The 51,352-nt window shown below is 38.8% G+C and overlaps 1 protein-coding gene across 1 annotated transcript; it reads left to right on the forward strand.

Annotated features, from left to right (window-relative positions):
- Nucleotides 1-11,588: 11,588 nt before the first annotated feature.
- On the forward strand, nucleotides 11,589-51,126 carry kcnmb4.L (potassium channel subfamily M regulatory beta subunit 4 L homeolog). Its single transcript, XM_018252467.2, has 3 exons — nucleotides 11,589-12,486; nucleotides 23,437-23,564; nucleotides 50,587-51,126. Exons 1-3 carry the CDS (start codon nucleotides 12,151-12,153, stop codon nucleotides 50,753-50,755), a joined length of 633 nt encoding a protein of 210 aa, XP_018107956.1. The 5' UTR covers nucleotides 11,589-12,150; the 3' UTR covers nucleotides 50,756-51,126.
- Nucleotides 51,127-51,352: the final 226 nt, after the last annotated feature.

Here is a 51,352-nt window from a genome sequence, read left to right on the forward strand (position 1 = left end):
AAGTGATCATATCTATCTAAATATATATCTATATTAAATACTTTAATACACTGGATGTATACCATGGCCTAGTTTCATTTGCAAGTTAATAAGCCTGTGACATAATACTGCGTCTAAAATATGTCTCCGTGCTTTTGTTACAAAAAAATACTAGAACATGGCTTCAAACCTGGTGCAAAGTCTGTAGTCCTGCAAACACACCATTGCCCAGCTTGTATCATTTTATAAATAGATGTAATACATCTGTGCATTGCTCGTACTGCTGTTCGTGGTTAAAGTAATGCTGTACCCTGTATCTCAAAAACATGGTTTAACCCTTGTATCCGTGGGATGTGCATACCCTCATTAGGCAAGAAATGATTTATGACTAGAGCTGCTTCACAAGAATTCAGTCACTTACACTATTCACAGGGGTTTGTCCTGATTCTCAATAGTTTTACTGATGAAGCACTGGTAATATGACTTTTCCATCATCATGTTGATGTATTCAGCATTGCAGCCCCCACTGTTCACATGTAGAGAAATTGTCAGTATGTGCCTAAATAATAGAGCATGTGTACTGACTTTCCAAGTGCCCTTTAAGTTCAGTGGCTGCACTTCAAACAGTTAACAATGTGGCTCGGATCAAGCACTTGACTGAAAGTTGTTCATGATTCAAATAATTAGCATGATTCTGTGCTGGTAAGCCCTGTACATACTGCCTATCTAAGGCAGGTTTTATATAAAGGACATCCTTGCACCTAATATTGCTGTATTGTTTTTCTAATCCAGGGCAGAATGCAGAAACAGAGCAAATGGGCCAGAGCTTCCTGAATAGAGCTATAAGAGCTGTGATTATTCCTAGCTATTCATCGATGGGCCCTATAGCACTGATGTTATCACTGTTTGTTGACTTCAATAATTGTTGGTAGTAACTGTAGTTTAGACCTTTTTTACCTGTCTTGCAGCCCAAATTTCACTGCATTGACACTACACCTGTAAACTGTTTTGTTCTTGGTTTGGAGGACCACACCATGGAGCTACAATCCTACATACTACAAGCTAAGTAAAAGTACAATATACAGTAAGTTACATGCAAAATGTCCCCCTTTCTAGTCCTATCTATAGTTTTTGCAGGATAAATTATCAGGACAAAGGGGTCATGTACATTTGCACCCAGCCTCATGGTGAGCACCTGTGGATGCAGGTTTTTCTGTGCATCTCCCATGAATAGAGTGCTACCTGTGTTCAGAAGCACTGTATTCATGATGAGTGGGCTGGGAGTGGCACATAGTTAGGGAGAAGAAGGAGGATACCTATGTGCTGGTTGGCTGGCTGGAGGGGCCCCCTAATAGGCAGGTGATAAAAACAGTGCTGGCTCTGCACCTTGCACTGGAATGTTAATATGGCACAAGGTGCAGAGAGCACTTTTTACACTTGTGTGTTTTATGGACATGGTCCAGCACTGCGTAACTGAGTGCAATGCAGTGAGTGTGTTAACCTACTTATTTGAAATTTGATGGTGCCCATTATGTTTTATTTATTACAATAAAAGTTACATTTTAATGGATTTTGCTATGTCAGGGTTTGAATATTGGCCATCTGAACTGGGTTGGTGGGAGTGAAAGGGTTAGCACTCAGACGTATGACCCATACCCTGCAAAGGAACTGCATTTGCCGCATGGATATTATTGTTAAAAATATTATTAAAACAAGATTCCCATAGTTAAATATTTACATTGTTTGCAACAGGCATATCTGTTGTTAGCAGCTGCCTAGCAACCAGCTGAACAGCAATCTCAGGGCAGTGGGAAGTTGCAAAGCATCATGGGAGCCACCAGAAGGAATAGGAAGCTGGAGGTAGTTGCACTGCATGTCTGTGAGTGCTGGGCTCACGTAAAGGTTCAGTTTAATGTATCCAGAGAGACCATGGAGTATTTCCATTTAAAGTGACAGTACTAAAGGAGCATTCGAAGATTACAGAGACTGTGTGTTTGGCACTGAGTTAAAGGACATTACTTAGTGAGCCAGCTTGACAAATATAGTTAGTGAGGCCCTTATTGCCATTTTGTTTCTTTTTGTTCCTTGTATTCGCTTCCCCTTTCTTTTTAGATAATTATATCAAGTTTATCAGAGACTGTGTCTGTGTTATTATTGTTCTTAGTGGGACAACCTGTAGGTGCATTCCCGGATCCCACTAGGTGGAGGCACTGTACTAACAAGTACCAAGTACCCAGTCTCTCACAATACCACTATGGAGTGGCACAGGTTTATCTTGTGCCATCAGTTAAGTGCCATAAGTTGAGTGCAAACTTCCACAAAATGGAAAGAGGGACAAAATGTAATTCTTGACCATGCATATTTATAGTCACACCCCCTAAATACCATCTTCATTTTACAGAATTTGGCAGGTTATAGAAAGTTTGAACACATTTCTGGGAGTTTTAGAGCCATGTTATATGTTTTATAATAGTTTTGCTAATGAAAGTGAAATTTCCATTTAAACTGCAAGTCTCAGTTCTCCCAAGAGACCCGTAGCTTCGTTTATTAGTTACAATTGTATCTAAGTGCAGATGCTGAGTTTTCTGGGATCTCTGCCAAAAGCCTCATTTAATTATCTTTCAGAAACGTATCTTTTTCTCGTGTCAGTGCAGGAGATCAAAAGGGAATGCAGGACATTTCAATAAGAATCAAGGACTGTCAAAATCGGGACTGTCCTGCAGAAAACAAAACTGTTGGGAGGTATGGGAGTGTAATACTGTCAGAAGTGCTAGAAGGGGTGTCGATAGGGCTGCACTATATTTTTTTATTGCTGATCATTTGCCCAAACACAGAGGGCACTGCCCTCCTATAAATTCCCCTCGTTAGTTATTTGGCTGCTTTATGTGTTTTTGCTGATTCCAAAAGCACTTAATAAAGCACCAATAGAAAAAGAGAGAGCATACAGTCCATTAAAACAATCAGTTAAAAGCCTATTAAAGAAGTTAGATGCCTTTGAATTTTGTCAGTAAACTGGATTTTGGCTGCAGAAGCACAACTGTAAACAAGATCACAGAAGATTGTCTATCCCTATTCCACACTGTGGAACATCTCACAACATGGTTTAACATTTGGGGTGTATTTATCACTGCAGCCACTTCTCTTTCCCTGAGAGCTTCCCAACATTACTCCAATCCTCCATTTCTACTCGTATCACTAGTATCACTCACTGGTATCATTCACTGGTAGTCTGACAGCAATCCAGTTCCAGGATCTTCAGATCAATCAGCATGACACTTGTTAAAGCTTTTAAAGGGACCCGTCACCCAAAAAAATGATTCAAAATCCTATTTTTTCACATTAGTCCAGCAAAATAAATTTTAATTACACTATATAATTATTTGAATCTTGCTTCCTTCAGTCTGGAAATTCAAAATTATTGCAAGTAGGCAGCAGCCATTTTGTGGACACTGTTATTAAGACAAGCCTTGCATCATCTCAGAATCTTGTTTGTGCACGAGAATGGGGGACCCAATGTCCATCCCCGTGCCCTAGCTACACAATTAAATGTTAAAGAGAAAGGGGGAATGTGGGGAGAGCAGTGACATCTAGGAAGTGCTGAATGGAAAGTGAAAGTAATTGTCTGCCCCTCCTCTATGCTGAGGCATAGAGGAGGGGCAGACAATATTTGATTGACAGCTGAGAATTTTAAATGAGTGTATAACAGCTATGAATGCTTTAATAAAAAATAGAAATTGGATTTCATGTTTAATTTGAAAAGGACTTTTATTATACAGCTTTTTGTGTCTGGGTGACAGGTCCACTTTAAGCTTCCAGTGACATTGCCCTTGAGTAGTGGCTACTAATGCTTTGTACACTGCTTTCAAATTGCATATTATTTTTTTACAAGGAAACCTCCTTAGTAAGACCATCCATGCGATTAATAATTCATTTTCTTTGTATTTTGCACAATATTTATAGCATGCTGCACTTCTTTGTGGGGGATTTAGCCCTACCCTCCCTCTCTGCTGTGCAATTAATCAGAAACAGCAATCAAGATGATCCTGGAGACTGTGGCAGGGGAGGAGGATAATCCCAGGCCAAGCTGCGCTATGTATATAGAACTAGAGGAGACTAGCATGGACTGAATAGATTCTGGACTCCTGCCATTTTTACTGCTCTCACTTTCTGATATGAATTATGAAGTCTCTGTGCTTTGTTTGAACTCCCCAAGCTTTGCTTTCTGCATTTAATGACTAAACTTAGAAAAAAAAAATAACAAAATACACATAGTTTATGCTTAAATGAATGTTCTCTTAATGTACTGATTGATGAAATCTGTACAGCAGCATTCGATGGCCAATTAATTATTGCCAATTAGCTTTCAAGCTAAGGTAATGTTTTTCAAGAGCACTAAGGCAAGTCTCAGTATGTTCATTACATTAAGGGGACATGTGTTTGTTGTGCAGGCTGGGAAAATGTATTTTATGTTTTGTACTTTACTTTCTGATATATTTTTGACTCCTGCTCAAATGTGATTACTTTGATTACTCATTGCAACCACATATAGTTGCTGGATGTATCAAGGAGCTAGCAAAGTCTCACAGTTTATTGTACCATTATCTTTAGTGTGGCTGATGATGTGGCTTACCTGCATTCAATTTCCCTTTTAAAGGGGTGCTTCAACTTTTAGGGGTGCTTCAACTTTTAGGGGCAGATTTATCAAGGGTCGAATTTTGAAGTAAAAAATACTTTGAAATTTGACCATCGAATTAAAATACTTCCAATTTGAATATCGAAGACAAAGTATTTTTCACCGAATTTGGCCATTGAACGATCGAAGTAAAATCGTTCTATCGAACGATTAAATCGTTAGTTTTGAACGGTTTTAGCGTACGATCGAACGATTGTACTTCGATGTGTAAAGACTTAGAAAATGGTTGTAGACGGCCCCCATAGGCTAACATAGCACTTCGGCAGGTTTAATTTGGCGAAGTATTGAAGTCAAAGTTTTTTTTAAAGAGACAGTACTTCGATTATCGAATTGTCGAATATTTGAACTATTTTTACTTCGAATCGAATTCTAAGTAAATTCAGGTCGTAGTATCGTATTCAATGGTCGAAGTATCCAAAAAATTACTTAGACTTTCCCTCGAATTCACTTCGACCCTTGATAAATCTGCCCCTTAGAGTGTTATGAAATGACCAATTCTCAGCATCTTTTCAGTTGTTCTTCATTTTGTCCTTTTTATCAATTTTGAATTATTTGCCTTTGTCTTCTGATTCCAGCTTTCTACACAAACTTATTCTTATTGCTACATTTTATTATTGTTCTTTTTATTCGGGTCCTCTCTTATTTATATTCCAGTCTCTTATTTAAATCAATGCATGGCTGTTATGGTAATTTGGACCCTAGCAATCAGCTTAAAATAAATAACTTGAAAACCGCAAATAATAAAAAATGAAAGCCAATTGCAGCTTGTCTCAGAATATCACTCTCTATATCATTTTAAAAGTTAAACTGGATTATTTTTCTTTTTGCTCCTTAGTTACTTATACATTTATATATATTGTATTCTTTTGCAATATTACCTTGTATCTGTGATATTTGCTTTTGCCTGTAGGCAGACCATACAGTGAACACATGCAAACTCTGCTGAAATCATTGGAAATGGCATTGCTGCAAAAGCTTCAGATATCAGTTATACCAGTCTTCTCATCTTGATTGCTCCCCACTAGAAGGTATACTATATATGGAGCAGATTGCCTACATAGATTTCATTAGGTCTGAATCCATTCTGAAGGCAATTATGTTGGGAGAAAATAGCTAAGAGACCTAGTTACTGTGATTATAGTCAACCAGGCTAGCACTATAAGACAACTCCACTGATAAACTATTGTGCAACATCAGCCTCTGATAAAAACCCCTTTTGACCTGTAATCTATAAAACCCATAGTCATGCATAGGACAATAATAAGGATCTTTCATGTGCTGGAAAAAAAGCCCTGGTTACGTGATCATCAGACTCTTGTTTTCCCCATTGTATCCATGGATTTGCCCTGGTTCCGCTAGGTCTTTGAGGACCTAGTGTAGCATTCGGCTTTATGTACCACTGGTTGAATCTTGCCTCAAAGTTTCTGAAATCAAACTAATTAGCTTTTTTGGGAGCATTGCAGTTAAAAGACTGCTTTATGTTTGACAATGAAACATTTTCTTACACTTGTCGAAACTTATTGATTGTCACTAATTAAAGAATACATTTGGCTTACCTGATTGTTTACTTGCCAATGAACATTTAAACAGACTTTCTAACAAAATTAAAAGCACCCTCAGCAACTTCAAATTAACCGTGTGTGTGCCTGGCAATATTGATTGATTGTATTAGGCTTCTTTTTCAAGCTGAATACAACTTATGGTGGCTCGAATATACTATATATATTATACTAGGGTTAAGTAACTAGGGTCACTATACAAGGGTTAAGCATTGCAGCATTAATGTTACACTATGGGGGCCATGTACAAGGCCTCTTTGACAGTCACTTAAATCAATAAGTGATTTGAGAATAACTGTATGTGGTTTAAACAGATAAACCCAAGCCAAAATATACACCTGGTTAATATTTTAAATCACTGAATTTTGCTAATTATAACATTCCCAGAGGACAGACCGTCATTTATGCAGGGCCGGATTTACATAGTGGGCGCCCCTAGGCCCACTGCCGTTTGTTGCCCCTGTCCCCTCCCCTTTTTTTCGTGCAAATTTTCATCATCTGGACCAATGTGGGTGTTGTTGGGCAGCATGCCACCCCCCTAAAATCCTGCCGCCCTAGGCCCGGGCCTAGGTGGCCTTTCCACAAATCCGGGCCTGCATTTATGGGAACATCAGGACAACATTTTGATGGTTGTGTTTCAACACAACACTTGTCTCATTCTGTAAATCCTTGTTTGTTAATTTATACAGTAATTTATACTACATACAGTATCTATCTAGCTATATAATTCAGTTCTCTGTGATATTTGTATTTCATAGTACTTAACTCAATTACCCCCTATGCTGAAAATTCATAGGTTCAAGGCATAGACCTGCCAGGGCTGTACTGCCATCTTCTGTAAGTTTCCTGGTCCCTTGTAGTGGTCCAGGACAGTGTGCTGAATATTTTACTGTATTGTGCATGCACTTGGTGCCAACAGTATCTGCTGGGAACTGAAACAAGACAGAGATGAGGCATGAGGAACACTGATATAGGGTCCAAGGTTAGCGATCTCATAGAACCATAGTGGAATATTTTGAGTTGAGAAAAATTAAAAACTATACAAATATAGTTATTAAAATTATAAACATATTAGGGCTCATCTATATCTGCAAGCACAGTTGGGCTCCTGCAGTTCTCCCTGCAGTAAGTGCATGCTGAACCCTTTTTATTAAAGGGGTGGTTCCCCTTTAACTTAACTTAAGAATTTAGATATAGAAGTGTTTCAGGCTGTTTTATTGAATATTTCTGCAAAAACCCTAATAATCCTTCCCTTCTCTTCCACTTCCTGCTCCCTGAATTCCCAGACTGTGTAGGGGAGCTGGCGGCTATCAGCTCACTGCACTATAGGATAGGAACCAATCAGCAGCTAGCAGGACCTGATAGGGAACTGAAGCCTGTCTGTGCTTGTGTGACTGCAGGGCTGTGATTGGCTGTCCCCCTCGTACTGTATTTCTAGCAGGGACCGTTAGGACACGCCCCCCCTCATTTGAAAAACAGACAGGGACCAGAGAACATCTATAGGGAGCTCCAATAAATGGGCTATTTTTAAACATAATATTAATTTTTAGCACTATGTAAAAGCAACACCATATATTACTCATAATTGCCTACAAAATTAAAGTTTTTTTTTATTTATTATTATTTGTCTCCTTTAACTTTTAGTATTTTATAGAATGGCCAATTCTAAGCAACTTTTCAATTAGGCTTTATTTTTTCTTTTTTTTATTATATGTTTTTATGTATTTGCCTTCTTTTGACTCTTTTCAGCTTTTCACTGACCCCATTTAAAAACACAAGCTCTGCAAGGCTACAAATGTATTGTTTTGCTCCTTTTTTGAGATTGATCTTTCTGAACAGGCCACTCCTATTTATATTCCAGTCTCTCATTCAAATCAATGTATGGCTGCTAGGATTATTTGAGCGCTAGCAACCAGATTACTGAAACTACAATTTGGAGAGCTGCTGAATAAAAAGCTAAATGACTCAAAAACCGCAAATAATAAAAAATGAAAATCTATTGCAAATTGTCTCATAATATCACTCTCTACGTCATATTAAAGTTAGTTTAAAGGTGAACAACCCCTTTAAAGGTACTTGTCATCACCCCCTTTCAGTTGCAGTGCAGCTGGAATTCTGGGGAAAAAAACATAGTGATTGCACAATCTGTAGGCTGGATTAAAGGGACAGAAAAGCCCTTAAACATTTCCCTCTTCTGGATGTGTTAGTATTGACATAAACAGTTTCTATTAATTATATCTGCTTTGCTTTAAATATAATGATTTTTTTTAGAAAAAAATCTAGAAAGACTTTCTTTAGGGTCAAGGCAAATCTAACAATACATAAAGTCTATCTAATGCAAACCTCCATTTTAAGTGCCTCTTAGCTAGATCACTGCGTTTGTACCCACAATTACGTAATATATGCCTCCTAGGGCAATTCACCCGCTGTCCACATATAGGTCATATACCATCACACTCCATTGATCAATTCATAGGTCAATGCCCCCCAGTACTCTATGACAATTCACAATTAAGCACCTAAATACATTGCCATTTCATATTTACATCCACAATTGCACCAATAAAAATTAAAAGCAATTCTCAAGCTAATTCATATAAAAAGACTGGTTTTAGTTAACCTGCACTGTTTTGCTACTGAGGTTCATTAAAGGGATACTTTATGGGAAAAACATTTTTTTTCAAAATGAATCAGTTAATAGTGCTGCTCCAGCAGAATTCTGCACTGAAATCCATTTCTCAAAAGAGCAAACAGATTTTTTTATATTTAATTTTGAAATCTAACATGGGGCTAGACATTTTGTCAATTTCCCAGCTGCCCCAAGTCATGTGACTTGTGCTCTGATAAACTTCAATCACTCTTTACTGCTGTACTGCAAGTTGGAGTGATATCACCCCCTCCCTTTTCCCCCCAGCAGCCAAACAAAAGAACAATGGGAAGGTAACCAGATAGCAGCTCCCTAACACAAGATAACAGCTGCCTGGTAGATCTAAGAACAACACTCAATAGTAAAAACCCATGTCTCACTGAGACACATTCAGTTACACTGAGAAGGAAAAACAGCAGCCTGCCAGAAAGCATTTCTCTCCTAAAGTGCAGGCACAAGTCACATGACCAGGGGCAGCTGGGAAATTGACAAAATGTCTAGCCCCATGTCAGATTTCAAAATTGAATATTAAAAAATCTGTTTGCTCTTTTGAGAAATGGATTTCAGTGCAGAATTCTGCTGGAGTAGCACTATTAACTGATTCATGTCAGTTTGTGTATGCTGACTGGTACAGTACCTGTAGCTGGCTAGAAGAGCTTCATTTATTTTCTACAGGGCACAATTGAATATTAAGCAAAGAAAATCAATTTCTAGACAGCTAAAAATACTCAACTCCCTGTGTGACATAATCATTTTCTGTCCTAGCATTGATGTAGATCCCCTTTAGGTGTAGTCACAGTAGACATGATTTACTCACCTGTGAATTAAGCCACATATGTAATTTTTCAGCAACATTTTACTTATTTCTGCAATATTTTCTTATTCTTGAACATCTATTACAAAACCTACTTTACCTGTTGTCTTCTCTGGACGCAGGAAACTGTGTTTATAAGAAGGAACTTAGTGACAGGGAATGCAGTAGTTACAAAGGGGAATAATGCCAGCTGGGAAAGACAGATACAAAAGGCATGGGGAGATAGGATATCAGAAGTATATGCACTGTTGGGGGCAGATTTATGAAAATGTGAGGGTTTACCAAAAAAATGCACTTTCTATTCATTCCTATGGGATTTTTAGAAGTGTATATACGGTATCAATGGGTCAAAGTTAGAGTTCCACCTCTGAGCCAAGCGGTGGCTCCACAGTTCGCAGATAGCCCTGTGTCAAAAGAGGCAGATGCGCCAAAAGAATCATCCAATTCACTTCAATGTGTGAGGGCAACTGCATTGGTTTTAATGCACTGATCACAATTACATTGGGCACAACTTTCCCTGCTGACCACAACAACATTGGAATTCTGGGAAAAATATTCTGCATTGTGCAATCATGCTCAGAATTTCACTCAGATCCTTTCTGTATAAGGATAGCTTTCTCAGCTCAGCGGTTGGACAGCAGAACCTTATAGAATATATTGCACTGCATGTTTGCTGGCAGCTACAAAGGCAGCATCACAACAATGAATCCAGCAAGAGAGCAAAATGTACAGAAGGAAACTGCACTGCCAGGCACACATGACTCATGATGTACAGCTGCACTTCACATACAAGAGCTAACTTTGTGTTTAATGCACACACGCATAGCCAGTGTATATAGACAGTGGTAGCTTAAAGGGATACTGTCATGGGAAAAAAAATTTTTTTCAAAATGAATCAGTTAATAGTGCTACTCCAGCAGAATTCTGCACAGAAATCCATTTCTCAAAAGAGCAAACAGATTTTTTTATATTCAATTTTGAAATCTGACATGGGGCTAGACATTTTGTCAATTTCCCAGCTGCCCCATGTCATGTGACTTGTGCTCTGATAAACTTCAATCACTCTTTACTGCTGTACTGCAAGTTGGAGTGATATCACCCCCTCCCTTTTCCCCCCAGCAGCCAAACAAAAGAACTATGGGAAGGTAACCAGATAACAGCTCCCTAACACAAGATAAGAGCTGCCTGGTAGATCTAAGAACAACACTCAATAGTAAAAACCCATGTCCCACTGAGACACATTCAGTTACATTGAGAAGGAAAAACAGCAGCCTGCCAGAAAGCATTTCTCTCCTAAAGTGCAGGCACAAGTCACATGACCTGGGGCAGCTGGGAAATTGACAAAATGTCTAGCCCCATGTCAGATTTCAAAATTGAATATAAAAAAATCTGTTTGCTCTTTTGAGAAATGGATTTCAGTGCAGAATTTGGCCGAAGCAGCACTATTAACTGATTCATTTTGAAAATTTTTTTTTTTCCCATGACAGTATCCCTTTAAAATAGGTAAGAAAGATGACAGACATTGGGGATTAGGTTTGGTTTGTGTGTGTGTGTGTGGGGGGGGGGGGTAGGGGGAGTTAATGCATAGTGGCCAGGGTAATAGGTGACTGGGGATTTAATGAAAAGTTGGTATTTTCAACGAAGAGTAATTAGTAAGATGTATGGGGACAGAAAATATAGGGGATATAGAAATATAACAGCTGAAGCAAGTTGGTAATAAAGGGGAGATATGGGCAGAAGGGCTTTACAGATGCCACAGGGAGCACAAAGACAGATCCCAACTGTCAGCTGCTTCTCTCTGGCACACTAAAGGTTAGCTGCTGCTTGCGACATAGCCCCGCCCACCATGTCTCCAACACAGAATAGGCAAGCAAGCAAGCAGGACACAAAGGCAGAGAGGGAGAGCGCCAGTCTCCGCAGCATAGGCAGGTGCACCCGGAGAGCTGAAAAGCTACTTTTATTACTCACTGAGCGTCTGACTGTACCACTTCTAAAATGTGCTCTCTCTCAAGTGAGACTGCTTATACATTAAAGGAGTAAATAATGTGATCATTCCTTCAATTGAAAAGTGTGCCCACAATGATTGTACCCTGGGCACCAGCCTGTGCCTACCCCTAGTTCCAGCCTTGCACAGATATGATCTCTTGCGCAGAAAAGGAATGGAGTGTAAGTTCACGTGTTACAAGTGGCTGCTATAGGCTTTGAGACTGTTGCCCCCCATTGGTGGGAAGAGGAGCGACGATGACATCCCTTTATCTCCAGGGGGTGGGTATGGGGAGGAACTCAAGCACTGGAGAAGCCTGATTGCCACACTGTGCTGGAAGTGATCTAAAAGTAGCCCAAGACTTTTTTCTCTAACATGCGATAAGTGCCAGCAGACTGCTCATTGTTCCTCACCATGAAGACTTGGTGCAACCCACAGTGAAGCCTCTGTGCAGATGCCACCCAGCCACACACCATGGCAAAGATCCGAGTATCTTATGAGTACTCAGAAGCTGAAGACAAAAGCATCCGCTTGGGTTTATTTCTCATCATCTCTGGTGTGATCTCTCTCTTTATCCTGGGCTTCTGCTGGCTGCACCCGGCTCTGCTGGAGATGCGGGGCAAGACTGCTAACTGCACAGTTCTGTCTGTGCAGCAGATCGGGGAGATGTTTGAGTGTACCTTTAACTGTGGGTCCGACTGTAAGGGCACCTCTCTGTACCCCTGCCTGCAGATCTATGTCAATAACTCGGAGTCCAATTCACGGGCTCTGCTGCACCAGGACGAGCGACAGCTCATCAACAATCCCAAGGTAAGGGCACAGGGCCAGCGCCAGGATGAGAGAACACCTCAGCTCCACAATGGTAGGATGTTGGCTCAGTCTTTGCCATTAGTTAGTAGCCTAGGAACAGGGCTGGAACTAGGGGTAGACAGAAAAGGCACGTGTATAGGCTGCAATTATTCACACTTTCCAATGGAAGGAGAGATCACAATGATCACATTATTTAGTCTTTAATTTTACTAGCAGTCCCACTCAACAGAGAGAGAGAGAGCACATTTTAGAAGTGGTACAGTCAGGCACTCAGCAAGTAATAGAAAGTAGCTCATCAGTTCTGCGAGTGCACCATCTTATGCTGCAGAGATTGGTGATCTCCCTAACTGTCGCTTTCTGCTTGCCTGCCTGTGTTGGATGAAGGGTCTGTCTCACACTGCTGTGCCTCAGAGAAATGGACGGAGAAGTTCTTATCTGCTGTGAGTTTGGGTATTCTTTTGTGTTGCCTGTAGCATCTTTAAAGCCCCTCTATCTCTGCCTCATATCTCCCTGTTAACCCCCTATAAGCAACTTGCTTTAGCTGCTATCTTTATATGTCTCCCATTTTCTCTGTCCCCATACTTCTTACTGTTAACTTCTTGTTGTAAATAACAACTTTTCACTAAATCCCCAGTTGCCTACTTATTTATTCCCTATGACTCTGATCACTTTTTATTAAGTTTTCATTAACTCCCCCCCACCAAACAACCCCCCTATGCCTTTCATATTAATTACCTGTCCCAAGCTGCCTTTGACCCATCAAGTTGAAACTCACCTCTTTTTGTATCTGCAATGTGTTTAATGCCATTAATCATGAAACTAGCACTGGTTTTATTATGCTATATATTCTCTGGCAGTAATTATATAGCTGGCATTGCATGTATCCATCTGTGGGCATTAAACCCGAACTTAGCATTATATATACATACTCCTATGTGTTCTGTGGACATAACAAATGAAATTTACACTGCATATGTATACTGCCTATGTGCTCTGTAGGCACAAAGGTGGCTCCACATACTTTTTGCATACAAGATTTGTAAAAATGGACCACAAAGAACACAAACAGAAGATTTTAGGGGCAATCAGGAAGGGCAGTTATCTTAATTTTGATGGAATAATTGTAAGGTGGGTGTGCTCTTGAGTTGAAGTTGAAACATTGCACTTTCCAGCTGTTGAGTTTTAGTTCAGACTTGGCACTGGCCAGCTATTGAGTTGTAGATTATATAATAGTGATAACAGGTCAGACCTCTTTGGACACCCAGATCATTTACTAAGAAACATACAACATTACACAGAAAAAAAGCAATCCTGGAATACCTAGTAAGCTTCACTCTCTATATGTCCACTAATACCCCCACTAGGTATAATGCTACTTTACCTTTGTAGGAGACCTCATTATATGATGTTCCATGTGGAGCTCAGCTGTAAAAACCCAAAGGCAACATACATGTGTGCCCTCCAGGTATACTCCAACACCCCGGTTTCCAATTGCCTTTCCCTTTCAGTGGGTGCTGAAAGGTCAACAGCAATGGGAGGAACATATATGAGCGACCCCTTTCTAGTAAATTGCAGTAAGTGCCCAGGGTTGCATTGCCCAGCTGCTTCCCTCAGAGGATACTGGGGATCTCTGTTCTAGAGAAAGTCATTCAATAGTCATTACAAGAACATGTGAATATCATGAAAATCCTACAGATATGATAAAATAGTACATTTTCTGTCCACCCTACTGGGAATAGGAATATTTTAAATGTGGTAGTTATAAAGGACTAGGTGAGGGAAGGTCCTGCTTTAGGTGAATAAGAGAAGATTTTCCTGAGTAACGTGGTAGTGTTTGTGGCAGACCCCCTTAAATCCAGAGGGATGTACTGCAACAAAAGGGTTACTTGGCATTTCTCATGCAAATCACCAATAATACAACTAAGAGACGTATGACTTGTTCATGTTATTCTCCCAATCAGTTCTGATGAAAGAGTTAATGCAATTTTTATCATTATGCGATCAGCTCTGTTGCCTAGGGGATGAGATTTGCTAGTATCTAAGGGCGTCTTTTTAAAGTGAAACTACATCTCACTGGCACAGAACACTTCTGTACAGGTACTGCATTTTCGGGAACCCTGCGAGTTACAGTTCTGAAAAGAAAAGTGCTGACTTTAATTTCAGTTTAATTCCTTACATATCATAAGGAAGCTGTAATGACTACTTCTGTAAGTAGAATACACTACTGTATGATGTACTGTACATCCCCCAGCATTGTACCTTATAATATGTTGATAAACCCTAGAAATGTTGAATTGTGGGTGACAAGATACCCCATATTACTGCACCAATCAATTCTGTACAGGAGACAGGAATAATATTGGGGGTCAGAGACCAAACTAATCACTTGTTTTCAGTGATCTCCATAGTGCAAAGAATGTCATGCTCTACAAATCTTTAATTACAAGAGCATTGTGGCAAAGATTGCCAGAATAAATATGTAGCAAGTAAAGTTCACTGGCACACAAATTCAGCTGCATTCTAATTAAAGTGAAGAGAGCATAGCATTAACACAGACTCAGCCCTGTGGGCCAAGGCATCTATTGACTAAAATATTTTCTTTGTAAAGACTGAAGCAATGTTATGGTAAACTTATTTAGCATACAGAAGGATGAGCAGGGATGCCCTGCATAGTATAAATCTCATTTCAACCTGATCCAAAACTGTTCTGGGCAAGAGGCTGCCATCAATGTGGTCTTTAGTAGCTTATTTGGTCAACTGAATAAGTTATTCATGTTTGAATGAGTTAAAAGAGTATAGATGTGCAGGTAGGGATGCCCCTCATAACATATAGCTTGTTCTAACTTGCCTGAAATGGTGCCTGGCAGGACAAGTGGTGCCAAAGTGCACAATATAGCAATTTTGTCAGTGGAGATGCAGTTCTATTAGACCTTGGAATTTATAAGTCACCTATCCCTTAGCTAGACTTATAAATTGTCATCTTTTTGGCCACTTCTGATCTTGATCCCTCCGGAAAGTGTTGCATCATGTGCTTTGCCAGAGTACAGAAGCCTTTATACAAATCTGGCAACTCAGAGCCAATCAGTCTGGCAGCCATTTAGAAAGAACAAGTACAGAATTTGTTTTGGACCATTGTCTGTCTTGGTCATGTATCTGATGTTTACACTATTTTACAGCAAGTCATTTATAAACTATTCAGATCAACAGCAGGGTTCGGGGTTTCTCATTGAACAAATCTAGTTTCCCATATGATGTGTATGACAAATTAAGATATAACATTTACATAAAAAGGCAAGTTCCATATTGGTTGAATTTGAAGTTTAATGCTCTGCTAGGTGATTTTTTTCTGCTTCACAATTCTACCTTGTCATTTTACTTATCTGTTTCTCTTTCTCCTATTGTTACTGCACTTCCCTTCAGCTCACTTGTCAGTTATAAGCCATCTGTCTGTTAGTCCTTTTCTATAACAGTCATGCTCTCACACTCTCATATCTTTCACTTCACTCGGTGTCTCATTTACTTGTGTCTGTGGCACATCTATTTCTGCTGCTTTCACCTCTGTCTGTTTCCTTCCTTCTGAGTATTAATTACCTCTTTGCTTTTTTACAGGTGTCCTTCTTTCACATTTGCCCCTATGCAACTTACCAAAATCATTTTACAAGCAACTACAAGTAGATCATAATTTATTCCTTGGCTGGGGGCCATTTCAATAGTTAATTGAGAATAAAAATATTGGGTTTTACATATAGCTGATAACTAAATACATTATATCATATTTTATTTCTTTCTACAAAATAAATACAACTTTTTTACAAAGTCAGAATTGTGCATAACACAAGAATGGGGTGCTATTTTTTTGGTCATTTTTGTTCTGTATAGCAGAACAGAAGATGTCCTTTTATGTATTTGTAAAGAGAAATCATGAATCTTCAGAGAAAATAACACCAACCTTTACAGTCTTTCCTCATATTTTAATTCTTCCATTCCTTTTACCAGCCTAGTTGCACATCTCTTCACTCTCTCCAGCTCATTAATATCCTTATTAAGGACTGGAGCCCAAACTGCACTGCATACCTAAGATGAGGCCTTACCAGGGATCTATAAAAAGACAAACTTATGTTTATGCCCTTATATATGCCCTTATTTATGCAAGAGAGTAGTTTATTTGCTTTAGTAACGACTAAACAACTTCGGGCGACTTCGGAAAACGAATAGATGTGTGTGACTTCTCCCAGGTGATTTTCATTTTAGCTGGCGGAGGGCAGGGGGAAGGCAGGTCGGGGTGATTGTCGCCCCGAATAAGAGGAGATTTGCTTCTGTGGCCAGACCCTTAAAGGACCAGTAACATCAAAAAAAATTTTTATATTTATTTCTGTATATATCGAAAAAATAACACCAATACAAATGAAACTTTAAAATAGCAAAGCCTTTATTAAGAAATAACTTGCCAAAACTCCACTTCCACTCCTCTTCAGAAAAGGCGACAGGGTGACGATCCATCGTGCGGCGCTGGATTTCTCTTCCCTGGCTATTCTACTGACAGCATGTGAAGGAGCTATGTTCATTGGTAAGTCGGGCGGGCTCCCCAGCAGCAGTTGCGCCAGCAGATGAGGTAGCGGCACTGGTTCATCCGACTTACCAAGGAACACGGCTCCTTCACATGCTGTTTTTAACTTGTTTATTAATGACCTTGAGGAGGTCACTGTGCACACCAATTTTGACGCACAGCAATTTTTTTTGCGTGAGTGGATTTTTCACCAGCGAATTGTTGCTGCAGTTTGGCGAGTTAATTTGCTTGTGACAAAACTTGGAAATTTGTTGCAAATTTGTGTCTGCCGAATTTATACGCCCATCACTAGTAATATATGATTGTGCTAAGCAGCATTTTAAATACATTCCCCTTATCCCCTTTTGGATAGGTCCCTCTTTACCTCTTGTATCGTTTTTTCGCCTTGTAAGTTACTCTGTACATTTATAAACCCATTAGCTTTTTCTCACTTGGCTGCACCATTGCTCCAGTCAATGTCTGGATTACTGAAGTCACCCATCATAACAACTTGACCTAGTTTTGAAGCCTCTTCCATTTGTAATAGTAAGAGACAATGTGCAGACTGAACCTCTCATTCCCCTTGGTGTTTATAACTAAGAATGTAAAACTTGGAAAAGGTAGAAAATTTGAGTTCGTCCTTTGTGCTCCAAAAAGACCAAAAGGGCCAACTTAGCCCAGGGCCCACCAGGAAAACACTGGTAGGTGAGTACAACAATGTACTGAATACAATAGTACCATATACAGCAACATACTGAGCCAAACAGACAAATCAGGGTTCATTAATGAGCATAATATGCCATGCTTGTTACCCCGATGCAGAAAAATTGTAGCATTAATTGCAATAGTGTTGTTCAATATGATCATATATAGGCCCTGTAGTCTGATATATGATTGTGGAGTTTTTAGCTCAAAATTTTATACAAGCAAATTTTAGTCAAAATTGCAAACAGACAGTGAATAAACAGATTTTTAGTTTGATGATTCAGCAATATTCAGGTGCTCTGCCATTAATAAAACACAATGAAACACACTTCTTTTCACCAGCTCCCTGCTTACTTTGTAGGTAATTCACAAAGCAGTACATTTTACTCATCTATATTTATTAATTGTATCTCAACTTTCTGGTTTATTCCTACCCCTGTGTGTGCTGGGTATAGGAGTGGCATATTTAACATCCCAGAGCATGCGATGGGTTAACTGGCGCTGAGCTAACGGTACAACCAGCTGACAGCAAGAGCTGCTTCCTGGTCTTTGGGCCTCGAGTCCCTGGCCCCACCCCTCTGAGCTAGCAGATACTAGAGCCATCAGGAAAATCTCAACTGGGTTTTGCAGTTTGCAAACATTATTTTATTGTGTAAAAGAAACGGGTTTATAACAATAAACAACTTTACCTTTCCAGCACCATGGACAGTTCAGCTCCCTTCATGGCGCTACACTAAACTGGTATTATTTCCATTCTGTACATATGTGCTACATACAACATACAAAGGAGAAAAGTTGACCAATGCACATTCCCTGGTCCCCTGTTTCAATAGTAATTTAGTATCTATCAAGTGCATGTATATTAAAAAACAAGGGTTCTTAGTTACAAAATGATGATCATAAAATTGATAACCCACCATACACTACAACAAGGTAAACACCATATAATGGACCTAGCGATTTACTTTTGGTTTGATTTTTGTTCATAGTCTGTCACCTCCCTGAGTAGTAGTATGTCTTGGCATAAGTCTCTCCTGACCAAAGTGCTGGTCTAACTTGGCTTGATCCTCCTCCATGCCATTAGCATTTATAAGGGGAGAGGGGTTGCCATGACCTTGCATTTTTACAGGCTAGCTCTTTCCTCCCACTCGTGGTTTTTAAAAGGGAGTGATTGCCCAGACCAACACTAAAATACCAGCCTAACTGGACTTGATCCTCCCTTATACCACAGCATTTACAGGAGAGAGGTTGCCAGTCTTGTGATGTTAGGGGTCCGCTATGCAATTTCACTAATTTCCTGCAATTTTCATGGAATGCATGCATTTTATGAGACCAAAATGATGCTTTCTATGAATGAATTACTGAACAATCTGTTAATTATGAACTGTATTATCTAAGGCACATTATCTCTCTATTCCCACAATACCATTTATTACCAAATGTAGTGCATTAGCACTCCTGTTCCTGATTAAAGTTAGGTGAATAAAGGGTTTTGTACTGAGGAGGAGAGGCATAAGGACAAACCATTTTGCATTTCTGATCCTATAATACACATAACATATGCACAGAGCTGTATCTGTTTACTCATTTCAGAACTCTGCACTGTAAAAAAGTAGAATCTACTTTCCGTCAGTGCACAAGGGATATGTACCTTGGCACAAAAAGATTACAGCCTGTGGATGTGCTGTTTCATGCAGCAGTTGGGTGTCATTGACAGTTTCTTCAGGATTTGTGCAAAAGGCAGTTATTTTGTTAGATGTTGCTTGTACTGGAATCTGTTATTTAAGTGAGCTCTAATTCATCTGCTAGTAATGGAAGCCCCCCTATAAGATATATTGGAGCTAACTGTCAATGACAATCTGACACCCAACTGCTGCATGAAGACAGAATAAAGAGAAAAAGATGCTGAGAGAGGGATAGTGAAGATAAACTTTATTATTTCAGAAGCGATGCAGAATATTTTGATGTAAAAAGTTTCTTTTTTAAGTATGATGAAGCTTCATTTTTGGGATAGTTCCCCTTTAAACATACAGTACATAGTCTTCTTTCATTATACAACTTTTGTCCCTAATCAGGCCATACAGGCTTCCAGGCCATATGGGATTACACAGAGCCTTGACCACCTCAGTGAGCTGCACCTAGCATCTATTAAATTAGCAAAAAAATATATTACAGCCTTCAGTTTCCTCCAGTAGAGAACACAATCCAGGAGTGGTAGTCACTACATGGAGGACTAAGATGTGGCACTTATAGAATGCAATATATGTATGGTTTCTGGAGAATGTTGTAATTTCTTCTTGGTTCTTTAAAGGGGATTATTATAGCATAAATGAATAATCCCAGGGAGTTGTGACCTTTTAGTTTGTTAAAACATACATATTACTTTTTGAAATGAAATGACTTCCTAACAATTAACATGTAACTAATTGGTTTTCTAATCAAGCAGTGATATATTTATGATCAAATGTCAATCAGAAGGAGTTTGTACAACTTCCCATGTACAGCACCCTATTCTCCTGCATTCATTTTGCTGTTAAGTGCTATTAAGTGAGCAAACGGTGGACAGTTGGTCTGTCTCTCCACCCCACCATGATCATCATACAAGGAACAAAGCAAACTGACAGACCCACCCAACACCTCCTGCTATTTCCAGTCTATGGTAGAGCTCTTGCTATAAAATTATCGTAATCTCTGCTTTCATTAACTTTCCTTTTGTGCCTAGTGGAAATTCTGTATTAGACATTTAATGAAAAAGAATGTGCCTTTTGTACATCTTTCCTTTGATCTAAAAATGTAACATGAATCAGTGTGCATAGTAGGCACAGACTCTGCTAAATTGGAAAGGCTTTTATATGCAGGGTGAGAATGTTCTGGATTCTTTCTCCCTGCTCAGTAGATCTGTCGAAAAAGGGGCACAAATTTCATTGGTCATTTTTGGAAATAAGAACTATTGTGTCTTTGCTTATTGTAATATATGCCATACTCCTGTAAACTTTTTATAAAAATATAGTTTGGATTTGGGCTCCAGTACTTAGGAAGGATATAAATGAGCTGGAGAGAGTGCAGAGACGTGCACATAAACTGGTTATAGGGAAGGAAGACTGTCAAGGTTGGGGTTGTTTTCTCTGGAAAAAAGATGCTTGCGAGAGACACGATTATACTTTACAAGTACATTAGAGAACATTATAGACATATAGCAGGAGATCTTTTTTTCCATAAAATGGATCATCACACCAGAGGCCACCCCTTCAAACTAGAGGAAAATAACTTTCTTTTGAAGCATAATAGGCGGCTCTTCGCAGTGAGGCTGTTGAATGCACTGCCGGATGATGTTGTGATGGCCGACTCTGTTAATTCTTTTAAAGAAGAACTAAACTCCCTTTCTAATAAAAAACCCTACCCCTACTCTCCATAGTCTCCATAGTCTAAGCCTAAACCGGTAATTTCCCACTTTTGCAGAGTCAGCGCAGCGGAGCTCACAAGGGCCATCTTTAGCCGCGTCTGTAATCTTCGGGTCTTCTTCCAGCGATTCAGTAATTTTCGTCACTTTCAGTGCATGCGCAGTTGTAGCGAACCGGGAAAATGCTCTACTTGCACATGCACCAATACAGAGCTTCCTTAATGAGATTACCAAAGCGGCTAAAGATGGCTCCCGTGAGCTCCGCTGCGCTGACTCTGCAACAATGGGTAATTACCGTCTTAGGGGTATTTACTTGTGTTAACTCCTGTGCTGGGGGGGGGGCAAAGGGGGGGCTATGGAGGGTAGGGTTTTTTACTAGAAAGGTTTATTTCTCCTTTAAGAAGGGCTTGGATGTTTTCTTGGACAAGCATAATGTCATAGGTTATTGTGATAATAAAATCTACAATTAGTATAGATATTGGTATATATAGTTATGTGAGTGTATGAAGGGGCAGTATGAGTGTGTGTAGGTATGGGCACTGGGTTTTCATTTGGAGGGGTTGAACTTGATGGACTTTGGTCTTTTTTCAACCCAACTTAACTATGTTACTATGTACTGACAGAATAACCAGAAAAAAAAAGTCAGTGTTAGGTGGTAATGATTAAGCATATGTTTGAACATATATTTCCTTTACACATTTCACACATAAAATTATTTTTATCCATATTTAGAGCTCATTTGTAACGTAGTTCAATCTGTTTGTTAAGAGCTAAAATAATTTCACATACTTTCACAGAGATAGAAAATGCTTTATAATGGTGTTTGCTTTATAATACATTTTAATACATTTTGTTAAAGCCACTAAGATTAAACACAGATGTAACCATTTATTCTGCGGGCCCTATTCTGTCATCTTTTACACCACAGTAGTCGGAACCACCTTGTAGAATCTCTGTTGCTAATTGGTGCACCAGGTAGGATGTACGGCACATGTATCTGATGGACACATCATCTTGCCATTTGAAAGTTATAGGTGGTGTAATGCAAAATGCATTATATTGATTCTAGCAATGTACTGTTTAGATTATACTGTTAATTGTAGAATGATATTGAATCTTGGCAAACCCCCTTTGTAGTCACATTTATAGAAATAAGTATACTGAACAATACGGAGCTATGCCCAGCACAGGTTTGAGTTTTATCCCAGTCCCCCATTTTGTCTCTCTCTCTGTCCTGTCCTCATTATTTGCTATTTTTTTTATGTTTATTGTTTGCTATGCTCCTTCCTCTCAAACCCTTTCATTATACTAGATATAGTCTGCTCCAACAGTGTTACATAAGAGATATTAATAAAGGAGCACTTTGCTTTCTTCATATAGAGCATAAATATTCTCCAATACAATTCATCAGGAAATACAAAAGAGGCCATATACAAGTATGGGATCCATTATTCAGAAACCCATTATCCAGAAAGCTCAGAATTACTGAAAGGCTGTCTCCTATAGACTCTATTTTATCCAAATAATCCAAATTTTTAAAAATTATTTCCTTTTTCTCTGTAATAATAAAACAGTACCTTGTACTTGATCCAAACTAAGATATAATTCATCCTTATTGGAAGGAAAACCAGCCTATTGGGTTTATATAATGTTTGATTGATTTTATACTAGACTGAAGATCCAAATTACAGAAAGATCCATATCTGGAAAACCCCTGAGAATACTGAATAACAGGTCCCATACCCTGTACAGTCATGTAGCCTTAAAAGGAGATTATTATCTATTATAACACACAAATTACACTAAACAAGAAAAGATATACAAGTACTCCTTCCTACACCCTACTTAATTTGCTGTTTGTTTTTGAACCTTAGAGGGAAGGCACTAATTTATGACCTTGTTTGGGGCCCCACTTTCCAGCATGTTATTCTTTAATTCAAGCCTGCTCTCTCCCCTTATACTTATCACTTCCTCCATATTCTTGAATCTCTCTCCTCCCTTTCTTACTCTTGTCGCTGTTACAAACATATTGATTGTTGAAATAATTTACTTCTGTGGAAAGGATTGTCACTAGGCTCTCCACACCAGATTAAATTGGCATGGTATCTGCTATATCTGTCTGAAAAACAAAATACCTCTGCAGCAGAAATATAGGTGTAGATTGTCCCATCTCTTTGTGGTTTATACGATTTCAATACTAGGTTGTGATTAATATGAATTGCTTAAAGGAAGGGAAACTTGATGTGCCTATTGTAGCGCAAAGAACTAATTCAATGTTTTCTGAAATCCATCTCAACAGTGTTCCTATATTCCGCCCTGTGAGAGAGAAAACCAGAAGAACTCTGAAAACGTTCTCATCTGGCAAGAATACTGGAATAACGAAATTGGATTCCAAACCTTTACCTGCTATTTTAATCAGCACAGAAGGTAAAATAAACATTCAATACATTGAATGGCAGGGAAAATCGCATTGAAACTTTAAGAATAAACACATTTTCAGCTGGTCTTACATATTATTCAGTCATTACTCTATATATGTTTCCGCGTTGCAACATGCCTTCTTATAAGAAAGAACTATCCTTATTTTCAAATGGGGAAATTTTGACTCCTTCATTGATTATACTAAAGGGAAAAAAAATGATCAGTCTTCTCCTGAGCATAACTTTAAGTTTTGCACTACTAATATCAGGATTTGAAGAGTTTATTTCTGCACAGTTCTGTCACTCCTCACCAGCTACGAGAGAGCGGTGCAGAGAATCTATGCTCCCACATTTGATCTATTACCTGTAAATATGCTGCATTTTCTCTTTAAGAAATGCGCATAGGTCATTTGCCGCATAACATTAGTGCAGCATTCTGTATTTGATGGTTGAGCATGTAATATGCTAGAAAGGTCAGTGATTTCACAATTACAGCGACACATCACTAAATCAATACTAAGTAAAATTATAACACCTGAGGAAAAAAACAAAAACCTATTGTTATTTCAAAAAACATGGAAACATATAGTAACATAAATGGAGAAAAGTTGCTTGCCTGCAGCATCTCAGTCTCAACGTCTGGCTATAGAAGAGACATGTAATCATTTTATAAACAATGAATTTTGGTTTGGGATTTTCACAAAACATTGAGAAGCATGAAAATAGAATTCCTGTGAATGTGCTGAGCATTCCGACTGTGGGCTTTCTGTTTATAATTGTGTACCTGGAGAAGATGTTGAATTGTACTTGCAATATGTCAGAAGATGCACTGCTTTGATTCAGTAGATCAGGGCTGTCTAACTGGTGGCTCGTGCCCCCCCTTGTGTGGCTCTCCACATGAAAGTCTGCCTGCTGTGTCTATTTACCGTGTGTAACCTTTAAAAGGTATCACTACAGAGATTAACTGGCCCCTACATTGTTTAAACCTCAAATTCATACTAATCCACTGTATTGTTCACACATGTAATCCTCCTGCATTGTTCACACCTGTGACACCTCTATAGTTCACACCCTAAAGCCCTGAACTGTTCACACTGAAACTGCCCACATTGTTCACCTGTTCACACTTTATTCAAAATGCTAATAGGGCACCAGCACTATGTCACTGTATGTAGTACATTTTAGAGTGGCCCTGATGGGTTTCCTGCTCTGTTCTGCCTTCCCTATGCTCCCTGTGTGTGCCATTCTCTGCTTGCCCCATGCTCCTTGGATGTGCCATAATCTGCCTGCCCTATTCTCCTTGGGTGTTCCAAACTCTGCCTGCCCTATTGTCCTTGGGTGTGCCATACTCTGCTTTCCCAATGCTCCCTGTGTGTGCCCTGCTCTGCCTGTGAAACATAAGCCTGCTATTTGTTCTGGGGGTTTGTTGGCATTTGAAAATTATTGTTAGGGGCCCCTTAGGTGTGCTGGGGGGTGCGGTGTTATCCACAGGGAGGAGGTATATGTATTTTTTTTTTTTTTTTTAACTCTTTATTTAACATAAAGTTTACATTCACGAATTTACAAAATCTGCACAATGTTATCACAAACCTCAGAGCAGCACATATTACGCATTGTACAAAAAAAATGAAAGAAGGGGAAGAGCATGGCATCCACAATAGAAAAGAGAAGTCATATGCTTCCCAGGTTTACCTATACCCAATGAAGGGAAAGCCCATCCGATTTATTGCTTACAATATCAGCGTTCCCTAAATGTAAACAGAAAGAAAAAAGGGAACAAAAAGAGCAGGCAGAAGAAGGGGAAGGGTGGGGAGGGAAAAAGAAAAGAAAAGAAAGAAAGGTAAAAAAAAAAGAAAAACAACACTAAAGCATCAAAACTGTCCGAGCTCGGGGGAAATCAAGGAAATATGAGAATCCCAGTCTGGGAGTAAATTAGCATGGTGTCGGGGGGTGTAAAGCGACCCAAGGAGACCAAACTTTCTCGTAACTCGGTAAACGAGAAGTGTGTAAGGTATGGGGTGCCATTTGTCCCAAATACATTCTGTATACAAAACTATCCCTAATACACAGAATGAATGTCTCTCGTGGTATATAAGTATTTGTGTCCATACACAGATAAAAAAATATACAAAAGACTTATTTCTATTAAAGAATGAAAACAAAATCTGGTTAGTGCACAAAAGGATGTCATTATATCACAAACTCCATTCTGTACAGTTTAACAAGCAGTGTTGCTTCACAGAATGGTTATTTTATCTGTTTTGTGAAACAAAACTGTCATTTTGTGGAAAGAATGAATCCTGTGCTATAAAATCTTGCTTTCTGTCACAGATATCTATTTTGTCATTCAAATCTAGCTTGACAAGCACTAGTTAGTTACACTATTATATATTATGTCCAACTTTGTTTTTACATAATTCATTCTGTAAGTAACTTTGCACATAAGTGTGTCCGTTACATGGAGGTTATACATTTGTGAGACAGATTGCTTGTTAAACTGTACAGAATGGCATTTGTGATATAATGACATCCTTTTGTGCACTAACCAGATTTTGTTTTCATTCTTTAATAGAAATAAGTCTTTTGTATATTTTTTTTCTCTGTGTATGGTCACAAATTCTTATATAACATGAGAGACATTCATTGTGTGTATTAGGGATAGTTTTGTATACAGAATGTATTTGGGACAAACGGCACCCCATAGTAAGGCAGCCATATATTCCATTCTTCGTATATGTCCTGGATAGCTATGTTTAGCTCAGTTACTGTGGGGGGCTGTGGCTTCTTCCAGTTGCGAGCTATGACCCGTCTAGAAGCCGTTAAAATCAAAGTGGCTAGCCGTTGGTTATGCTTCTTAAGCCCTGGGAGTGGAGACCCGAGCAGAAAAGGGAGTGGGTGTCGCTGTACAACAGTCCCAAACAGTGAAGCCAACATGTCCTGCACCTCCTGCCAATAATGTGCCAGTAGAGGACACATCCAAAAAACATGGTAGAGAGTCCCCACATCACCACATTGCCTCCAACACTCTGAGGACACTGACGGGTACAATGAGTGGAGCTTGGCCGGCGTCAAATACCATTGCATTAAAATCTTATAATTTGTTTCTTTGTGGGTCACACATATCGAAGCCCTTTTGAGGTTCTCCCAAATCCGAGACCATTGCGGGAGGGCTATCTCTTCCCCTAGCGCCTGTTCCCAGGCCAACATATATCTATGTTTCATGAAAGAGGGCTCAGAGTAGGTATTAAGTACGCCATAGATGTCAGATATAAGCCCCCTCCTGGATCCTCTAGTTGCCATAATCGTTTCCATAGGGCTGAGTGCTGAAGGGGCTTGAGAGCCCACCACTGCCAGGGCAAAATGCTTGATTTGAATGAACTGATAGAACAACGAGTTATTGAGCTCGTACTTGGCTTGAAGCTCCTGAAATGAATACAGTTTACGAGTGAGCGGATGATAAAGATCTTTAAGCTGCAGTAGGCCAGCTTGTCGCCAGGGCTGTGCGAAAGAGTCCTTGAGGCCAGGAGGAAAGTAAGGGTTGCCCCAGAGGGGGCTTAGCCTGTATGGTTCTGGGGATATGTTGAACTGTACTTTAGCATAGCTCCACAGTGACACAGTCAATTTCACCGAGTTCAGTACACAGTCCTTGATTTTCAGCAATTTTTTCGGATCCCATAAAAAAGAGGAGATGGCAAAAGGAGAAACAGTATCATTTTCCAAAGACACCCATTTCCCACAGTGTGTCCTGGCCGACCATGCCACTGCCTGTCTCAGGTGCGCGGCCAGATAGTACCTAGTAATATCTGGAGCCCCCAGGCCCCCCCCACTCCCTCGGGGATGTAAGAACCCTCTTAGAGACTCTGTGGGATTTAGCAGCCCATATGAATTTAACTAGTTTAGCCTGGATCTGTCTCAAAATTGTAAATGGGACTCGGACAGGTAGGGTCTCGAAATGATAAAGCATTCTGGGAAGGGTTACCATTTTTACTGTGGCAATCCTGCCCAGCCAGGATAGCGAGTGGGAGGTCCATTTTTCAAGATCTACGCAGATCTTAGCGAAAAGTGGGGTGTAATTTTCCTTGTATAGGGCAGCATAGCTAGGGGTCAAGCGGATCCCCAGATATTTGATATAATCGGTTTTCCAATTGTAGTTGAAATTTAATTGCAGGACCTTGAGTTGCGGGTGGGGGATATTTATGGGGAGGGCCTCCGACTTGTCCTGGTTGACTTTATGGTTGGAAAGTCTACTGTACGGAGGTATATGTATTTAAGGGTATGTCTTAATATGATTTAACTTTTTTCACATATGAGTGACATCCCTGCAGTGAGCACCAACCATTTGTTTTTTTGGTGTGCTATTAAGGTGGACATGGTTCTGTGGTAACATGGGTGTGGTTTAAAGTGGGTGTGGTCTAAAACAGGGAGTGGCTAACACTGGCTTCCATTATCGACCCGCCATGTCGACCAGAAAAATTCCGGCCCTCGTTAGCACACAAGTTGGACAGCACTGCAGTAGATGATTGGTCAACTTTATGCCCATTGACTTTGTCCACATAGTGTAGGCTTTAGGTGGCTAGATGAATTACAAAATCACTAGGGTGCATGGAAAATTCCTCACTGTGACGTGACTATCATTGGCCAAACTGATATTATAGCCTGCCTGAGAGCCTTCTGAAAATCACTAAAATGGCCAATTATCATACAAAATGTAGGGCTCCCAAGAGTTGTAGTGTCTATCTATCTATCTATCTATCTATCTATCTATCTATCTATCTATCTATCTATCTATCTATCATCTATGTACTGTTCTAATTGTTACATGCAACCTAAAATCTGAGAGAAAGTCTAACTCTAAACTAGTAGCTGCTTCTGTTCAAGGAGCTGTAGATTTGGTATCTGTGCTTTGATTTTCCTTTTGTGCTAGACTGGGTACTTATGATATGTGAGATCTAGTTTTAATTTATTAAATGAGAAGTGTGGACCAAAAACAACCCATTAAAACTCACAATTTCAATGTAAGCCTATTTACCAATTTTCCAAAATATGATTTGGATTTGGCTCTTCTCCTGCATGCACACATAGAAATAAATAAAGACTTTAAAGAATACAGGCCAGATTCAATCAATGAGAAAACAATATTTTATGATTATGGGTGAGATTCAATTTATGGACATAAACTTTCCTCCTTATTCAATTTCAGTTTTCCCATATACGTACTTCAAGAGAGTTGTCATGTGATAAACACTGAGATAAGTTTTTCTCATTGAATCGCATCTGGCTCTGTGTCAAAATCTGGAATTAGGAGATAAGTCTTTCTCATCTAATTGAATCGGGCCCTATGTGAATAAACTCAAATTCAAAGCAAATAATGGAAACAAGAGAGACATTTAGATTACTTGCACCAGAGGGGACGTATCATTCAATAGCTAGATGGAATGAATTGTATAAAGACTGACTGGAATACACAATGGATAAACACATTTCTAAAGAGTATATGGCAAACTCACTATATGCATTTGATTAGCAAAAGATGATATGAAGAGTTACAAACAAGGCATGTGAAGGCAAAAGAGCCCCATATTAACTTTATCCGTGGAATTTTGAAAAGAAAAATAAGTACTAAAATAAAATAACAGCAATTATTAAATACAAACTTCATGGTCACTCTGTTTGTAGTTGCTGGGGTCAGGGACCCCCTGGATAATTAAGCATTTTCAGATGCATGCCGAAAAGAGAATAGGAAAGCTAAAAATTAATGGTATCATATTAAAGTTCTAAAGTGAAATGGATTTTCTGTTTGTAGCTACATTTATACACTATGTATAGACTACTACATTGTTTGCTATTTGTTAAAAAGAAGTAAGTCCTAAAGAAAATTAAGTTTGGGATTGTGCTGCAGTCCCTGAAAAGGTCTGAGTTAATATTGCCTTATCCTGCAACCAAGAGCTGATCAATATCTACTAGTCACCCTTCAGCACCATCCTTCTCTGATGGGCCCACAAATACAGAATATGAACTCCTGGCATTATATAAATAAAGAGTTACATACCATAAATGCACTTTGCTCACTTGTTTTAGGTATTCAAAATGGCCATGTAATCCAATTTGCCTTTGTCTAGGCACTCAGATTGACTGGACAAGTTGAATAGCCATGGGCTAGCAGACTGCCTGTTGGGGGTCCATAACTTGAGGGACACCAAGAGCCAAAGAAAGTCTTAATCCGCCACTAATGAGCACAAACTGATTAACTGGGTTTAATTGATATATTAAAACTACCAGTTACTGAGACGCATAGCAAAATTATTTTAGGGTTCCCTAAACATTTGATATAAGACCACTTAGCTCTCCCAGCACTTACAGGGTTTGTTTTGTCTACAATTACACCCCCTTCTGCTCCCATAAGTTACCTTATTTTATGGTTATCACAAGCTCTGTCTTCTTTACCAAAACAATAACAGACAGAAGTTGAATTTACCATCTAGATGAAGCACCATTCTGTTGTTTAAAACATTCAGTTAGGAAGGAGCCTTCAATATTAGGAGAATGAGTTGGAAAATGCTTTGTTCTTAAATGAAATCATATAAGAGAAGTCAAGAAAAAGTTGTTGGTTTTAGGTTCAGGTAATAGACAAACTGACTGCAACAAAAAGTCACTGCTGATTTGGGACCAGAAGTGTCAGATGAGACTGTTGTATTGTTTCTAGAAATATAGCATTCCCAATGGATAGCAGCTTTAGCTGAAATGTATTAACTTCTGTCACATTACATAAACTTGGGATTGTTACCAGCAGTCCTTTCACTGACATTTCAGGTTAAATGACCCATTAAAATTCCTAGATTGTCAGCTACATTTATCAGCAGTTCCATTGTACTCCAGCAAGTGCAGCCTCTTCATTTACTGATCAGAACCTCGATAAAATATGGTGCTCAGAGTGCCTGCACAATGTACAGTATGTGAGGAGCTGGAGAATGAAAAAGCTGTAGTTGCTAGAGCAGTAGTAGGAATCAGAGTCAGTAGGAATTTGATATGACAAGCTAAATATTTGGATATTAGTTATATACCATTTATCCAAATGTTAAATAAACAGATTCACTAGTATATTCCTCTTCCACGTTATGTGTTATCGTGTCTAGAACAAATAAGGGAAAGTTGTGTTCACCACTAGTTTTTAAAACCATTAGGCGGGGGTGCAATGAGGCTGTGACCACAAAATACATATAGACAATTACAAGAGTCCTCTGCACTCAACCCATTATCAATATATTTAAGACCGAGACATTTTGTGCATACTGCTACTAAAAATGCCTTACCCTTTAAACAAAACAGGGATTGTTTGTCCATATATTGCAATATATTTAAGCTGGCCAACTATGTCAAAGTCATCCTATATCTGGCCTGTCCTATGCTCAATTCTATCCGATTCATTAAGAATTCTATTGCTTAATTATACATTTTACAAAGGGACTAAGTTTTACCTGCAACTTACTTGCTGCTTTCAAAGTAAAACTCCCAAACTTGGCTGCCCTTTTATTAGACACCAGTGGGATCACCTGACTATAGCTGGGAGGGGTGGGAGCTACAACATGGAGCTGGTCACTGCTCCTGTATAACTATAACAAACGAGGGAAAGTTGTGCTCACCACTAGTTTTTAAAACCATTAGGCGGGGGTGCAATGAGGCTGTGACCACAAAATACATATAGTCAACTACAAGAGGTTCTCTGCACTCAACCCATTATCAATATATTTAAGACAGAGACTTGCTGCTTTACTTTGAAAGCAGCAAGTAAGTTGCAGGTAAAACTTAATCCCTTTGTAAAATGTATAATGAAGCAATTGAATTCTTAATGAATCAGATAAAATTGAGCATAGGACTGGCCAGATATGGGATGACTTTGACGTAGTTGGCCAGCTTAAATATATTGCTATATATGGACAAACAATCCCTGTTCTGTTTAAAGGGTAAGGCATTTTTCAGTAGCAGTATGCACAAAATGTCTCTGTCTTAAATATATTGATAATGGGTTGAGTGCAGAGGACTCTTGTAATTGTTTATCGTGTCTAGATACATAAAATGTGTTTCAGGGGGTCTTCCCCTTTTATTAAGTGTCAGGCCGGAGTTCTGTACCACAAGGGAGGGTGCATATAAAGTATATGTGTTTGGATATGGGATGTTAAAGAGATACTGTCATTTTTTAAAATGCCTCAGTTAATAGTGCTGCTCCAGCAGACTTCTGCACTGAAATCTGTTTTTCAAAAGAGCAAATTGATTTTTTTAATATTTAATTTTGAAATCGGTCATGGAGCTAGACATATTGTCAGTTTCCCAGGTGCCCCCCGTCATATGACTTGTGCTCCGATAAACTTCAGTCACTCTGTACTGCAAGTTGGAGTGATATCACCCCCTCCCTTTCCTCCCAGCAGCCCATCAGCAGAACAATTGGATGGTAACCTAATAACAGCTCCCTGGTAGATAAAAGAACAGCATCCAATAGTAAAAATCCATGTCCCACTGTGACCCCATTCAGTTACATTGAGTAGGAGAAATAATAGCCTGTCAGAAAGCAGTTCCATAGTGCAGCACTGGCTCTTTCTGAAAGCACATGACCAGGCAAAATGACCTGAGATGGCTGCCTACACACCAATATTACAACAAAAAAAATACACTTGTTGAGTTAGGAATGAAATTTTATATGGTAGAGCAAATTATTTGCAGTGTAAACAGTGTAATTTAGAAATAAAAACACCACCATAAAAATCATAACAGAATCCCTAATTTTATTTTTGAGTAAGGATGTCACTCATTACACTTAGTTATATCTCGAAATATTGCAATAAAGGGAAACATAGTGTCCCTAAATTGAATTATATCGTCCCTAAAGGACATCCCACTTCATTTGCAATATTCAAATTTCCTTATTAACTTTCAGCTTCCTGAGTATCATTGATATTTTGTGAACATCATTCAGCCTAATGAACACCACATTATTAGCACAGCACTTAGTAAGATTTAGTTTTGTGATTATAAGAAACAATCCACCTCAAAAAAGCACAAATACCTCAGAGCAGTGGTCTAAAACCCTGGGACCTTGCCCCCTTCGGGCCTTGAGCAGTGACTGGGTGAGGCTGGGCTGAGGACCAATTAGGGAGAGACCAGTGGAAAATGCTAGTTTGTGTCCTTGATGATTGTGGGGGCCAGTCATCTGACACAGAACATGGCCTGTATGGTACAAAAATGCGAACTAACATGCCATGATTGTTTAAATTTGGTATTTTGATAATTATGGATGAATCAAAATCCATCATTATATACAGAAAAAACACTAATACGTACTGCAATTATGTCCTGTAAAATGTTTTGCAACTGTGATGTCATAGCATTTTTTATATTTTGATGTATATAGTGGGTTCTACTGTTAACAGCTGTCATCAGTCATATCTGATGTCATAACTAAAATTTAATGTTTAAATGACATGTACCAGTACATCTTTGAAACCCCCCATAGTCATACCCCCCTCCCTTTGACATGATCTCATTCAGTTTGACTTATGTAAAACAGTATTTAAACTGCCCAAAATAATTACAAAATATTTTTTTTTACATAAAATACCCGATTCCACAGATTGCACCTTTTTTTGCATAAGCCCAGCTAAAAAAGCTAATTTAAAAAGGGGTTATATTTTCCCTTTAAGCTCCCACGTTTTTATGCACACGAATCAAATATGAAGAAATTAAAAACAAAAGACCTAAAGGCTGATTTACCCTCACAGAGAAAATTTGTAGCTGGGCAGTAACCCAATAATTGATTAGTTTTTATAATATTCGATTGGTTGCTGTTGTGTTGTTCTTTCACATTTTTGCCCAGTGTTGATAAATGTGACCCTTGTGGTCAGGGGGATGCAAGTCTTAAAAACATATATATAGCTTGACTAACTTGCCACATAGGGACAGAGTTACTAAAGGGCCAAGTGACTAACGTTAGCGAAAATTCGCCAGTGTGATGTAATTTCGTTACTTCGCCGATTTACTAACGGTCGCTGGCATAACTTTGCTAGTGAAGGAGATAGACTCTCCCTTACACGTGGTGAATTTGCGCTCTGGCGAAGGGACGTAACTACGCAAACTCACTAAGATGCGGATTTTACTGAATGTTACCTCTTGCACCAGACTTGCCTTCGCAACCTCAGACCAGGCGAAGTGCAATAGAGATGATAGGAGTTCCTCAAAAAATAGTTTAAATTTTTCTAAGTACCAAAAAACGCTGGCGACTTTTAATTTTTCAGGGTGATAGGCTGCAAAAGATCATAATTTTTTCTGGGGTACCCGGCTTCCCCCCTACATTTTCTAACATATGGCACATAAACTATACACTGGGCTCATGTGTAGGGCAATATAACAATTCTATTTTATTTTATTAAGGTTTCCCAGGCTTGTGTAGTGTAATGTATTTGCTGCAACATATACATCCATTCAACTTTAACTTCCCACCGAATGCAAATTAGGCAACGTTAGTGCAACTTCGCTTTGCTTGACGCTGTAACGCTATCGCTACTTCCCCAGCGTTCAGCACACTGGACACAACTTCAGATTTTAGTGAATTAGCGTTGTCCTGGCAAATCCACGCATGGTGAAGTGTTGCGCTGTGAGTGAAGCCGTCGCTGGCAACGATATTCGGAGGTTAGTGAATTTGCCCCCATAGACTGGACCAAAAAAAAATAAAATGTGAAAGTGAAAATGAAGGTGTGATTTACATACATGTAAAAACTGCCAGCGTATGTTAATGAATATCTAAAGAAGAACAGATTTTTACAGAAAGCTTATGTGAAGCCAGTCAGCTTTGACATGTCCAGCTACCCCTGGGCTTTGATTCTGCTGATGAAGAGACCCCTGTGGTGCATGAACAATTTCTTTTCTGCTAAATCTTCTGTGTGTGCCATGTCTGCCAAGTTTCCAATTAAACAAGTAAATTACACAGCAAGTCCAAACCAAAAAATAAAGATAGGAAGCCAGCATCAGAATAAACTCATTTTATTGCTCAACATTTACTGTTGCATTTAACAGTACTGCTTTAAAATCCCACTGGGGCAATAAATGAGACTGTGTTAATATGTTAACCATTTCCATATCGTCAGACTGCTTTGTATCACTATAAAGACATTTTACATGTGCTACTAAAAGAATTATATTACGTTATGTTATGTTTAATAACAATTGGATATTTAGAATTAGTACAATGGAGGGGGGCAGTAGATGTGATCTATTTGGATTTTGCCAAAGCGTTTGATACTGTGCCCCACAAACGACTGCTTTCTAAACTAAGGTCTATTGGGCTTAATGAAGTCGTTTGCACATGGATAGGAAACTGGCTACAGCATCGGGTACAGAGGGTGGTTGTTAATGGGACATTCTCTACGTGGAGTAAGGTTCTTAGTGGGGTCCCCCAGGGCTCAGTATTGGGTCCACTTTTATTTAACTTGTTCATTAATGACTTAGGGGAGGGTATTGTAAGTAATGTATCAGTGTTTGCAGTCAATACAAAACTATCCAGCCTAATTAATTCCATCCAGGATGTGGCATCCTTGCAAAACGATCTTGACAAACTGGCAATCTGGGCAACTAAGTGGCACATGAGATTCAATGTTGATAAATGTAAAGTCATGCACCTGGGATGTAAAAATATATAAGCCACTTATACCCTTAATGGGACTGCAAATCCATTATGGAAAAGGACCTTGGAGTCCTTGTAGATGATAAACTTGTCTGTAGCAAGCAATGCCAGTCAGCAGCATCAAGTGCAAATAAGGTCTTGAGCTGTATTAAAAGGGGCAGAGAGTCACGGGAGGAGGGGGTCATTCTTCCACTGTATAGAGCACTTGTAAGGCCCCATCTAGAATATGCCGTACAGTTTTGGTCTCCATCACTCAAACAGGACACTATTGTATTAGAGAGGGTACAGAGAAGGGCAACTAAGCTGGTAAAAGGTATGGAAAATCTCAGCTATGAGGAAAGACTGGCCAAATTGGGGATGTTCACGCTGGAGAAGAGGCGCTTAAGGGGTGATATGATGACTATGTATAAATATATAAGGGGATCATATAATAATCTCTCTAATGCTTTATTTACCAGTAGGTCCTTCCAGCTGACACGAGGTCACCCATTCCGATTAGAAGAAAAGAGGTTCCGCCTAAATATTCGGAAGGGGTTTTTTACAGTGAAGATGTGGAATTCTCTTCTTGAATCAGTCGTACGAGCTGATACATTAGATAGCTTTAAGAAGGATTTGGATGACTTTTTAGCAAGTGAGGGAAAACAGGGTTATGGAAGATAGCTCATAGTACAAGTTTATCCAGGGACTAGTCCGATTGCCATTTTGGAGTCAGGAAGGAATTTTTTCCCCCTCTGAGGCAAATTGGAGAGGCTTCAGATGGGTTTTTTTTGCCTTCCTCTGGATCAACTAAAAGGTTGGTCTTTTTTCAACCTTACTTACTATGTTACTATGTTACTTACATTGGCAATTATCCCTGGAACCCAACAGTAGCTAGCTTTAAAGGGGTAGTTCACCAAGATAAACTTTTAATATGATGAAGTGATATTTTTGATATTAGAATCGTTTCAATTAATATTCATATTTTATATATTGTGTTTTTTTTTAATCATTTAGTATCTTGCTCAGTGGCTCTCCTGTTTTGTGTTTCTGGTAATTCTCTGGTTGCAGCCAGAGGATGACTGGAGAATGAATAGAAATAGGTCTGAACACAGATATAAGTAATAGTAAGTTACAAATCAAATTGTAACCTCACAGAGCACTAGTTTTTAGGCTGACAAGTCAGGCCCTCATTTGAAGGAAGGTAAATTCAGAAACTATTGCAAATTTAAAAAATGAAGACCAGTTGAAATTTGCTAAGAATATAACATTCTATAGCATACTAAAAGTCAGTTTAAACTTCCCCTTTAAATGTCTAATTGTGGGGAAAAAATGGCTAATTGATTACGTTATATAGGTATAGGATCCGTTATCCGGAAACTAGCTATCCAGAAGGCTCCAAATTATGCAAAGGTCGTCTCCCATAGACTCCATTTTATCCAAATAATCTAAATTTTTAAAAATGATTTCCTTTTTCTCTGTTATAATAAACAGTACCTTGTACTTGATCTAAACGAAGATATAATTAATCCTTATTGGAAGTAGAACCAGCCTGTTGGGTTTATTTAATGTTTAAATGATTTTCTTGTAGACTTAAGGCATGAAGACCCAAATTATGGAACTGTTATCTGGTAAACTCCGGTTCCTGAGCATTCTGGCTAATGGGTCTCATACCTGCACTCATATTTGCAGAATGCTTTATTGATGCCTTGGCACTAGAAAAAAACTTTGGTGAAGAGAGGAGGGAGAGGATAGGACACAAGATAGCATCCAAAAATACATGAAAGCACAATTGAAAGGAAAGCATAGTGGAGGGATATAATAGTGCACAAAAATATTTAGAGCAGTGACCAGAGCTGGACCAAACACTATAAGGGTACAAAAGCTCCACCCACCCCTCATCTTCAACCCTAATCGCTTGCTCACTTGTCATTTACCTACATCTATTTCTGTCCTTGGCAATGGCTCATGACGAGTTTTGTCATCTGTGTGAAATCTCACTCACTGTATTATAGAATATGGAACACCACGCAGGACTGGATATGCAGTATATCATGCTGCAGTTATATATTGTATCCTGTTTTCCTAACCTAAAAAAAAGCTCTTCTTGGGGTGGGGGTTGTTTCAGGTGACTTGAGGGTTTCTGGTTATCCTGGAATTATTGCTGAACCATCGTGAGAGAGTCCCTCACCTTCTGCGTTAGGTATTGATCTTGATTGAATCTTTTATCTGGTCTATCTAATCTATTTTGTATTAATATCCAGTCTTAATACAAAATGGCAATGAGGTGGTACCGTACAGCAGATTTCACAAATGTGGGGGGTCCGGGCCCCCTCTTCCATTGGATCCCTGCAGGGTCTGCTGTATTGTAGTTGTGTCACTGACTAGGAGACAGACCACCCCCTCTTTATAATAAGCTTGGGGCTAAGCTAGGGGTGCTGTCTTAAATATACCAATCCTTCATAAATCGGCCCCATTTTCAACCAGAAACTAAAAACGGAAAGTATCATGTTTTTTCCCCCAACTTATAATGCGTCACTGTTTCTTTTAGTCATTCTTTCTATTGTTTGCCTTTCACTGGCTTTGCATGCATAAAACAATCTCTCACCTGCACAGCTCTCTTCCCTCTGAAATACAGGCTTGACCTTTTCTTTGCTTATTTGTGTATTTGGACATTTTCTGACACAAATAAAAAGGTGTAAGTTTTGACTCATTCAAAAACTGTCCAGCTGCTGGGCAGAATTCAGTAGGATCCTAATGTGTTTTAACTCCTATTATAATGGAGTATTTGCTATTTTGCTACAGCAAGTTAACTCAGTTGCAAGTATTGTATCTGACATTGAATTGAGGTTTGGAGGGGGCTGTAATAAAGATGTGTGTAGGCACTGCAATCAGGATAAAAAGTTGGTTCCTGAATATAATTAGATAATTAGCCCCCGTATTAAAATACAATTTCATTCTTGCACAGGTTTTGATAGTGCTGTGATGCTTTTTTATTAATATAAATACAACCCATTTCTCCATCATTTTACAGGCTGCCTAAGGAAATATATAATACATGATGATTACTATTTTGTTATGAACCAAGATTGTGAAATTCTAAATCAGTGTTTCCTTTGGTTACTCCAGTATCCTCCCACACATATAGACATGGCGGGTAAAGGCCCGCAAATTCCTTGAAAAAGATTATGCATCAAGTAACATAACGATCGATCGCTGCAAGTAAAGCATAGTATTTGCGGTGCTCCTGCTTAACCACTGGAATTGCCTCCCTTCACATTTTCCTGCGATTAATATGAATCCCCGCAAGTACTACGTTTTACTTGTGATGATTGTTATGTTATTGTTATGTTTTTAGCAAAGATTTTTCTGGGGGAGCGAATATTTAAACATGGGCAACAAATTTCCCATGTGCCATGGCCCTAAATGAATACTGATAAAACTGACCATAATGTGTGTGTTAATGTAATAGGAACCTGATATTGTAAGCTCCACTGGGAGAGGGATTGATGGGAATGGTGTATAAGCTCTGTATAAAGAATCCCATTACAACTAAACATCCCATCTTGCTGTGGTGTACAGGTGACCTTTCACATCTGATAAATGCTGCTGATTTGGTCCTTCCGGACAAAGTCGGATGCTTATTGGCCCATGTATGGTGCCGGCAGATGGGTCTGAACTTCAGTCAGATATTGATAAACCAGTTTTAATTTTCCCATCAGATCAAGGACCACCTCTGCAAGGTTTTTCAAATAGCACACTAGCTTTAGCCCCTACTGAGCATGCTCACTGATGTTTACTAGTTATCTGTTACAACTGATACATTAGAAATACTGCTGTAGCAACTAATGTAGCAAATCTGTGTTTCCTCCCACAGTGCAGAAACATGATAGCAGATTAACTGGCTCCTGATAAAACTGACACTTGGATGTGGTGTGGCAAATCAGTTTGCAAACGACACTGGGGCAGGGACTGATGATGAAGGAATGATAAGCAGTCTCTGTAAAGTTCTGGGGATATGTGTGTGTAATATATGTAAAGACATATGATGCAGGGCACTTTTGCACCCCTTAGTGCTGTTTCAGTTCTAGGTCTTTGTTATAACCCTTAAGGACAACCAATGCTTTAACCTTTTCAGTGCCAGAGCATTTTTCACAAATGTGTCCTCAAATCATGCTATTTTTAAGAATTTTGCCTTCATCTGAAGTCCTTTTGTAAGAAGACCTCCATGAAAATATATTTTTTCAATACATATTAGACTCTTACCTACACACCTTATATTGTATTTTTTCCTTGAGATTTAATCCCTATTTTGATGTTGTTATGCCATCATGTGGGTGTCAATGACATTTGGGGGTCATTTACAGTGTGCAAAGCACAGATTTCTGATGCAAATCGCCATGTTATTTACCTGCAAGGCTGCATTTTCAGCATAATTGCAGTTGCCAGGGGGAAAGGCATTTGACGCAGTTGCCCTTGTGTTAAAAGTCTGCTTGGCATCATTTCCAGTGCTCATCTTTAGAGAGATTTGTGTGTTCAGTTCTTTTGTTGGGGCTGCTGCTGTGGTTAGCCCAGAGCTACCTTCTATTTTCCCACAGCAGCCTGCATCAATAGGTGCAACTGCACTCAATTCAGAACAGAAGGCAGGCAGCAGCATTGAGTGCAACTATATGGTTGTGCAAGGAGCACGTGTTGATGCAAGCAACTTAAACGAATAGAAGTTTTCGTGCAACTGACTGCAGCCAAGTGCAATCGTGCTATGGTATGTAAATAACTCCCGATGTGAAGCATTTCTAGTTTGATTCTTTCTTGAGCTTTGGCTTCTGTTTTAGACTTTTACTTGCCTCATATCACCATATTAGATAATATGTTTGTTGTTTTATAAATACATTAAGTAATATTATATGTTGGCACATGAATGAAAGGAAGAATGCTGTGAGTTATATATGGCCCTAAAGTGTCACTTTTCCAGAGAGCCAGCTTTACACTGTGTTTAAGTTACATCTGTAATTAGGTGCGTGTCCCTCAGAAGTGACCTTCTAATAGTAACGGCTACATTTACCACTCATCAATAACTTATGACAATAGATAATACATCTGCCATTAGCTGTGTCCATATAATAAGCACATCATACCCTGCTAGATACAAACATGCACACTCAACTCATTAGGGCAGGGGTCCTCAAACTTTTTAAGCAGAGGGCCAGTTCACGGTTCCTCAGACTGTTGGGGGGCCGGACTATAGTTTAAAAAAAAAATGAAACAATCAGCGCCCCCCCCCCCCGTTCTGTAGGACCATTTACCACCTAATTACTTACAGTTTTTTTTAATAAAGAAACCTTACAACACATTAATGAATTAAACTTTTCTTTTATATAAATATGTAATGTTAACAAACAAAAATAAAGTACACTAAAAAAATATCATAAAAACCAAAACAGTAGGATAATTTTATCCTGTTAAACAAAGTGCAAATACTAGAATATCCACAACATTTTACTTTTAACACAACTACTAAGAGAAAAGTGCAATCCATCAATTATCCATGCAAGCAGCAGCCAAGATATTCTGCCTGTGCCAACAGCACACAAAATCTGTACCTGTGCCAGCCAGCAGCACCTAAAATATTGCCCCCAATATGTACCTGTGCCAGCCAGCAGCACCAAAAATATTGCCCCCAATCTGTACATGTGCCAGCCAGCAGCACCCAAAATATTGCCCCCAATCTGTACCTGTGCCAGCCAGCAGCTCCCAAAATATTGCCCCCAATCTGTACATGTGCCAGCCAGCAGCACCCAAATATTGCCCCCAATCTGTACATGTGCCAGCCAGCAGCACCCAAAATATTTCCCCCCCCAAATCTGCACCTGTTGTGCCAAAAAAATTCATTGCCCCCAGCCCCCCCAAATCTGTACCTGTTGTGCCAAAAAAATCCATTGCCCCCCCCAAATCTGTACCTGTTGCGCCAAAAAAATTCATTGCCCCCCAGCCCCCCCAAATCTGTACCTGTTGTGCCAAAAAAATTCATTGCCCCCAGCCCCCCAAATCTGTACCTGTTGTGACAAAAAAAAATGCATTTCCACCCCCCAGCCCCCCCCAAGTCTGTACCTGTTGTTGTGTGTCCAATATCAGCAGCAGTTCAGTCGCCACTCACCAGGCACAGGCAGCCACCCACAGTTTTTCAGGAGCCAGGAGGAGGAGACTTGTTGTCAGACGAGTCAGAGGCGCCTCATGCAAGAACGCCGGCCGCACCCATACGACGCGCCAGGGCCCAGGCCACACTACACAGGCGCACAGGTCCCTGCTGACGTCACCGCGCACGCCAGCGCGGCGGCGCGCCTCTCTTTATGCCGGCGCATCATTGGATGGATGCGCAAGTCGCTGGGCCGGTTTGCAATTTCCTTTTGTATATTGCGCCCCCCTATGACTGCGCCCTAGGCGGGCTTTCTATATTTTTTTTTAAAAAAATATGGGGCAATTGCCAGCGTGGGCGGGGGCCGGGTAAATGACATTGGAGGGCCGTATCCGGCCCGCGGGCCGTAGTTTGAGGACCCCTGCATTAGGGCAACACTGTCATGTAATTGGAAACAAAGTGCTATGAAACTCTTTCAGTTCAGCAATCCACATATCAGAGTGCTGCCTAACTACACTGCCAAATGGGGGATTCCAGTTTGGATCAAGTATAAGGTACTGTTTTATTATGAAAAAAATATAACAATTAAAAAAAAAATAATTATTTGAATAAAAAGGAGTCTATGGAAGACAGCCTTCATGTAATTTGGAGCTTTCTGGATAACGGATCCCATACCTGTATTATGTTTGCTTGTTTCCCAAAGCACTTTAGTTTTTTTTTAATTAAATCATTAATATCATCCATCCAATTAGGTATTTTAGTATAAAATACACATGAGCCACAAATAAACTATAATATATACTCCTACATAACTTAGATACCAACAGCTTCAAATGAATTTTATTAATTTCATCACAGGATAACTTGTCAAATGACTCATCTCAGAGTGTGTGTTCTATTAAATTGGATCAGCTGTAAAATATGAGCATATTAGACCTGAAGCTAGAGTTCCATCTCCCATGTGTAATAAAAAACACAGTTTATCTGCAGTAACCCATAGCAACCAATAAGATGTTTGCTTAAAACAGCTGACCATTCAATTCTGATTTGTTACAAAACCGTACCAAACTATACACCTTTTATTGCATAACTATAATTTCATCTATAAAAGCGGCTTTTATATAAATGCTATATTTCTTGGAGCTGAGTACTTAATATGTTTCTGCTTGTTTGTATAACAAGTAACGCTGTCCCTGCTAGTTCTGATTTCAGTTTCCCTTCCCAATTGTTTCCTTTACATGTCACCTACGATCCTAGCAGTGTCACAGAATTTGTATTTTTTTAACTGCCGTATTCCAAGTACCATCTTTCTGTATTAGCACTTGTCAATAGCAATTAGAAGATAGTAAATGCACCAGGTTATCAAAATATTAAATTCTTTTACATTATTCTTTTAAATTAGCTGTGAGGAGCAATGTCGTGGAATATACATTAGAAATAATTCAACTGTAGCAGTGTAATATTATGAATGAGGGTTATCTTTAGGAAGTGGTATTAAAGTGGAGGAGCTTTCTGTACCTCTGAAAGTAGCCTTTACATTTCATACTGTGCCTAAAAAGCCATGATTAATATGTATCAGGTCAGGATGTTCTGTATAGGAATGATATATGAAAAGTAGCCTGTGGTTCTCAATGCCATAAGGATTTGGGAAAGGTTGAGATAAAAGTAATGCAAACAGGATTCTGTATATCCCTTTATAATCTACAGTCTGGTCAATTCCCTATGGGACCAGACTGTAAATTATAACCTTATAAACAGCGCGTTCTGGCGTCAGAACGCGCCGTTTATAACTTAATGCGTCGGCAGTGGTCACTGCCGCACGCTACCTGCAGCTTATCTTCCTGCTTGTCTGCCGCACTTGTCACTTCCCCACGTCCTCTCTCTCCCTCTGCTGTTTCCATCGTCAGCGTCTCGCTCACTCTTCTCTCTGATCTCGCTCAGTCTGCGTGACGTCTCTCTCTCCCTCTTCCGCTCCCCCTCCAACCACTCCCTCTGCCCCTCCCACACACTTGAAAATAAAACCTGTCAAAAATGACATATGCTGCAGCCCGTGAGCTTAACTCTTACAAAACAGCAACATCCCTTAGTTACATACCTTGTGCTTGTAAGGGTGGGGCAATTATGGATATTTACAGGCAGGTAAGCCAGTGGCTAATCACGTGGGTGTGGATTTCGAGCAGCTGGAAAAGATCAATTGGTGGATGCCTGTACTGAGGTAAAGTCTTCTAAGTGCAAAACAAGTAGATTGCACGTGCTGCGTGTCTGCTGTGTGTAGTGATGCATTACAACATGTGCCCCTAAACTGTGTGGCTCATGCGACATGATTTCTGGGGCATATAAACCTTGGATGCAGCTGGGTATAATGTCCCATGTTTTCTTATAACTGTAAGCCTGTTAGTTCATAATTGAATGAGCATTAGATATTGACTAATAGTACAGCAACAGGAACTTGCTTTTAGCAGAAAAGGGCTGCATTAGTTGTTGCTGAACTTCAATTTTCACCACATGGGATTTTCTTTCTATTCCTAAGCGTATAACTATATTGCAATACTAATCAAAATGTACCAGAAACAAGTAAACATCAGAAAAACAGAACAAGCATAAAGAATCCAAAGCCTGGGCCCTGCTCTTAACTGCCTACCCAGTTCCAGTCAGACTGAGCTCCCCATGCACCTCCTTTATGGAAGCTGCCACTACATTCTGGAAAACTCTGTTGTAGAAGGACAGATGAGAAGAAAAATAGTGTAGGGTAACTTTTATTTTGTACAACAGCTGTTTTCCCTCATGAGGTAAACAAATCTTTTCCTCTGAGGGATGCCACTTTAGTTCAGCCACTGAAACTGAAGACTGAGAGACCAGCAAAATAGACTAGTTGGCATTATGTAAAAAGCAAACACATAAATCTTCAGGAAGTAAAAACTGAACTCAGAAACTTTAGATTATAATGAATAATGTACCCCCTACTTTAAATTTATAAAGATATTAATAGTCACCTCGGAGTTATGTGACCTGTATAAAAGCACTCGGCCTGCGGCCTCGTGCTTTTATATGGTCACATAACTCCTCGGTAACATAATATCTTTATAAATTACAGTAGGGGGTACATTATCCACTATATAATACACAAAAGCCATGAATATCTTGTAAATTATATCCTTATAAACGGTGAGTAGTGATGTCATCAGTTATAAACGGTGAGTAGTGATGTAATTTCTGTCACATGACTCACTAAAATTTGTGTATTATAATTAATAAAGTACCCCCAGTTGTAAAATATGAGGATATTATAAATTACCTCGGAGTTCCATGACCTGTATAAAAACACTCGGCCTTCGGCCTCGTGTTTTTATATGGTCATGAAACTCCCCGGTAACTTATAATATCCTTATATTTTACAAGAGGGGGTACTTTATTCACTATATAATACACAAAAGCCATGAATATCCTGTAAATTATATCCTTATAAACGGTGAGTTCTGATGTCATCAGTTATAAACGGTGAGTTCTGATGTCATTTCTGTCACATGACTCACTGAAATTTGTGTATTATAATAAATAAAGTACCCCCAGTTGTAAAATATGAGGATATTAGAAGTTACCTCGGAGTTCCATGACCTGTATAAAAACACTCGGCCTTCGGCCTCGTGTTTTTATATGGTCATGAAACTCCTCGGTAACTTATAATATCCTTATATTTTACAAGAGGGGGTACTTTATTCACTATATATCCACTGCGTTATTCTGCCTGCTGAACAGAAGGAATTATGTGAATGAACAAGTAATGAGTATAATATTTTAAAAAGTTACACATTGTTATAGTTGAGATTTCTTGAAAACTGCACCACTTTTCATCTGGGTTAAACGTCATACTTATTATAACAAAGATTGAAATACATTATGATAAATGTACTGCATTGAGCCTGTGATTGTCATTGTGTTGCTCTTTTTTTGCTTTGTTTTTTCATTGTGCTTTCATAGCCCTCGCTGAACTGTCATAAATGTTTGCAAAGCTGTTTTTTCTGTCAGCCTAGAGATGGGGATAAATACAGGAATATTGTGACCTTTATTGTGTTCTGGATAAAGATGAAACACACAAAACAATAGTCAGATATGCCCCTGTCTGCTTTATATAACATCCATCCAGGAATGTTAGTAAATGTATAAAATAGAGCCGTGAATATCCTGTGAATAATGTACCCCCTCTTGTAAAATATAAGGATATTATAAGTTACCGAGGAGTTTCATGACCATATAAAAACACAAGGCCGAAGGGCCAGGTCGTGGAACTCCGAGGTAACTTCTAATATCCTCATATTTTGCAACAGGAGGTACTTTATTGATTATAATACACAAGTTTCAGTGAGTCATGTGACAGAAATGACATCAGAACTCACCATTTATAACTGGTGACATCAGAACTCACCGTTTATAAGGATATAATTTACCAGATATTCATGGCTTTTGTGTATTATATCCTTATATCCTGTTGTAAAATATTAGAAGTCACCACGGAGTTCCGTGACCTGTATAAAAGCACTTGGCCTTTAAGCTTATGCTTTTATATGGTCATGAAACTCCTCAGTGACTTGTAATATCCTTATATTTTACAAGAGGGCGTACATTATTTACAGGATATTCACGGCTCTATTTTATACATATACTAACATTCCTGGATGGATGTTATATAAAGCAGACAGGGGCATATCTGACTATTGTTTTGTGTGTTTCATCTTTATCCAGAAAACAATAAAGGTCACAATATTCCTGTATTTATCCCCATCTCTATATTTTACAATAGGGGGTACTTTATTCACTATAATATATACCACTGGCTGTGAAAGAGATTTTTTTTCTTTGCCTTTCAAACTTGTCATCATGATCTACCAAAACATGCTAAAAGTATACCCGGAAACCCATTTTACAGAAAGCTCCAAATTATGGGATGGCCATCCTTTTTCAATATAATAAAACTGTAATTCATGAAAAAAGCTAGACTGAACAGTCGCATGCAAAGAGAATATTAAAAGGAAATATCTCATTGATTCTTATGGGTTAATGCACTGATCCAAATTATGCACTCCGTTTCTTCCAAACCCATTCCTTCCATTGTATGAGCACATATGTGTAAGTAAATATTTGATGAGTGTATGCTGTCTGCGCTATGCGGAAATCTCTGAGGATGAACAGTGGCACCCCAGGCTGCTGTAGCAGTTAGTTTTGCTATAGCCAAAAGTGCTCTACATGTATTTAACAAAACCCTTCCTGATGTCCGGTGAGAGTAGTCAAGGAGAAGCAGTTTAAGGAATACTATATCAATACAATATCTACAAGGCGAGGAATTTCTATGTAAATACAAATAAAAACAAACCTCAATTTGAATTAAACTTGCTAACATAGTAGAATCAGCATAGCAACCTGGCCAATTATTTGGTCTTCCTGGAGAACAAATAATACACAAAATCAGCTTTATCTTTTATTTTTCAGTAAACACCAAGCTAAGTTTTTGTGGGCAAAGTGTTCCTGTACTATGTATTGAGACCCCAATGCCTGCCAAATAAAACACTGCAGAGTGAAATTCCGCCACTCTCCATTCATTTCTATTGGATTTTTAAAAGAGTATTTATCAATGGGTGAAAGTGAAAGTTCATCCTTTGATAAATATGCCTTTCAAAATCCCATAGAAATGAATGGAGTGTGGCGGAATTTCACTCTAGTAGACTGTGGCGATCTTTAACTTCATTCTTTGATAAATATACCAATAAAACTCATTTTTTTCCCGTAATTTCAATAAAACAAACTTGACCAAACGCCCATCCACAATTTTACTTTATTTATATAAAATAGCTTTAAAAATTTGGTTCAGAAAAAGTCTTAATAAAATCGTGAAAAAACTCAAATCGTACAATTTTTTTGGGTTTGACTCCTGAATCGCGGTTATCACCGGAAACTCCATTTTACAAAACCCAGCGCAGACCACGATATCTTTAAATTGGAAAAGAGACATATGCTATTGACTTCTACAGGCAGGTTTGAGATGGAGTATTTTCGGATTTGGACTTTTAGAAGCTTCAGGGTATAATAAATCTAAAAGACTTTGAGTTTTCCATTTTAAAAGCCCGACCAGAAAAATTCGAGCTTTAATAAATAAACCCCTTTGTGTGCACAGGGTTTATTTTAGTTTTAGAAGAGGCAATGGCAGTGAAAGAATAGCATTACAATATCATCCGGTTTCTTTGCAAAGAGATTCCATCTTCTAATAATATTAATTTTAGAAGGTCTTTCTTCATGTGATTAAAAGTTGAATTATATGTGACATAAATGGTAATGACATACCTCAGTGCAATTATAAAGCCCAAACCAAATGCAGTGATGGATCATCTGTAGCTATGCTGAACTCCCGTTATATAGCAGTGGAATCATAATGAGAGATTTGTGTTCTTTAATGAAAAAATATGCAAAAATAGATTTTTTTTAATTAAGTGACACGTATCAAGGCAAGATGATAGGTTTTTCCTGCTAAACCTAGGGCAAAATGTAATGGTGATTGTAATAGCAATAAGTCTCAAGCTGAAGTGATAATGGTGTGATGAGGAAAAATATAAAATAAATCTAAGAATGAGTGATGAACAATTCAAGCTGAGTGATAATTAGAATTAAAATGGCTGCTGTTGGGGCATGTTTGAGTGGCCAAAGCTAAAACGAGTTACCTGGGAAAGATAAACGATAAAAGCTGAGCCATGTGATTTCAGGTGACTCAACATGATGCCAATAAACAAATACCTGATATTTTTACAGGGCTTGTAGAACACTTATTTAAATTGGAGCCTGGTTAAGCTTCTTGCTGTAGGAATATTCCCAGTTAATGGATTTGTCTTGTCTGGAAGGCACATGTTGCTTTTTATTTCATTGTTTTGTGACAAAAAACTTATTATTAAGATATATTTATGTCATTACTGACACACGTTGTGCTTTACTCTCATTGTTTGCACTGAATGTTTTTCTGGAGGTTTGTATTAGGTATTCAGGCAATATAGTATGTTTTTACAATGATTTATTCACATGCAAATTTGCTTTAACTACTAGACTGTTCCTAGCAATTAATGGTGCCTTATGCATTGAAAAGTTAGAGATTTTCTTCTGCATATTGCATGGGGGTGTTTAGCTGGAACAAAAGCATAAATTAACTCCTTTATAACAACTGCATGTATATATCCTCTGTACTGAACCCAACCCACACAGATAGATAGCAGTATGATGTGATGACATACATTCTGCATGCAGTGTTTAGAATAAACACATGAACATGTACACATGTAAACACATGGACACATAGAACATATTGTACTGTCCACTGCCAACCTGATTCACTGCATTATGCTCAAGATGGAAACTAATATATTTTGGCAACAGGGGAATCTATTGTATAGAAAGAGCCTGCTAACCCTTGAGTATCTGAGAGTTATCTTGAAGTCAGAAATATCGAGTGGTGATATACCAAGTCAAGTAACTTGTATGCTATTAACAGAGTGCATTGTCTGGTTCGGAAAGGCAACTAAAATATATATAGTATAGGCCTGTCACCAATAGGGTTACCCCCGGCCAGTATCTCACCAGCCTAGCCTGTAAAGTAATAGTCAAGGCCTGGGCTGGTATTACATATTTACCCAGGGGCGTAACTACAGAGAAAGCAGATCCTACAGTGGCAGGGGGACCCAGGAGTGTAGGAGGGCCAGTAAGGCCCTAATAAATGTGCAATTTTACTATATCTTGGTGTGCGAGGCCAATTTATCAATATTTTGGGGAACTCAATTGAATTAGCTGTGGGGCAAAGAAACATCTAGTTATGCCACTGTATTTACCAGTAATGTAGTTATACTTTCCTGCTCCCCCTCTATCCTGCCATCACCTAACCATGCCTCCTCACCAATTCACCCCAATTTGACTACTACGTCACAAACTTCAACAAGTCTGAATTGATCACAGCAGCTCTCATTGACTTCTGTAGGAACTCAACTTTTACCTGCCGAAGTTTTGTATAAGAGGTTTTCGTGGTTTTTACACTTAGGGGCCGATTCACTAAGGGTCGAATATCGAGGGTTAATTAACCCTCGATATTCGACTAGGAATTAAAATCCTTCGACTTCGAATATCGAAGTCGAAGGATTAAGCGCAGATAGTTCGATCGAACGATCGAAGGATAATTCCTTCGATTCGAACGATAAAATCTGATTTGAAGGATTTTAATCCAACGATCGAAGGAATATCCTTCAATCAAAAAGAGTTAACCAAGCCTATGGGGACCTTCCCCATAGGCTAACATTGACTTCGGTAGCTTTTAGATGGCGGACTAGGGGGTCGAAGTTTTTTTTAAAGAGACAGTACTTCGACTATCGAATGGTCGAATAGTCGAACGATTTTTACTTCGAATCCTTCGATTCGAAGTCGTAGTCGAAGGTCGAAGTAGCCCATTCGATGGTCGAAGTAGCCCAAAAAATCCTTCACTCGAAGTTAGTGAATCGGCCCCAATATAAATCTTTTCTTTTTTTTTTAAATGAGAAAACCAAACATTTTTTTAGATTTGTGAAAAAATATTACATTTGATTGTTAGTAAATGACCCCTTTAATGTGTACGTTCCAAAAATATATGTTTTTTCTGGGTCCAACTTACTGCTAATAGACTTTTGGCTGTGCAATTGAAATGGTTATTTTTGGTGTAATACTTTGAAAACTACTACTGCTGTGGGTTTATCATCTATAGAAGTCAGGAATCTTCATAAAATGTCATATATTTGGAATTGATTTGCTTGGAACACATAAGCTCTCCTAATTTAGATATATTAAAATGGAATATTTTGTTACAAAATACCAATTACAAGAAAATTCAGACAGATCTAAAAACTTTAAGTTATGCTGAAAAATTTAAAAGTTCCTGCCAGGAAATGCCTGTAAGTATTAAGTGCAAAAATCAGACAGCTAAAGGAATAAACCATATTAATTATTCCTGCCTAGAATTCTTTATTTGAAATTCCTAATTTACATTTTAATGCATTTGCATATCTACTTAGTTGTGAACACAACCCACTTGATGAATATATATTTTAAACAACCTTTACATGATACATACTCTAAAAAGGCAAATGTGACTTTGCCATGCCTAAAATTCATAGTGGCCTGGAATTGTATAATCAGTACAATGTATAAAATACATTTCTTATCTACTAATGTTGACTGTGTTCTGTTCTTTGCTTGTAGGCCAGAAGATGTGCTTCTGAGAAGAACCCATGATGAAAGTGTTCTCATTCACTGCTTTCTGTGGCCAATAGTTACTTTTGTGGTGGGTGTGCTAATTGTGTTTCTCACCATCTGTGCAAAATGCCTTGCTGTGAAAGCGGAAGCTATGCAGAAGAGAAAGTCTTTATAAAAGAAAAGACTCATGAAGCAGCATTACAAGCCAATACCCAGTAATACTTATCTTATAGTCCTCTTCTTGCCTTTCCATCACTATTTTAATGTACTTGGATATCAGAGGATGACAATTGCATTAATTACAATATTCACAGACTCTGAGACTGTGATTTCCCTTGGGAAGGGTGCCCAGGGAAGGTCAGAGCTGAGGAAAATATCTAAGGAGATGTTTAGTGACTTATATTTGGCGAGTGTACAGGGAAGTGGCTCAAGAGAAAGTTACATTTCACCTTGATGATCACATCTTTTTTATTTGGTATATCAAATAGCAAGAATTCAGTTTATTTTGTATCATCTATTTCTGAACTATTAAAATGTGCTTTTTTATGCCCTTTGTCTTTTTTTTCATTGATATAGTTCATTCATTATAGACTGAGCTTTTTTTTGTGAATAAAAAGTACCTGGTGACTTTTATAGGCATTGATAATTTTGTATATGGTATTTTGAAATACAGTTACATGTCAGCAAGGCAATGGCAAAACAATTGTATTTCCTATAGCTTTATCTTTATCTTAATAAGCCTTCTTCTCGCTGTCCCTGAACGCTGCCTGAT

Source organism: Xenopus laevis, chromosome 3L (assembly GCF_017654675.1).
Source record: "Xenopus laevis strain J_2021 chromosome 3L, Xenopus_laevis_v10.1, whole genome shotgun sequence".
Lineage (NCBI taxonomy): Eukaryota > Metazoa > Chordata > Amphibia > Anura > Pipidae > Xenopus > Xenopus laevis.

Coding starts and splice junctions, on each gene's coding strand:
- kcnmb4.L (XM_018252467.2), top strand. CDS start 12,151: ATGGCAAAGATCCGAGTATCTTATGAGTACTCAGAAGCTGAAGACAAA. Junction 12,487..23,436: donor AGCTCATCAACAATCCCAAG/GTAAGGGCACAG, acceptor CCATCTCAACAG/TGTTCCTATATTCCGCCCTG. Junction 23,565..50,586: donor TATTTTAATCAGCACAGAAG/GTAAAATAAACA, acceptor CTTTGCTTGTAG/GCCAGAAGATGTGCTTCTGA.